Raw genomic sequence first — 72,089 nt, forward strand, 5'->3', positions numbered from 1 at the left:
TACAGAGGGCGGTAAAAACAACGCAAATGACACATTGCTGAGGGCTGGCATCTACAACCTGGGACCTTTGACTTCCCAGGCGGGCTCTCTAACCATTCAGCTTTGGCCGCCCGTATACCTTCAGATTCAAAGTATTCTGTTGAACTAATTGCTGCTATACCAGCTGTATTGTATGGGAGAATATACACATTGAACTATTACCTACTACAACTATGATTACAGCTGATTAGTCACTACTACTACAACCACAACTACTCACATTACTAGGCTTTTCCTACTGCTTCTGGGCAGCAGAATAATTTTAAACAAACCAAAAAAACAATGGTGTGATGAGATGGCAAGTGACAATTAATTCAAAGACATTACAATTTCAATATAATTTTTAGCGGTGCCAGCCGCTCTACGTTTGACCGTGTCTGGGTGTTATGTCCGAGCACGAGAAATGAGCGCGACCTCATGACTTCACAGCTGCACACACACACAAACACACACACTCTGCCTTTATGACCTCAGGAGACCACAGGCTGACCTCAAGTGAAGAACAATGCCCCACCAGCCCCCCCCCTTGCTTAAGTCAACAACCTCTCTCTCACACACACACACACACACACACACACACACACACACACACACACACACACACACACACACACACACACACACACACACACACACACACACTTAACATTGTTTCTCTAGTTCATATATAGCCCAATTAAATAAACTCCTCAAAGGCACCGCTTCCTTCACACAGGGTGTGATTTTTTTGTTAAAGATTGCCGATCGTAGTGAATGATGACGATGACGATGATGATGATGACGACGATGTCCGCATGTGACTCTTACTCATCTGAAGGAAATGGTGTCACTTAGCGCAATCAGGACACTTAGCCAGTTTGTCCAGATTCTCAGCTAATTTCAAGAAATGTGAGGAGGCGACAAAGCCAGGAAGCAGACATGCAAAGAATACGGGTGTGGCAGAGTTGTGTCTGACTCTGAGACCATCCAGTAAACAGAAACCTAGAGGCTTGATCCTATAGTGAGATAAACCTTGAGCAAACCACAACCCCTTGGAATCTTTTCAGTGATGTAAATTATATTGAAAGCTTACAGCATATAGGCTACAGTACAGTGGGGTACGGGATCCCCAGGGGTTCTTGAGTGGGTTCCAGGGGGCCCCCAGCAACATAAGGAACAGTTTAACCACTTTAACCTCATTTTATACTTTGGCTATTTGAGAATCTACACACTCACACCACATTGTGATTGCGCTGTGAGCTCTAAAGCCGCTATTGTCGAAACATTTAGAAATATCTTGTGGAAAAAACGGAGGAAAAACAATTGGAAATATTTAACAACACAAATGTTCTGTTTTGGGGGTCCCTGGCACAAAATGTTTTCAGATGGGGGTCCTTGACAAAATAACTAACCTATAATACATTTGCAATGGGAAAGCGCATAAGATTTCAAAATATACGCCGACTGGAATGTGCCACATTTAAGGTTTTATACAATGACTTACTGTAAGTCATAAGCGGCCAGCTATTCTTTCCAGGATATACCCCAGAGAAGCATTGTCAGCTTGTCATCTTGACAATGACTTATTAGTCTGGGTAATTCCCAACACAGTTCAAGGAGAGCTGAAGGCCACAGAGCTGATCAGTTCACATACCTCAAGATGTGGTAAGAGATGTTTACAACTCAGTCCAGTTGTCATGCGCACATACAGAAGAGGAGGTTGGGTCTGTGGATTTGAATGACCCTGTATGCTCTGTGACTGAAGATCACCTCATTCACCTGGCATGATTTGTCTATGTAAATAGACAAATTAAAATGTTTCTGAAAGAGAAAATGCATTGGTTTGGTCAAGGCACATAGGGGTATCCACAGAGCAGAGCCCCTTGAGGTGATGGGGACAAAGCATGGTGCACAATGATATTTAAACACAATTTTGGCCCCATAGCTCATAGACAGGGTTGTGCACAGACAACAGACGACGTGTGCGTGTGTGTGTGTGTGTGTGTGTGTGTGTGTGTGTGTGTGTGTGTGTGTGTGTGTGTGTGTGTGTGTGTGTGTGTGTGTGTGTGTGTGTGTGTGTGTGTGGGGCACTGGCTATATGCAAGGATTTCTGGAGGCTGTTTATACACGCTGTGTATTCCTTGAGGTGTAGTTTGTTTGCTTACAATTTTGAGGTATTTTTACTTTACTGCAGTATTTCCAATTTTCATTTCAAAACTTGTCAAAAGAGGCCTTCTGCATTATGAATACTTTTACTTTTAGTACTTTAAGTATATTTTGATGCCAATACTTTTGTACTTAATACTCAAGTAAATTTTGAAAGCCGGACTTGTACTTGTAACTGAATATTTCTACAACAGGGTATTGATACTTTTATTTAAGTAAACACCACTGTTTGAAGCATATTTAGACTTCCTATATATGAATAGAATGCAGGTGTAATCCTCTCTCCACTTGAAGCTGATCCTTAATTACTGTCGCAGTATAAACTAAAATCAGTCAACTATGTCAAAACCCTGTGGGCACTTAGATACTGAATGTTAATTTAACCCGTCCCACATACAATTAAAGGATTAAAGCACTAAAGAATTTTCTTTGCTGTATATGGACAGAAATATTTCTTACATAACCGAGACTTGAAAATAAAATGCCTTTCATTCAACAAGTCACACAATCTACTGTACGTAGTTCCTTTGTGGGTTTGACCCGATCATATTTCTGAATTGTTAACCTAATATGAGCCATAGTGCAGCCTTGGTTCCTCGGGCGCTTCTGGCAGTTCCAAAGACTAGAATTGAGATTAAAGCTGAGCCTGTCTTTTTGGGCCTTAAGGCTTTGATACAACCTACAGTACCTGATTAAGCTACAGTAACATCAGCCAGATCATTTTGTTCTTTTAAATCTCTTCATTAAACGCTCTTTCATAAACATGCTTTTTATTCATCTTGTTCTATTATTGTCTCTGCCAGGCCGTGGCCGGAGACTATATGTTTTCGCCCCTGTCTGTCCGTACGTCCGTGTGTGTTTTTGTGTGTGTGTGTCTGTCTGTGAGCAGCTAAACTCTGGCACTGTTGGCCGATCGGTGTGTAACGTTGCACACACACTCTGGCCAAATTTTTCACATCGGCCTGTTATAGCGCCACCAGGAGGCCGATGTTTTCAAAACACATTTTATGATATTAGTCCTACAGATTGTCCAAACATCACGCTAATTGGTACACATTATCTCTATAGTCACGTGATTAAGAAGTATCTGCAAAGTTTGCAGGAGTGGCTTGTTTTACATAAAATGCCACAAATCATGTACGCAGCTCCCGATTGCTGTGAAACTTGCATGCACACTCACATTGGCCTCATGGTGACGCTACAACAGCCCACATAACATTTTGGCCAATATCTCTTATAACAATAACATATTTGTATTCTCACTCTCCATAGGCCCCGACCACTTGTGCCAGATTACATTTCCCGCGATTTTGCGGGAAATGTAATCTGATATGTGTACACAAAATGGTACACCTCATATCTGGTCTCAGATCCTACCCTCTGTTTAACCACTTCAGTAGTATTCAGTTAAAAATAAAGGAAAACAGACAAACTGGTTCAGATGAGTAAACATCACATGTGGAGTAGGCGTGGTCCATAATACACCTTCACCAGGTTGGAAATACTATATACTGGAAATACTATATGTTGGAAATACGTGTGCTCCAGTCCATTGACTTATTATCTTGTGTCTATTCCACTTGCGCTGCAGTGTACACTCAGTTATGTAACCGACTGCCAAAATATATGATCATCTTTTATATTGGGTGTGTTGCATCATTTGTAAGGCAGCACCAGGTCCCAGGTATATTTTTCACATACCTGGATTGTATCCTCTGTATTTAAGCCAACTATTAGGAACAGTGGGCAGCTATGGAATAACAGTTAGGGGTGTTCAGTGTCTTGCTCAAGGACACTCTGTCACAATGCTGAAAAGGAACCGGGACCCCTTTGATTCCCAGGGCGGCTCTACCTGCTGCCCCTTTTAAAACCGCATGACAGCTTTGTTCCATGGAACTGTCACTTGGAACTGTCACAGACCACGCAAGATCCCCTTTGAAAATAACAATAGCAACAATGCAACAAGTAATTGATCTTCTTTCAATCCCTTTATTCGTATACACCTTTGTGAGACAAAGTACCCTTTCCGGTTTTTCATTGGAAAACACACACACACACACACACACACACACACTTGATAAGTCATTCTGATGCAATGAGCTTGTGACTTCTCTGCACCTCTTTCCTCATTCTGTATAACTAAAAGAAACAACAAGTGTATTGAAGAGAACAGGATCATCTGGAAACTTTTGGAATCATTCCAAAGCATTTCTTCCTCGTGTTGCTTTGTCCTGCTTCCTATAATCTGTGTTCTTATTAACTAACAAGACCAGTGCCAAACAAGTAGTTTGATTGACTGATTGAATACTTTATTAGCAGATTGCAAAAAAAAACACAGGAAAGTACAGTTCAATACAAGGTCCGCTATGAGGATTTTAAACCCCAAAAAGCCTATGGCTTGTTTCCATTGGGGTCCTTTGTACTCAATTCATCGAAACATTTAATTATACTTAAAGTACCAAAAGTGAAAGTAGACCTACTCGTTATGCAGAATGTCCCATGACCCAAGTTTTCAAATGTATATTTTCAAATATCTAAGTTAAATAGGGCTGAAGTGGTTCATCTATGATTTGAAACAATAATCCAAAACTACAAAGTAACTAAAATTGTCAAATAATTGTAATGGAGTAAAAGCACAATATTTGCCTCTGAGATGTAGTGGAGTAGAAGTGTTGAAAATTAGAAATATTCCAGTTAAGTAAAAAATACCTAAAAATCTTACTGAAGTACAGTACTTAAGTACATGCACTTAGTTACTTTCCACCACTGTGTAGATGTTGTAGAGAAAGTGGTTTAATGTGTCATGATGAATTAAGAAACACCCGATGACCCCAGGCTACAACAATGATGATACGTCCCAGTTGCATCCATGTGATGTTTTTCTTTGTTATTCTATTTATAGTGGCTCATAGGAATAGACTATGTGACAACCAGGAATGGTTTGGTGACCACAGGAGAGACTGTTGACAGCCGGAATGTAGACGGCTTCCGGGAGCAGGATGGGTTAGCGCCCCAGCCTGTGTCTTCCGTGAGAAAGAAGCCCAACAAATCCATGGTGAGGCCATTCAAGCAATCCCCAAGTGGAGCCTGCAGTACCACCACGGCCCAAGAAACCATCACGCCAGAAGGAAATGTTTAGATCGGGGTGGTACATCGGATCTGGTACAGCGCTCAGGTCCTGGACCTGGTGAGACAAAGGAGGAGCCCGGCCAGGAGGCCACCCACAGAGCCTAGTCCCTCCACGTGCCAGAGCCTCCCCGAGTCCTGGAAGAGTAGTTCCGGAGAAGCGGACGGTGGACTGAGTGGCCCTGTCTTTCTCTATAGGACTGACCGTGGGTAGCTACTGGGACGTAAGTCGGGACTTGATCAACCCTGGCTGGGTCACCTGGGCGAGGGTGTATGTTGTATGTTGCGAGACCTGAAACACCCGATGAGGCTACAACACTGATGATACGTCCCAGTTGCATCCATGTGATGTTTTTGGGGAGAGACGACCACGTTCTCAGCCGTTACCGAAAATAAGCAACTCCAACCTACCTACTTAATGAAAAGGTGGAATTCATTTGATTTCTAGGCATGACGTTCTTATAGTTCTTTGGGATCAACAAATGTATTGAATGGATATCATTGTGAAATATCATCTAGAGATATAGACTTTTTTTCAAAATACCAAACTTGCCACCTTGGGTGGTACCTAATTTGTGAAAATGCATTATCTGCTCAAGTGCTCCCTCTAGTGGTCATGGGCATTAGCTTCTTCAAATTCTCAGGGGGAGCAACCGTGAATGATTAGGGAGGGAGCAAGCAACCATCATTAAGAACAGACTTTTATTGTCAAGAATTTGCAACAAGATCTAATAAATAAAAGTAGTTAAAATTACAATAGAAACAGTCAGTTAAGTTGGTATTATTAGTAATATAAAATACATATTCAAAATATATTACTATACATTAAAACTACTTAAAATAGCCCTCATAATGAATAAAAAGGTACAGGTACTTGGATTTCGTTGCTAAAACTATTAACTTACATTTAAAGTTTTCACTTTACATTCTTAAATGACACAAACATGACCTCTGGCCATGGAAAAATATACCAGCAAAGTTATTTACGGCTAAAGCAGCTCCTTGAAACGGTTGTGGCATTTTCAACACCCATACGCACCTAGTTTCTGATGATACAATTTGTGTTATTTAAATGCAACACTCTATCATGTCATTAAAACAGTGCTAATGTGTCACTTGACTAAAGCTTAATTCATACCTGCGTGTCGCTTGCCAATTATTTTTCCGGTAAGTGAAGTGATACCGTCATACTATAGAGCAGTGGTGTCAAACTTGTGATACGATTGTGATAACCATTTGCGGCCCGTGGAGAGGTCCAATGCGGCCCGCGACATGATATATTAAAAAAAAAGGAAATCATACTGCCTCTAACAACGCTGTTGCTCACCCACCTCCTCCACCTGCCCAGTTGATGGCCCGGCTGCAGAGTCAGAGAGTGAGTGAGTGAGTGAGTGAGTGAGTGAGTGAGTGAGTGAGAGTGAGAGACCAGCATTACAATAATTGCTAAACAATATGATTTTGTGGGGTCCCCAGATGACAGTGAAGTGAGAATGTAAGGACTTTTAAGACCTAAGAAAAGTGTAAATTAAATTTAAAAAAATGACTGCATCAATAGTATTCAACAAACTATACTATAAAAACTGGTCAAACATACATTATTTGACATGCCAAATTGTCAAATAAGAAAGAGGAAAACATTTTGAAAATAGCCAATCTACAAACTCACAAGTAGATCGGCTATTTTCACAATATTTATCTGTGGAATCAGGATGGGGGGTCGCCAGTTCAAATATGATTATTTTGGGGGGTCGCGGCCTGAAAAGGTCGAGAACCACTGATTTAGATTACATTGCATGAACGCGCATGTGTGTCCACGTGCCCACATCAAGTCACTTTTTGACCAATGCGGCCCAGACCCCAAAATAAGTTCGACACCCCCTGCTATAGAGTATAAATTAAGATAGATTCTATGATTCAGCTCTCAGTAGTTTTGACATTTAAGATGCATCTGGTTTTATGTTGAACTGTTTAACGCCTGCCACACTTTGACTATTGCTACATTGTTTTAAAGTAATGTTACATAAAGTTATTAAATATACTATTTCCATAAAAATCTGCTGTTTTTCTTTCGGCAACAAAAGGAAATGGCCTACATTCATAAATAATGCATAAGCTTGTTTCTTCATTTTGCTCCAAATGTTCAACGGTAACGTTTGGCATTCTTTCCCCGGGTATCTTCCTTTACTCTTCAAGCTCGGCCAGTTTCTTCAGGTCAGATTTCAACATTTCTTCATCGTCCTCTTCTTCTACCTCTATCTCGATCCCGTCAATCGTTTTCTGAAGCTCCTCCTTGATGTTGTTCAGCTCTAGCAGTCCATCCTGCAGGTCCTTGACCACCTCCCGGATCTTGGCAGCGAAGTCCGTCTTGGCGCCCTTCCTCAGCTCCATCGAGTCCTTGGCCAAGAAGAAGACGTCCAGAGCCAGGAAGAGTCCTGACATCACCCCCGTGGTGACGCTCATCACCTGGGCGGCTTTGGCAGCCCCGCCGGCCACGCTGAGGACCTGGACGGTGCTGATCAGACTCTCCGCGTTGATCAGCAGGGCTTTGCCAGCCCGCCCGCCCTCCTTCATCACATGCTTGACGTTCTGGTTCAGGTGCTTCTTGGAGATGCTGTCTGCGTACGCCTCAAAGTCCCACTCTGCCAGTGCGTCCATGCCTGCCTGTTGGGTGGAGCGAGCAAAGGGGTGAAACATCCACTCCATCCTTTGGTCTTTTATCAGCAGATTGCAAATTGTTTGACTTTTCATGACCCCAATGGACCTTCACAGCAGCCAGACAGACTGGTAGAACACAGATGACGGTAAAAACATACATATTGAATGTGTTATTACATTCAAGTGTTAACTTCACGCTACACAAACACCTCAATGAAACAAAACCCTTCAGCTGCGTTTAGCTGTAAAAAGGCTTAACAAACTACACAGAAAAAACCTCAGTGTTAACTTGAACTTGCGGAGATTGCCCTCACTGGTCCATTTGTCCATTATTTTTTCCGTATATGCATCAGCATATTGTGGAGAAACACTGCGTTATTAGAGAGCACCAACACAGAAGGTTAACAAAAAAGGTTAACAAAAACAGATCCACCTCACCTGCAGAAACTCCAGGCACTCCTTGATGTCCTTGATCTCCGCCTGGTAGCCCTGGATCATCAGCTCCACCTTCTTGCGGTCCGTCTTGGAGTGGACCGTGTCGGTGATGTTGGCCGACGCCGAGGCAATCCCGCCGCCGGTCGCCACGGCGATTCCCACCGCCGTGACGATGAGCGACGTGCCCATGGTGAACGGTGCCAGGATGAGCCCCGTGATGGTGGTGACGGAGCCCGCCACGCTCGCCACGCCGCCCCCGACGCTCGCCGTCACCGTCTTCTTGTGGAACAAGTCGGCCGCGTCGGCCAGGGCGAGCAGCTCCAGGATGCGCTTCTGCAGGGAGGCGCCGCGCCGGTTGAAGAGGCGGACGAAGAGGCGCGCCGCCATGAAGACACGGTCTGCTGCATCCTCCACCACCCTGAGGAGAGAAGCCTTTTCTTTAGCTTTTCCCAAACTCATTATTGTTCTTCTTCCCGGTCTGCTTGTTCACCAACTTGACTGTGGGAAGAAGCTTTGCCGACGCGACATCCATCGTATACAGTATGTCCTGGATGGAGGGAAGCTCACATCCACCAATATTGTCCGAAATGTGCTGATAGGAACACTATTTCTGACAGAACATAATGCAGTAAGAGGTGCCATGGGTCATTTTGAAAATGTTTGTGTGATCCTATATTATAATTGGCTAATGAGAGGGGCCGGCCGGCGGGCGGGTGGACCTCTGACGTCACTCTGACTCAGCCATAACCATATAAGTTCCCAATGCAGCGGCACTCAAATATGGCGTGTGTTGTCTGTCATGGCATGAGCCGCAAATCAGCATCTCCATATATGGGCACAAAAGGGACATGGACCGACAGATACAGATATCTGGGCATAAAAAGGACACAGGTAAACAGACAGGTACATCGGGTACTCTGACAAAGCCCCCAACACCCGAACTCTAGATGTGAGGGCTTCGTAGCGACCTGAACCTCTAGTAATTATTACATTCCCAGTGAAATGTACTGTTTGACTGCACTTTTGCCATTTTGGAAAATGAAGTTTATTGAACCATAAAGTATCCTAATATCCTGCCTCCATTGCATATCTTTGTGACAATTTTTCAATTTGAAGGATCATTGCAAAACAACAGGCTCTATTATTGTATGAGTTGTTCAAATTAATGCTTTCCTTGTACACAGTAAAATCCTCAGTGCCAATTTAACCTGTGTTAATTTAACAATCAGGGATAAAATGAACTGTGAGGATGAGTCGGCTTAGCCAGTATGACTGGGACATTACCATTGTATATTACATCTCTGCTGGAATGGAATCATGGACCATATAGGACACGCTCCACTGGCTGGCTCACGCAAAAAGTAAAGACTGAACTGGGAAAAACAGCCTTTTGTTTTAGTGCCCCAACTTTGGAATGACCTACAGCTTATATTAGAGATATGTTCTCCCATAACACACGATCAATTTAAATCTTTGATTGCAGACCTACCCACAGTAACTGCAACTGTTTTTAACTTGTGCTATATCACATGATAGGGGGGAGTTTGTTTTGTTTTATCATTGATGTGAAAAAATTGTGACACTGCAAATGAGGGCAACCTCAATGTCTTTGAGAATACATTTGAATGAATGAACAAAGTTTGTAAACCTGTACTTACTCCTCTGCCTCGTCGTCCTTGATGGTGTCATTCCACTCGTCCCAGCCTGTAGGACAGTTAGGAGAGCAACTAATTCAGAGTCTTAACAAAGGATTTACAGGAACAAAAGAAAAGCACTACTGGTGATGATGGTAAAAAATTCATTCTACCGCTGGGCTTCAAAAGATGTATTAAAAAAATAAGTATTTGGATTCATTGCCTGCTGTGCTTTGAAAGTGCCTTTGAAATATGCTTCTGAAGTTCAGCTACACCCTTGTTTGACAAGTTCCACATGAATGTTTGTTCATGTACAGTACATACCCTCTACTGTTCCCCACCACGCCATCAGGCCATCTTCCTCCTGAAAATTAAACACAAGTAAAAGGCATAATTTATATTCATTAGAATACACACACACACACAGACACACAATTACATGAAAGGCATTGTCTGTAGTACAGTATGTTTTCCTGCACATGTTGACAACTACAGAGCTATGATTCATAATCAGTTTGTACGAATAGTAAATATATGGCAGACTAGTAAGCAACACCGCTACAGGCAATACAATTATTCATTGGCGTGTTCAGATTTATGTTGTGCCCAAAGCCAAATGTGTGCCAATGTGCAAGCATAGACAGTTGTCAACAATATTGTGAACCTTGCACATTGGCACTCCTAAATCTACTGTAAAACACTCATTCATTTTAATTAACACATACATATATTGTGTACTCAGTTTCAGAATTATAAATGTTTCTCAAAATGGATATACTGTAGCAGATTGGCCTTGAAACCTCTGCATTGTAAAATATATTAATTCCATAGTGCAGTGGTTCTCAACCTTCTCAGGCCATGACCCCCCAAAATAATCATATTTGAACTGGGGACCCCCACCCTGATAAGCACTTGTAATGTAGGAGTTGATATGAGGCATTACATTTTGTTTGACTTGGTTCCACAGATAAATATTGTGAAAATAGCCGATCTACAAGCTTGTAGATCGGCTATTTTCAACAACATTGACTCTTTCTTATATAATTTGACAATTTTTAAAGTATAGTTTGTTGATTACTTTTGACTCAATTAAAGTTAATTTCAGAGGCATTAAACAAGTTAAGATACCCTGTATACAGTTATACTGTATGTTGATTTGTTTACTGTTGAGTGAGAAAACAATGTTGCACTTTAAGCAAATCATCTGGGGACCCCCAAAAAATCAATTGGGGACCCCCCTGGGAGTCCTGACCCACACGTTGAGAACCACTGCTGTAGCAGATTGGCCTGAAACCGCTGCATTGTAAAATATATTGATCCCATAGTGGAAGCATACATCCAAAGGGTCAGCGATGGTTCCGTCACAGGGCACAGGTACTTCAGCCAAGTCAACTGGCTGAACCTCCACGATCTCCTCCTAGAAAAACACAATTTAATGCAAATTACTGGATTGGATGCAAAGTGAGGATTACAACAATATCATCATGACAATTACATCACATACTTTAGCTGAGGACCATTAAACTAACTCGATAAATATCAATTGGTTTTACTGATATGTGAGGTGAATATCCCTTATATTTCTAATATCCATTTGAATATCCATTATATATAATATAATATACATAATAATATATACAATTTATCTTTGTTTTAATATATATGTTTTAAAGGTTGAATGTTTACTCTCAATACAAAAGTTTCTCATCGGGGTGAAATACTCAAATTCTCATTAAGACTAAAAAAGTATTTTTCTAATTCTCTCTAGGCACCTACAAAAGAAATCATGAGCACAGACTGCCCTCTAGGGGTAGTTAGTAGGATAGCAGAGAATGGCATCTGCCTTTCTCATCAAGAGGAAGGTAGAGGACGCACACAGTAAACCACTGGCATTTACATATTAACTAAAACATACACAATGCTTACACAATAAATAATGCATACACAACTGCAATGCCAGCCAGTGCCCAACTAAGATGCAGAGGAAACCTCTCCATCCACTCAAGTCAATGGAAAACTAGATAGGTATGGTACAGTTTAGTTCATTCCAGTTCAGTGCAGTACAGTACCTGAGGTAAAAAAAAACACAAAAAAAACACCAGCACATACCTGAACGATGGGCTGAGTGTCTGATGATTCTGTGCCAGAGTTCTGTAAGGCACAAAGAAGAGCATCACAGGACATCAAATCCATGAAGCAGAGAGGATTTCTTTTTCACATTCAATTTGTTTATCCGTACCTTGTTTCCAGAGCCAAAGAAAGCACCTGGGAGAATCCGTCTTATCCTGAAGGTCTGACAGATAAGTGTGCAAAGAAGTCATAGTAATTATTACCATATCTAGTGTCCATCACTGTGGCATTCTAGACTACTCGACGGCCTTTGTAGCGTGTCATTCCCCATCTCTCTCACTTCACTTCACTATCAAAAAAGCCCCCCCCAAAACAAATCTAAACAAATGAATACTTTTATCACAATTCTACAAGTTCAGGAAGTACAAAAAATGTTACAATATACAGGTTTACTGTAACAATGTCGGGGAGAAGATGCAAATAAACTGATCAATATCATTAACTGCTCCGAAAAAGTATTAATTTAAACATTTGTAAAGATTGTTATTTATCAAATTAACAGATCTAATTTACTGTGCAGTAAATGACAGTTTTACTTGTTCTGTAAGTGATTTTAGACCAGTCTTAATTTATGTTTTTAACCATTATGTTTGTTTGTACCATTACATAATTAAAAAATAATAATAATAATCATCCTCCACATACCGGTGTCCTTTTCTTCTCTGCCAATTTTGGCTGGCTTTTCACCTCAGAGCTGGCCGCTGTATCAGTATACCAAACAGTCTGAGGAGGAAGTTACAGAGTTAATAGAGTAAAAACCATAATGCTACGTCAAGTTCCTCACCGTTTACATGTTTTATAAATCGTTAAGACAATACAATATTATACTATGACTCAGTTTTGGTTCTAAAATGACCACCATTTAAAAAGGTAACAACTCACCCCTAATATAGAATTGTGATCAAATTATGATTTTACAGACTATCTTTTAGTTAATTAGTTACAGTTCAAAAGCCTCTCTCTCAGGTTATTTTCCATTGTTGCATTTAGGACATTCACTACTCTCCAACATGACCGATGATGGTACTTCATGTCTTACATGTCTGTCGATGGTGCTTTCATCCAGACTTTCAGAACTCGTGGACTGGTCACTGTGAATCGACTGTGCTTCAGGCTGAAAATCAATACATCAACAACAATAAATCAATACACTACTGTATGAACATGGTGGTGAGAAATAAGTTAAGCTTATATAGAATCCTGGCGTGTCTATTCTGTGGCGAACATTCTGCAAAAATAGCAGGCCTACAAAATTCACAACACGTATTGTTATGCTGTGATCTTGTTGAACAGCTTTTTTCACCAAAGCGATCTGATGTAGAGGGGGAAAAAGGAGCAGACCTAGCACAGAGCCCCGAGAGACCCCTGTCTACCAAATACTGTTTATAGGGTTCAAGTGGTTAACACATCATAAAACCATGTTGTAGTATATTCAAGTCCAATAAAAGATTGATATATACCTGTGCAGTAGGCTTGAAGGGGTTAACTTTCTGTACAAATCCTTGGAACATCCCAGGGTTCTGTAAGACATTAAACCATGGCAGAGGAACTTTTAAAAACTGCCTTCAGGACAATGGAGAAAAACTGTGTTCATTTATCTTATTATACAACGCATGATACGTCAAAATCTGCTGTATGTTGACTACACCTGTCACAATTATATAATCGTCTTTAAAGCAATTATTTGAGATAGTCGCAATTATTTTGTCATAATCGTCATAATCATATCCATGTTGAAAAATGTTCATACCGTTAAAAAAAAAGCAGAAATAGCTGATCTACAAGCTTACAACTCGTCACTTTATGACACGTTGCAAGCTTGTAGATCGGCTATTTCCGCTATTTTGACCTTTGTTTGTATAAAATTAATAAAATGTCAGTAATTTCTTTTTATATTTCAGTTATTTGACATACTGTATCTTCCCCGTGCAATTTTTGATTTTGATTGATAGAAATTTTTATTAGGCAAAAGAATGTAAAACAACACAGTTAGATTTATAATACTTTTGTCTAAAAGGTCCGACCAAAAAAGTCCTTGCGGACTTGTTTCTGTTGGGGTCCTTGATTAAGAAGCCTTAACGGCAAAAATAAATGTATTTTTTATTCATGTTCTAATGTTCAATGCCAAAAACACAAATAAAAATAATATTAGTGGGACAATTAATCGTCAACTTAAATTTGTAATCATGACAGTCCTAATGGAGACACATGTTAGGCAGCGGCTCCAGTACCTGTTTGGTCACCTGGGGATCCACATTGTCTGTGCCGCCCTTTGTCACCTGTGGGTGACAAAGAAAAAGCCATGTTTAATTGCATGATTTTGTGAGTTTCTTTCGGATTGTGACATGTTCAGATGTGTACAGGTATAGTGACCTGCTTCTCTGTCAGGTTGTTATTGTCTACTAAGCTTCCTGCGCTGGATGACAGGTCGCTGTGAAGTGACTGAGTGTCCTGAAAAGACAAGAGGTTAACAACGTTCAACCTGGCGTCCAAGTCATTATAGGTGAATATCAAAAGATTTTCAAAAATTGCGGAAATACAAGATCTATAAAAAACATAATATAACTTAAAATAACTTGCATCATATCAAAATGTTGTCACATTTTTCCGTTGAAAAGGAATTATTCTCAGCTAGCAACATGGCCGGGAGTATAATTTTAAAATGCTATATATTCAAACATTACATGCAGTAAGTTGAGCTCTATACATGCAACGGTACCTGAAATGTATTAATATAACAACATATAACATTTAAGATAAGATTTTTATCCATGAGGTAATTGGATCATTACAACTATAGTTAAACTGAAATATTTACTTATGAATCCATTTCATTTTAAGAATTATTCTATCTTCAGTGTTATCATCATGCTGTTATTGTCATCATCATGACCGCTACCTGCTGCGTCTTTGCAGAGGATTTGAATGGGTTGACTTTCTGCATCATCCCCATGAACATGCCTGGATTCTGCATCAACAGAGACAAAATTATATACAATAGAGCCAGAGTGCGGTTTTGGAAACTTTTTCGTTATTTTGAATGGTCTTTCTTACAGAATACAGTTTAGGCATTTAGCAGACGCTCTTAATCCAGAGCGATTTACAGTAAGCAAGGACACAAGATAAAACATCAAATGCATAAAAATAGTAATCTAATAATAAAGTAATACATAAGTAAACCAATAATCTAATAATAACTAATACATACGTAAACCAAGAACATATCATCAGCCTACATTGAAACATTCAAAGCTTCTTTTACCTGCTTGCCCTCAAGCTGTTTTTCAGTTCCTAGGAGATCAGAAACATTGCTAGAATCCTCTGTTGGCACCTGCCAGAGTGAAAAGTCAACAAGACAGATGCATTATAGGTCATGCATTTGGCTTTGTGTAAAGAAGATATTCCACAACAACAACGTGCACTGTAGCTTTAACAAGCACCAGCTCATTTGTGCTTTAAACGTTTGGTCCGACAGACCTACCCAAGACACCCGTGCTCCATTCCAAGCTTCTTTCATCTCCCTTTCATTTGTCCAGGAATATTTAGGAATATTTGAGTCCACAGTACTTTACAATAATTGCATTTACAGTTGCACCATTCCTGACTACAGTGAAGTGCACATTACTAAGGTACTAATACAAATCTCCATAAGTGATATCTGTGATGGGATTGTGCACAGTGGAGGTAGTAATACTACAGTAGGTGAGGCGGGGATCAGCCACTGCTCCTATTTTGCCTTGTGTGGAAGGCTTATTTGAATGATTTCCTATTGTGAGGTACCAGTACTGCCCTTTATGCTTGGTTACTATACCTGTGCAGAGGATTTGAATGGTTTGACTCCCTTCAACCTACGGGGCTTCTAAAAACACACAGGTAGGCCTTATTGCATCTCATAATATAAATACACGCATGTACAAAAACTCTGAGTGGCGAAAAAATAAATACATAGAAAACATTGTAAGGGCGCGCTCCCACCAAAACACGGTTGGCTGCTGTTAAACGCAGGTTGTGCGCGGCCACAGTTTTTTGCAGCCAGCGGATTCTAAAAAAAACGCAGTGACGCACCGGTCACTCACCTTCAAGACCGTCCCCGTAGCCCGCACCGCCTTCTGCCTTGAGCACCATGTTGCTTCCTGAGTCTTGGGACAGTCGGCCTTCAACTCACCCGATTGGACAGAGGGGGAGAAGCAGCTCCTGCCTCCAGCAGTTATATGCTTCAAATGGACAAGTCGTGTAGAGCGGATAAACGCAAGGTCTGCGCGACAAGCGGAAAGATCCGCTCTTGCGTGAATCCACACATTTACATTGACAAGCATTGGCAGATTCCGCCCCAGAGGTAAAATAAAAGTGTGGTGGGAGCGCACCCTAACAGTTGTGTTCCCACAGTCAGGAAGCCAGCACTCCAAACAAAGCACAAAAAACTTTTGTGCTTTTATGCTAAAAAGCAGACAGACTTAGGATTTAAATTCCTTTGGGAGAGTTGCCAATCCACATGTTATTCAACAGCTTGTAGTTCTTTTGAGAGACACACCCGCAAAATTTTTGTCCACACTAGGTGGAACATTGTCTTCGGCTCACACGGCATGACAAGAAAAACCACAGCCATACACACGAAAAAGGGGAATTGCACTAATAAAGGACTTCCTAAAAACACTTTTGGTTGTCAGTGTCTCCCTATAGTGCCTCCTGTGAGGTGACAAATATTTTTCAAAGTCGGAAATGTATTCATACACCTTATTACTGTAGGTCAGTTGTTGCACCTTGCTCTTGTCTCATCATTACACAAAGTTGAATGTAAACAGAACACTGTTCAACCCATCTCCCCATCCACCAGCGTCACAGAGGAGAGGAACAATATTCTCAGTGGTACCATTTCATATGGTATAATATGGAAATAATAATATAATTTAAAAGTAAAAAATAAGGTACCGATAAGCACAAAGATCACCACTACCAATAATTGTGATTAATAATTCTGATTTCAGCCATTACTTCAACTAATCAAAGGGATTCCGTCTCAAAGGTGGTAATGCATCAACACCATCAACATCAGTGGTGGATAGTAACTAAGTACATTTAGTCAAGTATTGTACTCAAGTACAGTATTTCCAATGTTCAATCATTTTACTTCACTACAATCATTTGAAAACTTTAGTTACTAGTTACTTTGTAGATTTTGATTATTATTACAAAACATACATTAACCAATTCAGCCCTACATATACTTTGGCTATTTGAAAATAGCCGAAAGCGACGCGTTGTGAGTTTGTAGATCTGCTATTTTCAAAAGGATTTTAATACATTTTATGCATTTGAAAACATGTGAAATGGGACCTTCTGCATAATGATGAGCACTTTTACTTTGGGTACTTTTAAGTATATTTTAATGCCAATACTTTTGTACTTTTACTCAATTAAGAGTAACAAACTTGTACTTGTAACCGACTATTTTTACAATAGGGTATTGATACTTTTAGTTAAGTACACAATATGAGTACTTCTTCCATCACTGATGATCATCATCATCATCATCATCATCAGCTTACCTGTTTGGACTCTGGGGTGTTCCTCTGTTCTAGTGACTCTGATGAAGAAGCTGTGCTGACTGCAGAAGAGGCCTGACAACAACAGAGAAGCTCAATGGTAGTGCTGGGCAATATATAGATATTATATCAATATTGAGATATGAGAGTAATTATCGTCAGGGATTTTCCTAATATTGTGATATGGCATAAGAGTCGTCTTTCCCCGGTCTTAATTACTTCTTGAGCCCTATTTTATTCTTTCAAAAACTTCCCAATGTGTCGAGTTGGTCGTTACCTGTGATGTGGATTTGAATGGATTGACTTTCTGCATGACTCCTTTGAACATACCAGGGTTCTGTCATGAAACAAAATTAACCATCTCAATCCACCGCATACAGTCACAAAACACACAGAGAGTTACTGATTTCAAAAGACACATTCTAAATGATCCTCACAGCAGGATGATACTTTTAGGTACGGGGATATTCAGTCGTCGTACTATCTACGCATATCTACTATGATCTACGCCATTTGACATGGTTAGAGCTTACGCATCCTGACAACGTATCCTGTACTACTTGAAAGTAATACTGACCTTCACACACACAATTCACTTTACTATACAAATATATATTGCCCTCTAAAAGCTATTTTCTTAGTGCAATAATATATAAGCCAAGTAAACATTTGTTTTACTCTTAGCCTTAAATAGATACTTTGCACCTTCTGTATCCGTTTCGTACCTCTGTTTTTGCATATTAAGTATTATGCTCTGTTTTCCCTGTGTTTTTTTGTGGGGACTGCGGATGTAAATTAGCATCTTTGCTAAATCCGGTGTATTTGCATTACATTGATATATGTATTGTTCATTAATATACAGTGTGTTAACAAATAAGTAAAGTAAAGTCAATATTTCTTATTAATGGTTTTATTCAGTGTTATGCAACCGACCTCACAGAGACCGGTTCCTCATATCAGCACTCCACATTCCAGATGTTTGTTTTTGTTGTATTGTCAATAGTGAAAAGAGCAATTACCGGTATCAGAGTTGATAACTGGCCCAACAATTCATTGGTCAACACTTGTAATAACCCCTCAAGAGAATATGGTAACACATCTGCAAGACTGTAATGACATCTGCAAGACTCACCTGTGTGGATGGTGGACGACCTCCCTTTTCCAGGGACTCTGTTGAAGGAGCTTTACTGACTGTAGCAGAGACCTGGATGGAGAATACACTTTGACTCAATGACTGAAAGGGATCAATGGTAATGTAATGTGTAGAGTAATATAGTTTGTGATGGTAATTTAACCCATTAAAACTGGGAAGGCATCCGTGTCATTTTTTATTTTAGCTATCTATCTATCTATATATATAACATACGTTTTTCAGAAAACTTCTCTTCTGGGGGTCCCTCACACAAAACATTTTCAGATGGGGGGTCCGCGGCCAAATACATATCATTTTGGGGGTGCTTGGCACGAAAAGGTTTGAGAACTACTGATTTAGAAGGCATTTGTAGAATCGGCCTCAAGCTAAATGACACTTTGGTAGAGGTCTGGGTTGTGTACTGTAGTTACATTGCCATGACATAACTCTAAATATTGGTGAGATATCTCTAATAGTTGCTCCGTTTAAATATTAGAAATTGTTATTCCAAAATCATTGACATAATTATTATCATTTATGTGCACATACTGTACAGCCCATAAATGAATGAAAACAAAGTGGATTCTGCCAATCTGCGACATTACAAAATTAGACACATTTATTTTTCTGTTTTCATAAAAATGTCAACTTGACAATAAATTGGCAAAACCCGCTTTGCTTATGTATGTTTGTGTGCTAAAAGAGTTTTTTAGCACACAAAGAGCACACAAAGAGTTGTGTGCTAAAATACTTTGAGAGCTGTTTCTCTGTGCAATGTAAGTCAATGAGGAGACTATTTTGGAATATTAATTTCTAATCAACAGAGCAACCATTGACGATATCTCGCCAATATTTTGAGTTACATCATGGCAAATAACAACACAAACTTCTACCAAAGTGTCCCTTTGCTTTAAAGTGTCATTTTACAGAAGACCCCACAATTACAACAAATGTGTTTGTCGTTTGATGTACTGTAGTGTGTGTTTTTACCTGTGACGTTGTCTTGAATGGATTGACTTTCTGCATGACTCCTTTCAGCCTACCAGGGTTCTACACAATGTGAAAAAGAAACAATCAAATCAAGTCATGAGACAATGTATAGTATACTCTTCACATGAAAACCGACACCAAAGCTGAACTTTGATCATAAAAGTTACTTTTTTAGTCAAGGAAAACTCCTGGAATATAATGATTGAAATTTGTCATTATCTTTATCCATTCACCTGTGTGGAATCTGAAGCATTTCCCTTTTCCAGTGATTCTGACGAAGAAGCTTTACTGACCGTGGGAGAAACCTAAACCAACAAGAAGGTTCAATGGTGATGTTGGATTTTGTGATTTAAACCATAGCACAGATAAATAACAGAACACCTTGAGTAAATATACCATTGTGATCAGCCAAGACGTGTCATTCTCTATTCACATTATGTGAGGACTATAAGCAATCTGACGTGGTTATTTTTTCATAACTTACTGTACTTGCTTTGAATAATCTGACTAATAATCATATAGTGACATGATAGTTACCTGTGAGGAGGATTTGAATGGGTTGACCTTCTGCATGACCCCCATCACTCCTGTGCTCTAAATAAAATAAAAAAAACATGCATATTAGGGGTGTGCCGATACACTAATTTCATGAAACGATATGATACGATATTGGGCTCACAACATCGATAAGATATCGATACGATATATGGCACTTTTTTATTATGAAAATATATGGGGGGGGGGGGGTGAAGCAAATGCAAACAAATATTTCTGTTTTGCATTATTCAGACATGCAAACTTGTAGCTTTTCAGCTAAAATAGCCGTTTTGAATCCAAATAGGGCAATAGTGTGACACCTGACCCGAAAAAAAACAACATGTTGTCACCCTTTTCACCTCGGAACTGTTTGCATGCCTGATTATTATTATTGTAAAAAAACAAAAACGATTTTTTTTTTTTTCTTTCTTCAAAACGATACATATCGTCACGAAAACGTATCGCGATATAGCGCGGGACGATATATCAGCACACCCCTAATGCATATCAATCAATATAAAACAGACATGATGTATCATTGTTGAGAACAGGGTTTGTATGTAAATTAAAAAGACTGTACTTTTAAGATCAGTTAAAAGTATCTATGCAGAATGGTGAGGAATAAGATCAGTTAAAATGATCTCTGCAGAATGGTGAGGAATAATGGTAAGTCACAGAAGAGAAACCTTTATCACAAGATCCTAGATGAAGACTCTTAACTACAGTATAAAAGGTTTAGTGTAGTAAGTAAATAGGAAGCCTTGGGAATGAACGGTTCCCAAGCCATGTGGCCCATAGGGCAGGAGCCGATCTCTTGTTTCTGTAGCGTGAGGTGGCTTTATGTACAACTACTTCCCCCAGACATGATGTACAAGTACACCCCCTGGACATGACGCTAGTATGTAGGGGACTTACCGCCAATACAGCCCTTGATGCCGAGCAAGAAGGCATTGCGTCACATTCTTTTTAATAGACTTTGGTGTGACCCAGCCGGGGGATTTGAAACCCGACCTCCCAATCTCAGGGCGGACACTCTAACCACAAGGCCACTGAGCTGGTGGGTTTAGTATAAGTTTGATGTATTTGCACAAAAGATGAAAATAGGGGGGGGGGGGGGGGGGAGAAAGAATCTGCATGAATTATATGCTCTCACCTTGTTCTTTGGTACAGGCTCACTCTTTACATCACTGTTGTTCTCCTGCAAGAAACAATTAACATTAAAATCGGGAAAGCATCCGTGTCATTTTCAATTTTTGCATTGGCTACTCAAAAATAGCAGATATACAAGCTCACAGCGTGTAACTTCGTGCCGCGCTGCGAACTTGTACATTTGCTATTTTTGAAAAATCTTGAAAGGGAGAACTGTAGAATCGGCCTCAGGTCTTAATGGGTTAATGGTATAGTGGGTTAGTGTGAGTGAGTGAGTGAGTGAGTGAGTGAGTGTGTCTCAATCTCTACCTGCGAGACAGCGTTCATCTCTCCCTCATTCAGACTGTGCGCAACGGGGTTGTCCAGCTCCTGGTGACAAACATAACCATGACATCTCCCATAGGTTACAGCAAAAAAAAACACCACCACCACATCATTTGTTTAAAAATATGAACAACACTGGCCAAAGTGGGACACTTGAAGCCCACAGCGCACTCCCTTTGCTCATGCCTTGCCAATTTGAACAACCGCTGTTGCATTTTGTCCAGGAGCGTCCTGAATTTCACACTGCATGCCCCTTGGCATGCTGGCCGGTGTCATGGGAAAGAATATATATCTACGGATCACACGATAAAGCGTGTTGAGTTAAATGATGAAAGTAAGCTCTTGAGTTTCATCGTTTTATCCTACAAATAAAGTATGTATTATATACATATATGCATTTCATAAATATCAAATCAATGTCAATCAATCATCATAAAAACACTAGATTTTTTTTTTGTTAATACCCATTACATTCCACAGGGGAACTTCAGTTTTCAGCTTCACCCAGCTGAGTGCTGCCCACAAATGAGCGCGGAGGGGGGGAGCAGTTAGGGGTTACAGTAAGTGTCTTGCTTCGACACATTGCTGAGAGATGGAATCGTACCTCCGGAGTCCTTTCAGCCCGGCATTCAGCTATGGCCGCCCCATTCACAATAACCCACAATATCATGTGTTATATTGCTTTACGTTTTTATTTCATAATGGTGAATTAAAAACTGAGGTTTAATGAAGAGCTAATTCAGCTTCATGTGTTGAACTTGTTATGCAACTCCTAATCGGCTCTCTGCCGGTGCTGCTCGACCAGAACCAACATTTGTATGAAATAACACTTTGAAACTTGTGAAATTTGTCCCAAGACTTTCAACATCCCTCAAGGATCCCACTGTTTATGTTGTTTAATAAATATAGTGACACACAACATGTTGCCACAGGGCCCATAACAAGCAGCCCTCTCTTGCAATAAAGAACCTGTGTATGTACATGCACACACACATGTTGCCATAGGGCCCATAACAAGTAGCCCTCTTGCAATATAAAGCACCTGTATGTACAGTACGTGTACGCACACACAATACTGTACCTCGCTGCTGGGTCGAGGGGGGACAGATGGGGTAGTTGCTCCTGTTCTGCCTTTATCCCTTCGAAACATGTTCAGTTTACTACACACACTGGGGGGAGAGAGAGACAGACAGACAGACAGACAGAGAGACAGACAGAGAGAGACAGACAGAGAGACAGGCAGACTTTTACCTTTTACTCTAATATCCGGAAAACTTTTATTCTAGAATCCAGACTAATAATATTCAATATGCAGCAGCAGTCAGCAGTCAACACAATGCTTTCAATTGTTTTACACAATGCCTTGTGACCGGCTGGCTGCTCAGCGCTCACCACCAGCCCAGCTGGCTGCCAGTGCCTACTGTGCCCGAAAAATAGCCGAGCTACAAGCTCACACCGCGGGCGCGATGAGACGCTCCGTGAGCTTGTAGATCAGCTGTGGTTTGAGGCGCGACACCGTCGTACGATGAAGTGTAAACCATAAGCCATGCTGCTACGTGTTGCGGTCTTTTGTGACACGCGCACACAGGAAAGAATGCTTCACAAAGTTCACATACAAACGAGCCCCCACGCGAACACAAATTAGCTATGGTGGTCCATATCGCTTAGAAGGACTTCTCCTTAACGCTATGGTACTTTTGGAGCTGTTGCCCGCACACCTCCGGTAGCGCAGCCTCTCGTCTTTAGTAGAAAATAGAAAAGGCACTTTCGCTACTCACCAAAACAAAGACGGTTTTAAGATGTTTAAAGCCTACTTTCCTTAGTGGGAACACTCGGAGACCACCACCTCACGTCTAAAATAAACTTTTTGACCAGAAAAGAAAATATTCCACCGGGTGGGGAAAAGTGTTTAGTTACTCCACTGCGCCCCCTACAGATCTGGTTAATGGAATTTTTAACATAAAAACTACTACATACAATCGAACCCCACGCGAACACAATATTATGTATGACTCGTATGGGAAACCTACCTCGTGTAGAGTAAAACAGGCTAAAAAAACGAAACAAAAATAAACTTTCAATGAGAACACGGTCAAGGAGAACTTCGAGTCTCCGTCAGTCACTTCACTTGCAAGGAAAGTAGCGAGGAAAGTCAAACAGGTTTTACCAGAAGACAACAAACTGGGCCGTCGCGGTTCGGTTACTAGTTATATAGTTTGCTCTCTCTTCCTTATGTGCTCTGATTTCATGAACTGGTTTCTGTTGTTCGGCTAAATGCTACGACAATGACTCCAGGTTGACATTTGATGCGCCTGTCTTTCCTCTGCAGAAAAGTTTGTCTCTCCAGTGAGAGCGCCGCCCCGCCCCCAACATGTAGCTATACTTTCTGCCTGTTACACCTGTATCTGGGCGTGGTTAGGAGACCCTATGATGTAATGACCTTCACATACCATCTCACACACACACACACACACACACACACACACACACACACACACACACACACACACACACACACACACACACACACACACAGGCTTGTCAGAGTAAATGTTTTGATTTATCTTCACTCATAGTAGGCCTATTACTATTTGTGTTTTAGTTTTGGTCTTTTTTTAATCTCAGATAGGCTTGATGTTTTATGTTGCACTGCAAGTGGCTGAGGGGGAACGGAATTTCATATTATTTATGTATGTAAGTAGGCCTACATGGGGAAATTGACAAATAAAGTGATTCTTCTTCTTGATTCTTGTTTTGTGGGGTCTATCATACATACACTGGTGGAAAACCTGGTGACGCGAGGTTAATCATACACAAATTCAGCTCAAAGCTGAAAAGTCCCTCATGCATCTCTTTCTCTGCTATCTGTATAGGCTACTCCTTGTATACCGTCTTGACCCAAGGCTACGTATGTAGATAAAGCGTATCTGTTTATGTCCAGTCAGTTTCCTGCCCAGTGCCCACAGGCAGCAAAGCAGCAGGAAATTGTATTCGCTTGTTGTGTCTTGTCTGTGTGTTGAAACACTGTTTCAACATTACCCACACGTTCAAACCAGTCTCTCTCTTCTCTGGCTAACATACAGGTAGGCCATTTATGGTTGTGTTATTGTTTTGCGTTTGTGTCACTGTTGAAGTAACAAAAAAAATGGCTGGGTTTCCGAGGCTACTGTTGAAGTTGCTTGAGAATAAATAACTAAACAAACGCTCGCACACTGAGGGCTCCAATGCGACAGATGACAAAAAAAAAGCTGTGACGTTTCGAGCACAAAGCTCTTCCTCACTCTTTTTTCACCGTTGAAGTCGTTTCTCATTCATCACCTGTATTCACTTTCGCTAGTTTATGCAGATCAAACTTAATGCATACGTACAGTTTTGCTACGGATGAAGTAGTGATAAGTTACTGTATGTTGACTTGTTAAGTGACATGTCACGTTACAATGTATAAAAGATAAATAAATACCAGGGTCCATCATTCCCATCCAAACATGACCAGAATTCACCAAATGGATTCAGAATGATATGTATTTATTTATTATTTTTCAATGTTGACAAACAGAAACACATTCAGTACATCGAAAGTTACCAGAATGTTTGTAATTGACATGCAACAGAAAACAGTGAATTGTGCAAAAGGCTTAACATGTGCAATACGCGTTATATACAGCATACTCTGCATAGCATCAACATGTTTGTACAAAACAAATAATTCTTCTGGAAATAAAACGACCCTTTTCCTTACTTGAATCAAAGTTTACATGGCACTGTATGTGTCGAGTTGATTTACATAGTGTCATTTAAATTGTATAGCAATGGTATCAAGAAAAAAATAAAAAGCTTTCCCCCCAATAACAGCAACGTTTATGGTTTAAAAAAATAAATGCTTCCAAGCTGGAAGCTACATCTATTTTACAATTCTACTACCTCTTCCCTCAGTGCAATAAGGAATATATGACAAATGAGAAAGCACACCACAGTTGCTATATCCAAAGTCTCTTCAGCACACATGCACACACACAAAAATGTTACTGCGTCGAATTACATTAGTAAAAATTACATATCATGTTTTGGTCATGTCTATTGTTCACCCATATCAAAATGATGTAAGTGGTTTAAAAGCTGATCCCAATCAACAGTTCTAATAATAACTACCCTTTCAACAGCAAAACAAACACAAAAAGAACAGTTCCCGATTTAACCAGTAGAGGGGGACAGTGACCGACATTTAAAACTGTGGCCATGGTGAATGATGGGAGGACAGTTTGATATTTATCATCAACCTATAGTGTCCAGTAATATACAGAATACTCTGCATAGCATCAACATGTTTGTACAAAACAAATAATTGTTCTGGAAATAAAAACCCATTCCTTACTTGAATCAAAGTTTACATGACACTTTATGTGTCGAGTTGATTTACATAGTGTTTAAATTGCCTTGCAATGGTATCAAGAAAAATTTAAAGAAGAAACACCTTGGCCATGTTGAACGATGGGAGGACAGCATCTCAATAGTTGCCATTGGCATCCTGCAGTTCCTCCCGGATGGCGTTGAGCTCCACCAATCCATTGTTGAGTATGTTAGCAACATCTTTTATCTGACCCACCACCTCTTTCTTACAGCCTTTCTTTAGCTCACGCGAATCCTTGAGGAAGAACCGGTCCATGCCCTTGAAAAGTCCCATGACCGAGGCCAGGGCGTCGTCTGTGATCTCTGACGCCCGCCTCACAGGCCCGTCGACCAGGCTGGTCATCTGCACAGACCTGCGCACCTCCCAGTCCTCGGAGTAATGCTGATTGCCGGCCCTCAGGAAGGAGTGGCCCCGTAGCCGGTAGAGGCCCTCGTTGACAAAGTGCAGGATCTTCACAAGGTCCAGAAGGTGATTCTCATAGTCTTGCAGTACCGTCTCCACCTGTAGGAAGGGAAGGAAAGAAGCAGAGATACAGTAGAGCTATGTTTAAGAGCTGAAAAGTGCACGATGCGATGCCCCATCTCCTGAAAAGAGGATATCATAATCATATCATATCACATCTCATACCAATCAAGAGGATATCAATAAACTGGGAAAATGATCTAATGATTTTGCAGCTGTTAGGTGTTTTAATGATTAAAAAAAAATCCCCAAACTTGATTTAAATTCAAACCTTTTTGCGGTCGTGCATGTTGTTAACGTTGTCCGAGATGGTCGCAGAGGCCGAGGCGATACCGCCAGCCGTGGCCACGCCTACCCCGATGGCAGTCACAATGAGCGAGACGCCCATGGTGAGGGGAGCCAGAGCGAGGCCGGCGATGGCCGTGACGCCGCCCACGGCCGTGGTCGTGCCGCCGGTGATGCTGGCAACCTTGGCCCTTTTGTGGAAGGTGCTGATGTCGTCCGCGATGGCGTGGAGCGTGATGATGTAGTGCCACAGGACCTCGGCGTGCTCGGTGAACACCTTGTTGAAAACCTGCAGGCCACGGTGAACCTTCTCTGCCAGCTCTTGGAAAGACCTGAGAAGGATAATGGTTACTAATGCAGGTGGTCATTATTGGAAAATAAACCCCGACAGTAGGGGGCCTCACTGTACACGATCCTGCTTATTACACAGCTACTTCACAGCAACAGCTAAACCAGTAAAAGCTTAAAGGAGTAGTTCACCCCAAAAAATACTTATTTTCTATCAATTACACACCCCATGAAGCATTGAATTCATGGAGTTTTTTTGTTTTTGTCGCATTCCTAAGCCAATAATTTCATGACTAGTGGTCTCTCCGGTAGGAGACTCAAAGTCTCCTTTGAGTGACCTACCGGAAACATTAGCATCTTTCTGCCGGTAATCAAATTATTGGCTTAGGAATGCGACAGGAATGCGACAAAAACAAAAAAGAATCCATGAATTCAATGCTTCATGGGGTGTGTTTGACAGAAGTCATTTTTTGGGTGAACTACTCCTTTAACACAGCTACAGCAAAATCAAGAAATGTTGATTTATTTGCTTGCAGGCTTCCATTTCCAAAGCAACGTAAATGGAGGCAGAAATAACTAAACAAACACATATTGAGAAATAACAGGACTATGGACGATTGATAATAATGATGACAATGAAACGCAAACGGCTGAAACGTCGGTAGATAAACCATTTATCTGATTCTGATCATCTATTTCAGTACAGTATATCAGTGGTTCTCAGTGGTGTCTGGGATCACCCAGGGGTCCTTGAGGGGGTGCCAGGAGGTCCTCCAGCTAAATGATTGTTAACTCTGAGTGTGTACAAATGGAACGAAATGTACCCTTGTATATCCATTTTGGTTCGATTTGTACACTCTCAAGAGGTGGTTCTCAACAGAAGACAGTGAAGTGACAATTTAAGGACTTTTAATATATTTTAATACCTCAAAAGTTGCCAAAATTGTCAAATAATAATAATTAAGAAAGAGGCAAAAACTGAGAAAATAACTGATCTACAAGCTGCTCACATTTCACAATATTTATCTGTGGAACCGAGTCAAACAAAATGTAATGCCTCAACTCCTACAATTCCGAGTGCTTGTCAGGGTGGGGGGGGGGGGTCCCCAGTTCAAATAAGATCATTTTCGGGGGTCTGAAAAGGTTGAGAACCACTGGCCTAATGCATAGTAATCTTAGGGGTCCTTGAAATGAAAAAGTTTGAGAATCACTGCAGTGTAGTCAAGATAAAACTGGTAGTTGTATTCACAACAGCACACACACACATACTTGGACTCATCTTCCTCCATGATTTTGCAAGCGCAGTCATCGTCTGATGTCACTTCATCCCATTCTATTAAAAAAACAATTATTTTTTTTAAACTTATGTTTCAGCAAACAGTGTCTTCTTCAGGGTGCGTAGTGTGAATGCTGAGTGGAGTCTTCCAAACAAAAGGCGACAGGTGTGACGATTGATGGGTGTACACTTGGAAGGAGATTAGTCGACAGTCAAATCAAGACAGTATACACTATTTACACCTTCAGTTAAGTCAGCTGATTGCTCAGTTTGTCACGATAGCATGATGAGATCAATACATACATGTTCTAAAAATACACTATGCACCGTATAGAGTTTGTAGATGAATAAGTATGTATAGAGTTTGTAGATGAATAACTATGCATGTCATCATACAGGAAAATATTAAACATATATATATAAATTATTAATTATATAGCGTCTCAGTGAAAACCTCACCCATTCTGAAAGTAGTACAAAGTAACAAGATGGGTTAAAGGGATATTTCACTTTCAAACATGTTTGGGGTCATTTTTGCGTCTACTTGGGCTTTTGCACCCCAGACAGTTTGCTCACAAAAGCCTGTGTATACGTTAAAACTGTGAGCTTGTGGTAAAGCCTGATTTGTACTTGGTTGCAACCAAGTGTCATGCACAGAAAAGATCATAGTCGCATCCAGTTGTATTTAATTGACATTATTTTCATGTGGCCTCCATCAAAGGCGATACCAATTGCTACAATGTACAACATGAGATTTACAATAGAGACTTACGTTCCACTGTGTTCCACCATTCCATCAAGCTGTCGGTGTCCTGTAACACAAGCACACGCTGTAGGAACAGAATACCTGTAGCAAATTCATTTCTTTAACAAGACGGACAGCAGGCAACATTAACCACATGAAACCCAGAGCCTCGTGGGACGTGTATCCCATAGCCTGAAGGGACAATTGCGCTGTGATTAATTAATTCACAAAAATGACAGATTTGAAAAATATTCTGACAATGAGGTCTTTGGCTTGCTTGCAGCATGCACGACATAGTAGTTTGCAAGACTAGCTGCAGACAGACACAAACACATGTGATCACAATATCTCTGCGATGCCTTGTCAAAATAGTTCATGTGTGTCTGTTCCATCGTTTTATCAATTTTACCTACTTTTCATCTGTATACTTTCACTTAAAATTAAGCACATTGTATTGCTTTTTATTAACAAAACAATTGTTTGCTTGATTGATTGAAACTGACCCCCTCATCCTCGCCTTCTTCCACTCCCGTTGCCACATGCTCATCATCCTTCTGGGATGCCAACCACTCCGCCTGTGTGATAGAAGAAGAGATGAGCGGGGCATGCAAAAATAAGAGAGAGTGGGTGAGAACGAGAGAGAGAGAACAGAAATTCTCCTTTGCGTTGTGTGTAAAGGTATTTGGCATCAGCCATCAGCACATTGACACACAGTAATTTGAGCCACAGCTGTGTGCACTAAGTAAGGTATTTCCATGGCCTATCAGATTTCTAAACTGTTTACATCCCACTGATGCAGCTGAACCAGTTGTGTCACATGTCTATGGGATGTGGATGTGTGTGTGTGTGTGTGTGTGTGTGTGTGTGTGTGTGTGTGTGTGTGTGTGTGTGTGTGTGTGTGTGTGTGTGTGTGTGTGTGTGTGTGTGTGTGTGTGTGTGTGTGTGTGTTCAGAGCTCAGAGTCTGACAAATAAGATAAAAGGAGTCTGGCCCATAAACAACTTCATATTGACAAAAGAGCTGTTACAGAAAACATAAGCCATTATCTTATTCAGGGCCCAATATAAGCTAAGGAGACGGTTTGATTTATTCTCATTTAAATGTGTAAAATAACAAATATTTTATCAATTCAATCCAATGTTTGTGTATGACCACAGTGCTTCTACTGTCATTCTTAATCATAGTGATGCTCTGCAAACTGACAAAGATTCTTACGTTTTTATTAGCCAGATCAAAGTTTATTGGGTGTTCATCTGAGGCAGCAGTTCCAACTGCAAACCATTTTATACAGTATGATGGCCATGAAGCCAGGTCCTCTCAATTCACTTACATAATTGAAGCACAGACTAACTAGAATCCCTATTATGACTATTAGTATTGCTTTTGATATAGTTTTTTTCTATTATATATCCTACTATCCTACTATAATTCTAGTAACCTCTGTAGTGGTAGGTGAAGCTACCCGGTTCTCCTCAGTGGCTGGACCAATTGCTCTGATTTTGCACACAGCCATTGACCATTACCATCTGAACTTAACTGTGAAGCCCGTTTTTCAATTTCATCAAATCTCAGCTTCTTATTAGCGTTTATGTGTCAAACAATGTCGCCTCCCGGGTTGCCAGATCATGTGCGCATATCCCCCCACGGATGCGTCGACCGGGTATGGTCTAGTCCTACTATAATTCTAGTAACCTCTGTAGTGGTGTAGTGGTGTCACACATCCTCACTGGCTGGACCAATTGCTCTGATTTTGCACACAGCCATTTACCATTACCATCTGAACGCAACTGTGAAGCCCGTTTTTCAATTTCATCAAAACTCAGCTTCTTATTAGCGTTTATGTGTCAAACAATGTCGCCTCCCGGGTTGCCAGATCATGTGCGCATATCCCCCCACGGATGCGTCGACCGGGTATGGTCTAGTTTCTACTATTGCTGTAATTTATCGTTGAGGTTATTTGTATACCGTCTTATTTGGAGACTGTGGCAACGGCTCTTCGATTTGTTCTCGATGTCCTTCTAGTCTATTGAAAGGCGGAATAAATAAAGGTCTTATCTTATTTGTTTTTGTATTTAATCATGGTTGTTTGGAATTATTTCTGAGGTCCTTATATATTTTTCAGGAGTCTTAAAATTGCATGTGGACATACCCTAAGGAGGTGTCAATCACCCATTGTTAGACCTGAGTATGTGTGCAGGATCCACTTCCTAGGTCCCAATATAGTCAATAACACCATAATGTCCTTCAATTCTATATGTTTATCACCCTGTCAAAACATCTCATCTCATGACCTTGAAGTCCTCTCTAAAATACCTTGCATTCATCTTTGTCTTGCATGATTATTTGTCAACTAGCTGTGATGAACAGTGATAAGGGGCTAACTAAACCAAAACAAAACATTTTCCCCAAGCATCTTTGCAGTTTAAACCAATGCGTTCTTAAGAAGACAACTCTTGTGTATTAATTTCCTTCACCTGTGCTGCTTCCGAGTAGTAGAAGTCACTAGAGGTTGCTCCCGGTGGATCCTCAGGCTCCAGACCCATCGCCTTGCTCTGGGAACAGACAAACACCAGGTGGACATTAGAATGTCAAGTACTTTATTCTCCAAATGTACAGGCACTGGTGTCACAACATAGGTTATGGCTAAATTATACGCTGTCACATGCTGTCAAGAACTGATTTTCAAGGACACTGGTGCGATGAGTATAAATTCAGCTGTAGAGTTTCACAGTACATGCTGAGATTGGTGGCCATTGGAGGACAAGACAGTACAATATGGATATACCCTGTATTGTATAGACCAGCGGTTTACCCTGCCACGCATTGCTGCTGGCACGGTAGTTACATTAGCTTTAGTTTAGTTATAAACTAAGTTAGTTAGTTATAAAGGCATAAAAGCTATATGATAAAATGTAATTAAAAAGATTCTGACAAAAGCTTTAGGCTAAAATAATACTGCTGTGAACTTTAAATAAAACATGAAAGGCTATGTTTGCAAACTATATTTTCGAATCTGCACCCATTACACTACATATTGACTTTGTGTTTGAGCGCATCATTTCTTTTATGCAAAGTAGATACAAATTAAATAAACACCACAACAATAACAAAGGGAACATTTAAAAAATATAATGTATTCTAACTCTTGTTGTTGTGAATCCTGAACTGGAACACTTTCTATGAACTCTGAAACCAGGAGTTTGAGTCACACAACCTCATTGGCCAACAGCCCTCCCAGATCCGTAACCCCACCTTAACCACACAAAACATGAACTCATCTATTGTCTTAACTCAACCATTTTAGCATTGTCGATATACGAGATGCAAAATTAGAACGCAAATGAGTGCACACACACACACACACACACACCACCAACCTTGGATTTATGCTTTTTAAGGCCTTTGAGTTTCAATGGCTTCTTCTGCTGAAGAGAGAGTAGTGTGAGAATAATATATAAAACCTGGAGTTTTAATTTAAAAATGGACCCATACGATTTCATTTAACATTGAAATTATGTTTAATATTGTGTATACACACTTCTGTAATGAAATAGCTTAACGGTGAACCTACTGTAACAACAATACAACTTACTGGTTTGCAGTCTTCTTCTTCATCATTATCTTCATCCAGTTGTCCAATAGTATATAGCTCTCCTCCCTTCTGACGAGTATGATCTTCTAGAAACACCCCCTGGTGTAATAAAATAAACCACCAATTAAACAAATGCAAAATGGGATGCAATACAAACCCTGCCTGTACCAAGATGTCTTGCTATGTACTCTTGATTGATTGTCACCTTGACCATTAACCTTTTTGACCAAGCACAATTTCAACCTGGTGTCCCAATTTTATTCCTTATTTTGAGCAATCTATAAACTAATGTCTAAACACAACCATTATTACATTTTACCTAAACGTAATGCCTTACCAAGCCATGTGGCCGATTGGGCAGGAGCCTATCTCCCGTTTCTGTAGCGTGATGTACAAGTACACCCCCTGGACATGAGGCTAGTATGTCGCAGGGATTTTAATATTATACCTAGAGTTAACCATCTCTAACCTAATTTCAAAATATACAATACAATCTTTTTTCAGTCTGTTTGTGTGTGTCCCTCTTTTGGCCATATATGGAGATATCTATATCTGTCTGTCCTTGTCCCTTTTATGCACATAAATGGAAATCACTGATGTCATCGGTATATGCCCATATATGGGCACATCAGGGGGATTGGCGGTTCTGGAAAGCCCTTGTGAAGTGGTAAACGTCTGTGTAGAATGCGGGGAGAATGTCGGTGTGCAAACTGACTGTGGAAAGTAGACTAAGGATTTGCCAAATCAAGCTAGGCTGAGGTTGCCATGGCAATCAATTGGCTCATTTGTGCCACCCACGGCCAGAGCCTATCTGAACGACTCGACACTGCACTACCTCGGTTGGTCGAACGGTTCTCGAGATATGTGGATTACAGACGTACATACGTACAGAGATTCTGTGCATTTATTGTAAGATAGTTGAAGATACCGTCAGTTGTCCTTGTGCAGCTCTGGCTTTTCACACAATGCATCAGGGGTATGATAGTATATACACTAGTATTTGTGTTGTATAATAAGTTAATTAGTCAACAACAACAACAACAACAACAACACTTACTTCGGATGCCCAATGAGGAGATTCTTGGCTCAAACTAATATGGCAGCCGTCATGAAGGATGGTTTCCTGCGTTTTCTTGGTCTTACGATGAATAGCCCCTTTGTGTTTGAAGTGCTTCTTCTGATGAAGGAAGCCAAAATGTTAGCACTTTTATGCGTTAAAGCTGAGGAATACTTAACAGAACACCACCAGGTGATTCTGAATTATTTGTATCACTCTGCAATAAATGGTAAATAGTGCATTTATATAGCGCCTTTCACCCATTCACACACACATTCATACAACGATGGTGGAGGAAACCATGCAAGGCAAAAACCTGCTCTTCGGGAGCAATTAGGGGTTCAGCGTCTTGCTCAAGGACACTTTGACACCAACTCTGGGGGAGCCTGAGATCGAACTGGGAACGGCCGCTCTACCTCCTGAGCCACAGCCGCCCCAATAGGAGGTCAATGCCTTAAAAGACCATACCAGTGCCTCACAGTACACTTGACTATCCTGCTGACAATTTTCAAAAGCATACCTGTGTTTGTTGATTTTATTCAATTACTTATTTATTTCCAAATATTCGGGTGATAAATTCACCTTACAATTCTCTGCTGCTCCGCCTGATTTCTGTAGTCATTGAGAAGTCATAGATGCTTTATTTAATTCCTAAAACTACTGTATCTTTTTTCCTGGCATGTTGTTTGGCTAGACTTGTCAAACCAATCACATGCTTTCAAATGCATTAAAATTGATTGATTTACACACCATGAATTGAATGGAAACCAATGCCTTCCTAAAACTCTAACACGCCATGGTATGCTTTGGAAAATGTTCAGCAGCAATGTAGCAAGTGTAACATGAGTCATAGTCAATGGATTAAACATACTAGACCACAAATAGTCCTTTAAAGTAATCTTCTCACAGTATTGCTCAACTCACTCATCACGCAATTCACCATGCATTGATGCAAGAGTTATGAACAGTTCACCTGGTCATTTGTTATTCTCTAGTCATGAGACTTTGGTATGCATACCGTATCACTATTTATTCCTAATGTAGTCTGGACAACAATGAATGTTGTTGGTCCTCTGTGTTGTAGATTTTGAGCTGGTCTAAGAATTCATTTTTCATTTGTTCATAATCTGGTGCTTCAACTGCTCATAATGTATTCATAATTATTACCATTAAACTGCACAACTACTTCAATCACAACTACAGCATGTCGCCGACTCTGTTATCCAGAGCAACATACACATAAGTTAAAAGTACAAAGTCAAAGGACGTTCCATGAACATTTTGTCAAACCAGTGAAACCACATAAAGACAAGTGACCACGAGGATTAGAATGCTATGAGACCAAAGATATGACAGAAACTGAGCCCATGTAAACAAGACTCCTAGCATCTAAGCTACAGTAGTAGTCTGTGGCGGAAGTTGCAGAGTGGGTAAAGAGGCCATCTGATAATTAAATGTGTCAAAGTGTCCTCAGCAACATACTTAACCCATGCTTCCCGGGTGCTGTATTAATAGCGCCCTAAGCTCCTAATAGTTAGAATAGGAAATGCAGAGGAAAAATGTCACGTATGTGCATGAACAGTGACAAAAATACCCCAAACACAACTAAAGGGGACTATAATTGCTATTTTAGTAGCAAATGAAAAGCAGATGCAAAGACATGAAGTACTGTAAGTGGCATAACAGCATGGAGGATTATGAGAATGCATGGAGAAACAGTATACCGGTTTGCAATAGTCCATCCCATTCTGTTCTTCATCGTCCATCTCGCCCGTTGATACGCTGCATTTCCGAGGGCTTTTTTCATCAAACATGTCATCCTAAACAATACAAATGCATCACTTAATCTCTGTGAAACATTCATGTAAAGAAGGCAACCAGGCACTTTGCAGAACAATTACTGTACCTTAGATTTGCGTCGACCCAGAGACAACCGTTTCCCCTTTGTTGGTTTCTTCTGAGAACAATGCAATTTAAAAAAAAAGGGTTACAGACAGAAGATAGCAACCGAAAACATTTAGACATCACATCAGACAGTGCCCAGTATCTATCATTTATCCATTCATTACAAATTAATACTGGAAAAAATATGTTGAGTAGCACATGCAATAATTTTTGGAGGCCTCAAATAACTGAGCTCTCTTTACGTGTAGTGTTACGTAGTAAATGTCTGTAGTGTTTTATCGGAAAGGCCAAGTGCCACAGTATCCTTTATTTAAAAAAAAGAAAACTAATTACAGGTTTGCAGTCTTCCATTTCAGGGAGATAATCATCTCCCGTTACTCCATCTGAGGCTAGATCCCATCCCTTCTGTGAGCTCTCTTCATCCAGGATAGCAGCCTGAGAGACATATTGTGATATGGAAAGTCAAGGATGAGAGACGTGACAAGTTTTACTGCAGTCACAGAGGAGCAATGAGGAGATACAGTAAGGAGATTTCAAGTGCCTAATGAAGGCTCTATTCCTTTTAGTGTAGCACAGAGGTTCTCAAACTTTTTAATTTCAAGTACCCCCATAACTCTCAGAGCTACACACCCATAAGGGGCCATTTGAAAGCCCCTCAAGGAACCATAAGGGTCCGTGGACCCCAATTTGAGACCCACTGGTGTAGCAGAGTCTTTCCAGTGAGTCAACATGCACAATATCAGCACCCTGACTCTAGCCTCTTGATGTTACCAATGGCACTAATGAAGGCTCTGTTCCATTATGGTCAATTTCTTTCCAATATGGCGGCTGTGCATAGAGCCTATTACATAAGTTGAAGACGATAAAAGTCACTATGGTATGTCATTTCAGTTACTCACATACTTCAAGAGCTTTAAAGGACAACTGAGATCATATGCATTTCTTTAAACATAGAGTACTTCCCCCCAACACGGTTTACTTTAGAATGACATGATGGTGATGTTAATATTCATTACCTTGCTGGTTGACGGTGAAGTGAAGCCCATTGCTCCTTCAATATCATTAAAGCTTTCATCCTGAGGGTGAAACGAGAATAAATAAAGTATCTTATTATGACAGCTTAACATAGGACTCACATAAGGCCTGCAGTCCTTGTGTTCAAGAGTGGCTTCCAAGTAAATTAACGAAAATCTCACACACACACACACACACACACACTCCTATAAATAACTTATAGTGTGTTAGATCCAGTGTGTAAAAATGACAGTTTACATTTTGAGTTGAGCATTTTAAAAGTGAACTTTTGCATTCCCTTCAGTACACTACCTGTGACTCTTTGCGATGCGTCTGACCATGTGCACCATAAAGTTTATGATGAGGATTCTCCTGAGAGACAGAGAGAAAACACTGTAACTACTGCATTATGCATAGACAGTTTCTTAGACACTCAAATACTATAAACATGAAATACCTTATTGGAGTCTCTTCGCGGTGAATTCCCATGGTCCTCTTGGTTCTATCAAAGAGTACGTTTCATACAAAATTACAAATTAAAGACCACTGAAACCGTTCAAACACCAGGTCAATATACTTGGTCCGCTCCTTTTTTCTCTCTAAACACCAAATCTCTTTTGCCGAAAATACCCAATATATACTGTAAGCTCACATCGTGACGTGTTAAGCTTGTAGATCTGTTAGGGTTTATCTGATTAATATCATACAGTACAAATTATGATGTTGTTATTGCTACAATATACACTGCAAAGAGCACCATTATCTCCTGTACCTTATCTAGGCTGATGGCAAATCCTCTGTGGGGCACAGACTTGGTCCTCACGGTCCTTCTCCTCTTCTGGGGAGAGAAACGACTAGGTTAGATTAACTGAACAGCTGGGTCTGAATCAAAAGCAACTTGCAGAGGTGAGAGGAAAACAGGAATCTATTCAAATATCAAATTAAATTGTTGGAGGTTGGCATATATGTTCATTATAAAAGGCATACAAATCCATTGTTGCTGGCTGCTTCATTCCCATCTTCTTCATCATCTTCTTCACCTTCAGAACTTCGGTCCAACTTCATCTCCTGTAGCAAAATGTTAAGTCAAGCAAGAAAGTAAAGTTCAACAAGTTATTGTCTTTTTAACTCTCATCACTGTATTGAGATGTTACATCTGGTTCCGTTTCACTTACAGTACTCTTACTTTTGAGGATTTGAGTGTACAGTAATACACAAAACAGGCATGCTTGTGTATTGTTCCAAGTGTGTAATGTAAAATATCATGGCCACGGACAATACTCGAGTCTAATTGGCCGGACGGTGTGGATCATTATAAGATAACCGCACAGCCGTGTTCACTTAAACGTTCTAAGTGAAAACACATAATAAATATTGTATGCATGTCGACGAGGAGGACATGATTTGCAATTCCAAGATTATCGGTATGCAAATCGAATGGTGCCGAGTTGTCATTTAAAACGTAGAATGTTTTTACTAGTGCGTCAACCTATTACGAGTTGGGAGCGAGAATGAACGTCTGCATCCCATTGTCGGTCATGTGACGAGGGAACATTGAAAAATGCCACGACAGGGGAGCCTGTCACGTCAAACACTAGAGGTTGCCCATGAACTCGTCACCTTACGACCTGGGAGTGACAATGTGTAGTGTGTTCATGTCCCATCAGTACATGTTACTAACATTGTGTTACTAACATTGTATGCATTAATTTCCCATCAATGCATTTCACCAACTCAACTTTTGGGTACCTTTTCCCCAGAGTGCTTGTGCCTTCTAATTTTGCAGGCTTCCAAAAGTAAAAACGATAAACCAGCTGAACCCTAGCTTCCCTCTTCTGGGGGCAAACATTCAGCGAAAATAGACGATCTACAAGCTCACAAGGCAACAAGTGGGGGCCCATGTATATATGTAGACACAGTAGGAGGGAAGATAGCTAGGTGGGTAGATACATAGTGTAGATACAGTAAATAGGTAATTCACCTCTGACATTGACCATGGTCGTGCTGTGAGCCTGTCTGTCGTCTCCTCGTCCTATTGTGGCATAGGAAGCAAGATCAGTATCACTATAACAATGGCATGGATACAGTACACTTAGACCTACACAAGAACCTTTGTCAAGGTTGGGTTGAATTTGAAGTTATTTGTGTGAAGACAAAAAAAGTAATTGACATGATAAAAGTGGATTATGATACTATACTTCATAATCCATACACAAAAACATTGATAATGTACTTCTCCAGTATAATCTTATCATGAAGCTGATATTCAAAATAAATTCAGAAACAAGACAAAAGGCTCTTTCCCACGACCGTTCTGAGGTCAAATGAGTCTGTGTTAAACCACTCAGCACTCAGAACTACAACCTCTGACATTTGTGAGTCACTGTTGCCAGTTGTTGATAAAGTCTGTGTGTATTAGAGGCAATGTACATTACACAAAACATACATTTGAACGGAAATTGATTGAGCTCAATATAGCCGTTGCCAATAAAAATTGAAGTAGGTTTGTGCCGATCTGATTCATTAGTTTGAGATATCTTGTATGCAAGTGAAAATTCTGGCCTGTGGGTGGTGCTGCACAAAAAGCCATGGATTCACCAAGATACGTCATTATGGATTCCACCAACATTATAGGATAGACCCTGGATGTCTGATTGGCTCGGTTTTACTGAGGTTAAGGTTAGGCATAGTTATACTGAGGTTAGGATTAAGGTTAGGTTTAGACGTAGTTGCAAAAACGAGAACTGTCAATCACAGCGACTACTGGCCAATCGCAGCGCGTCTCCCTAGAAAATCGGTGGTATCCATAAGCACGGCACCAAGATGAGTAGAGTTCATCCTCCTGCTGAATGATGAATCTTGAATCATGAATCTTATGGCGGCGCTAAATGAATTGGGACATGGGGTCATCAAAATCAGTAAGGGCCATCGTCAGGGTTCATGAAAGAGCACACAAAATTCCATGGCAATCCAGCCAGTAGAGCCGTGCTGCTAGCGGAGCTACAAAAGTTGCACCAACAATCCAGAGAGAAGACTTGAGCAGCTACAGTCAAAAGCCAACCTAAGTCATGTACTGTTGGAGAGGATTCCACGCTACGAACGCTACAAGCCGACCTTGCGGAGAGCGAACAGGGCAGTGTCGAGTGTAACATCTCAATGCTTTATTTCATGTACTGATGCATGAATACGACATACTGTGGGCCTACCTTTGATTCTTTGGGTACATGCCCGTTCATATATTTTGTGTCATCTTCTTTTTTATCTTGTACAGGGGAAGCGGTGGAAGCTCTCCGAAGCAGCTGGTGTACTTTTTCCTTGAGTGGTTTCCTCTGGTAAACAGAAACAAACAAAACTATACATTTCCACGGTCTGTGCTTTTGGGTTTAAGAGCCAGAGAAATGATGGCATAAATATTATATATTTTGTAAATTAGTGTTAAACAATTATATTCTGAAAGCAATCATTACTATAGTGTTTGTTCAGTTATAGAGGTCTCCTGAGTCTAAAGCTCCTCAGTAAAGAGAAAATAAATGTTCAGGTCAGGATACCAATTTCATCCAATCAGGAGACAGAACTCATACAGGATACACAAGTAAGATTTGAAGTGACGAAACAAAAAGGTGAGCAAATAAATTTGGAAGTGGAACACTATAGAATTTAAGTTGAGCTCGAGCGATGGGTAGAATTCGGATAGAGCTTTAACTTTCATCACTAACACCAACTTTAATGAAGATTGACAGCATTATAGTTCATTTTACAATACAAAATGCAACTCAGGACCAAACAGTGAATATGGCTTGGTATGAAATGGGTTACATTACGACATAATCTTGTCAATGAGGGTGATCCCATTATTTTTAATAATGATCGTACCGGTTTGCAGTCAGCACCACTCTGCTCTTCATGTTCTCCAGCATTGAGTAGATGTGTCCCCGGGAGCCCTGCCTGAACCACATAACACAGAGATGTGTCAACATCAACAAACCTGCACTCACCCAGTGGTGGAAAAAGTACTCACATATTTTACTTAAGTAAAGAGATCAATACTGCAAAGTAGAAATACTCTGTTACAAGTAAAAGTCTAATCCAGTTCAAACTTATGCATTTCTTTTTGCTTTAACCCATTAAGACCGGGAACGCATCCGTGTCATCTTAGATTTCTTTGGCTATTAAAAAATAGCAGATATACAAGCTCATATCGCGGCACCGAGTGCCGCTCTATGAGCTTGTAGATGCAATTTTCTTTTAAATCTTTTTAAAACATTTTTGCAAATCTTTGAATATATATATTTTTAAAGCAAACATTTGTAACTCAAATCTTTGCTTCTGGGGGGTCCCTGGAACAAAATATGTTGAGATATTTCTATCGTATTAGATTTTTTTGAAAAATTATTTTTTTGAATCGGCCTCAGGTCTTAACTCATTGAGTGCCAGGATTGCCAGAATTATTTCAGAATTGATTCTGAAAAGTGCCAGAGTTTTTTTTCACAGAAAACAAAAAGTGCTTAGGAAGCGAGATACAGCCTTTTTCAGTTCTAAGTTAAACAAGGAGTGGATGGAGCTGCACATCTTCAGATGATGATATCTTGGGTTCTGAACATGTTTTTTTTTTTTTCTTTTTACTATTTTTTCAAAAACACATCAAACACGTTAATGGCACCCAGCGCCATAGCGGTAAAAACACGTGAAACACGTTAATGGCACTCAGTGAGTTAATGGGTTAAAGATTATTTATAGGCCAGTCATTATTTAGACAGCAATGAGTAGAGAGACAGGATGCATCTGTCCAGGCAGAATTTAACCAGGGACGTTGCATGGTCAACGAATGCATACAGTACAGTCCAGCGCTCGTATACCCATATGGGGTACCTCCTGAGCCACAGTGGCTCAGGAGCTAGAGCAGCTGCTTGGGAAATGGAACTGGAAGGTTTCCGGTTCGATCCCTGGCTGCCCCTGGGTTAGTGTCAGAGTGTCGTTGAGCAAGACACTGAACCCGTAACTGCTCGTGATGAGCAGGTTGGCCTCGCATGGTTTCCTCCACCGTCGGTGTGTGAATGTGTGTTTGTGAATGGATGAACGTAATGCACATTGTAAAGCATTTTGGATAAAGGGGCTAAATAAATGCACCATTTAACATTTTATTCGCATACAGTAAACACCTGGTCTTTACCTTCGACATTCTTGGTAGTGTCCCAGTGTTTCCATCACCGTCATCACTAAATTTTTCCTATGAACAGTGAGTCATCGTTAAGAAACACATCAACTTAACACACATTGACAATAACTGATAGGATGTCTTGTGTTGTCATGTCCGAGGACATTGTTATTACCTTGGACCCTCTTCTGGAAATTAGGGACAATCTTCTAAACTTCTTCATCTTATTCTGTAATAGAAGTGTACTTGTTAACATACTGTAAACGCATACAATGCAACCCAATGTATGCCAATATTTTTGATACATCCTACTATGAATCGTATTCTGTTATATATATATCAATACATTCATAAATAATTAAGTGGACATTCAAGGAACAAGGGAGTAAGGCAGCACATAATATATTATACTTTTGATTCATATTATTGATATTGATCATGTTTTTCATCACTTAAATCAATGATTTGCATTAGATTGAAACCTGCGGGTATGGGTATTATGATTAGTAATTGCTCATCTTTGACAGTACACCGTTAAATGTGCAATGTAGAACCTTGTTTTGTTTTCCGCTGCTGTCCTGGTCCTCTCCACTCCCTCCATCAGAATCCACTTTAATCTTTAGGGAAAAAGGGAAAATAGATTAAGGATATAAAATCAGATATAAAATAAAAATAAAAATCATCCACAACAACATATATCACTATATTAAACAAGCAATAGATTGATAAAAATTGAAGCTTGAACCTTCAAGGACTCCCGTCGTAGTCTCAGCCTACCAGACTGCAAAAGGGGGGGAGGGGGGGAAATGCATTAATCATTACATAATGAATAAAGCCAGAACATACTTTAGGAGGTACGCTGCTGAATTATGCAAGGACTGTATATATATATATATATATATATAAAAATAAAAATGAACACATGGAATGTCAACATGGTGATCACCTTTAAAGCAAAACAACACTTGGTTTTGGTTGTGTAGTGTAGTTGCCTTGCAATGATGCAACTCCAAATATTGGCAAGATATCTTCTATAGTTGCTCATTTGATGTTCCAAAACTATCTCCTCATTGACTTACATTGCACACTAAAACAGGTCTCAAAAGCACACTTTTAGGAGATAAACAAACATGAACAAAGCGGATTCTCCCAATATATAACGTTACATTATTTAGACTTACTTCCTATTGATTTTACTATTGTAATTAGGAAGAAGATTGTTATATTCAAATACCAGTAAAATCATCAGGAAGTTGGCTTTAAAATGTATATTTTTTATAGAATAAAAGAAAAGCTGTACCGGTTTTTGTAATGTTACTTATAATTTGCGTTGTTTGCGTTTGTTTATGTGCTATAAGAGTGACTTTGAGACTGTGCAATGTAAGCCAATGACTGAGGAGACTATTTTTTAATATAAATGTTTTATCAACGGAGCAACCATTGAAGATATCTCACCAATATCTGGAATTACATCATGGCAATGTAACTACACAACCCAAACCTCTACCAAAGTGTGATTACGACATAAACACATAAGGGATGGGACGTTTAAACCGTTAACCGTTTTTCAAGACAACTCTCCGTTTACTACTAATTAACAGAAAGATTAAGTGTAACTCATATAAGTATATCATTGATATAATTGTAATTCATATAATACTCTGCAATGTTTTACACTCGCTCCTGTTTTTCAAAGGGTTGGATTTAAACATTAATTAATGATACAAGCGTTTCATTCCAATGTGGGACGTACACTACTTTGATGTGCCGACATAATGTGCGCTGCTAGTAGTCACAGATAAATTGCCTAGTGCCTACAGAACCACCATGTTAATTTTCTGGATTAATCCAACGTATGTATCAAATATGCATTGTTGCTGCCCACCACGAAATCTATCATATTAAACGTCAAAACAAGCTAAGAAAAACATATGACTGCTTAACTGGATGCTGCTGTGTTCACCCTGTGGGCTCCGTTTGTAATGAGAAGTCTGGCTTTGCTGCGTTCAAGTAGTATGATACTGTTGCTGCTCTAGGGCTTGTCACATGCGCAGCAATATTCATTTGTATAAATGTGACGTCACGCTTCATTTAACAGCGCTTAAAAGTGCACATGTTTACAAAAAAATGCTCAAGAACTCATCCCTAAAAAACATGGCACTGGCCACAGGGAGCTAAAGAACCAAAGGATGCCTGATGACATGGAACTACATTAAAAGAAAAGGTGTAGATTCTAATTTAATTAAAAGACTGAAAAGGTTTCATACTGGTTTGAACTCGGGTTGGAGCTGAGGACTGTTCTCAGGCCAGTCCTCCACACACCTTTCCTGTTTGGGGAGAAAAGTGACATGAACACACATCATGAATAGACAGTTTTCCTTTAACACTGTATTTTTCATCTTTATGATCTCATTTCAGTACACACACACACACACACACACACACACACACACACACACACACACACACACACACACACACACGGTTACCACTTGGTTTGGCTCCATTTGTTTTAAAATAATATTACTATGACTAATATATTGTAATTCTCTTAAGCATGCTATTGATGTTATGAGAAAAAGGTGTGACAAATTAAATGTAAAATGTTTTCACTGCATCTTGTCATACCTCTCCAATGAGCAGAATGTCTTCAAAGACCACAAAGCTTTCAGGTTTGACTGGTTGACTTTCCTGTAAAATAAGAATCCAAATGTCATCAGTGGGATGACATTTTACCACTGGTATCTTTGTCCACTGATTCTCTTATCTTCACTGATCATGTATGAACATTCATAAAGTTCCTCAATGTTAACGACAGTGACCCTAGAGGCCCTTGTGTATTAGGTCCCTAGGCCTATACGTTTAGATACACAGGGAAAATAGCAGATCTACAAGCTCACAATGTGTTGCATTGCGTTGTACAACGGTGTCAGGCTTAGGAAAGTAAGAAAAGAAGCTCATCAGTTATAACATACCATATTAAAACCTGTCCGGTTGATTCAAATCGTGACTGTATTTCACTATGATATTGAACTACTATACTATTGGTCATGTTTAATCATCGGTAGGGCATTTACTTAAGAAAAAAGTTAAAAAGTTGTATACTCACCCGAAGTGATTGTGGCATTGTTGTGGCTTGAGGAACTGGCTTAGGGGGCAGTTTGGGGGGGATTCTGACAGCTGGTTTGGGGGGAGGGTTAGGAGGAGTTTTGGGAGATGGTACGGGAGATGTTAGGGGAGATGTTACTTCAGACTCACTTTGGGGGAAAAAAGAAAAAAAGATACAAGTTCACAGAAAATATTAGTCACAGTAGATATTAGTTGATAAGGCCTTATGCTATCTTCGTCTTAGAATTAAAAATACAGCCATATGTTGTGCTAGTCTTAATAAACTGTAGAGGCATTAGTCAATTAAAAAGAAGATATGTTGAGTCTTTGGCAGCATATCAAAAGCTAGTCTTTTAATGAAGAGTTCTAATTAGAATGAAATAAGACTTGTCACTGAGAAAGCTTAGCAAAACATTGTCAAGTGGGACAGGCTACGATATTGTATAAAGAGCCAGTGGAAAGGGAAGTTCCCTTTGTACTATTCACATGGTTGCAAACAGGTGATTGCAATCAAGATATAACCTCACCCCTCACCTAGATCCTTACATGACTCTTGATAAGGTTATTTTTTTAAACCTTTTCTTCATTGATGCCGAATAACAACATGGTGCGACTACAGCTTCATTTCATTAAACAAGCATTTCAATCTTACATTTATATAAATCAGCTTGCAGCCATTTCTTAACTGTTACAGTATATGTGCAGCGTGCATTATGGGAAAGCCTGCACCACCAAAACTACACCATATGAAACTACTCAAAAATAACCCCTATGAAGAACAGATTCTATGCACTCTAGGGTTTGGGGACATTTCTTAGAATGTCTGACATTCTAAAGAGAACACTCATTAGATATGAATACTAGCTTTTGGGATGCAGCTTTAGTATAATCATCAGCAGAAATCTTACAGGTTTCTTTGGTCTGGGTGGTCTGGTCCGAGGTAGTGGCTTCGGGGGGCGGCTGAAGGTCTTCACCTGTAAGGTTGGTTAGAGCAGTTATGATCTCAGTCACCCACCCGCTCAGTCAAATAGATCAGAACAAGCTTAATTATTTCCAGGTGTTATTTGACCAAGATCTGGTTCCACAAGACACTTACATGCGTCATTCCAGGGGTAATTTCGCTAGGTGACATCGGCAAATTCCTGGCTTGGCTGAAAGGCGTAGGCAGAAGAATACCGTGCTTGGTTCCATGCGGAGTGGTCAACACAACATCAAGATCACATGGTCTGTCAGAAGAGCTTGGGTGAACGTCGAGATGGGAACTTGAAGGTGTTTGTGGTGTTGGTGTATCAGCCAAACTGGGTGTGAAAACATTGCTGGTTTCTGATGTGTTGGGAAGTGGCATTGGGGAGAATGTGAACTTAGAGGCTTCAGGTTTTTTCGGTCTAAAAACGTCTCGGCTGTTGGTTGTGAGCAAGGGCTGAGAACTGCCAGGGGTCTGGGGCTGGAAGATGTCTGGAGTAGTCCCATTCGAAAGATCTGGTAAAGAGTTGTGTGATTGAGATGGAGTAGATGGAAAGGGGTCTGATGTATTGGGACTAAGCTGGAATGGATTCTTTGGTTTGGGACTTGGGAATGGGTCTTCTGCGAACGTCAATGAAAATATATCCTCCAAGGCCTTAGAATTGGTAAGGCCGAGGTCAAACGAGGACTTTCCCTCAGTGAGTGGAGGTGCTTGGAACAATTCCAATTCTTTAGAAGGCGTAGGTTGACATACATCCTCACCCTTGTTTGAAGGGGGCTGGAAGGGGTCCAGAAAATTATCCAGGTAGGTATTGAAAACTCCGGGCTCCTTGGCGGTCATGGCTTGGAATAAATCCTCCTTCTGGCCACCCTGAACAAGGTCATCTCTTTCAGTGGCTCTTAAATGACAAGCCCCATTTGAACACGGGGTTTGGGAGACATCCTGTTTTTGCAGGGGAGTTGACCCAAGAATATCCAGCGACGTCAGGGGGGATTCGTGAAAACCCTTCCCATTACCAGGTGTTTTCTCGGGCAAGGCTGAGGTTCGGAGGAGGTCTGGAGTATGGCTTTGGAACAGGTCTGTTAGGGGATCTGGTGACTTGGTCTGAATGCCAGAACTCTGAAACTCAGGTGGAGGAGCAAAGATGGTAGCGAGGCTTGCATCTTCTGGTGCATCTCCCTTTATGTTCACCGTGTTGATAGTTTTACTGCTGGACTCCTAAGGCCAAAGTACAAAGTTGTTAAGAAGACACCAGATTTTACAATACAAATGAAGAATTCATTTCCAAGTAATCTATATCCTTTCAAGACAAACCATCAACCATCATCATTCAATATTTCAAAAATATAAAGGAATCGTTGAGGTTCATTCCCCATCATTACATGAACTACTGGTGCAGAGTGCAGACACACTGGATCTGTTGAACGGCCCAATTAATTTTCTATGCAGAGCAGGAGATCTAGGCAGGCTGTGCGTGATGGATACCAGTGTGATATAACTATGAGAGTGACGACACTAGCGTTGACTCCCATTGTAAGAATGGAAAGAGGAAGTTCCAATGTTTGGAACTACAGGAGGCAGCATCCCGCTTTGCAGCGAGATCAAAGCGTGACGCAACTCTGTCTTCTACACTCTGATGGATACAATACAGCAAGTCGATGGATGGACCAACTAGCATTATCTGAACTTTTATAATCATGACTCTACCTCAACTTTATGACTTTTCAAAACACAGCCAGCAAGCGAAACCCAGATCAAACTATCAAACTTTGTGGGGAGAGAAAAATGGGGAGTGACACGCAGCAAAGGTCATCGGGAACAGGATTCTAACCCGCAACACGCTGACGGTGCCCGTACCACTACGCCAGCCGCCCGGGCCTGAATCAAGATTCTGTTACTGCATTGCCTTTTTTTTTACAAATCAAATGTTTTCAGAAACATACTTTAGTGTAGCGTTTAGCTGTAAAATGAGATTGTGATGTGGCCGTCATGTTGAAAACAGAGCAAAAGCCAATCACCAACCGCAGACAGCAGCCCCCACTGGCCAGAACGTTTAGTGGACCGGTGTGTCAAAATGCGTCATGAATGGATCCAATTTGTCTGCACCATAAGAATGTAAGTTACCTCAAGTAATTTTTTTTCATTAATTTCACTTCATTTTCCAATATATAATCTGATGAAACACAAGGGAAAACAAACAAAAGAAAAAGAAAAATACATACAATATAATGTTGATAGAATGGATTGACTCTGGACAAATCTGCACCGACTCCATTCTAATAAACAGAAAAGGGAGGGGGGCAGAAGTCAGACATAAGGAAGAAGTGTAATATTTCACTTGGTCTGTTGCCAAATTACTTCACTCTTCTAGGAAGACACCTGAAAACATACCTGAGGGCTGCTGTGGAACGGATTCCATGCTCCACGATCTGACACTCCATTCTGAAAGAATGACAGCATTACAGAGAGAGGAGTTTTTCCGTTGTCGACAGATTTGTGAAGAGTGACAATGACAATGCATTGTGTACAAAGTGCACCCAATGAAAATAAACACCTCCGCACAGAGCAGGAAAAGGTTGAATTGGTTCAGTGGTGGCCTTGGCAAATCTTCCATCTCAAAGCATGTGTGTGCACGTGCATACAGTCATGCACATACCGACCTACTGCGACATGGTCATGGACTATGACTTAACACTGCAACCCAACCTTTTTCCTACATTTCCGTAAACAGACAGATTTAAAGGCAAGGCCAAACAAAAGATTGCATTGTACGCTTATGCATTCCTTGAACAGGATCAAACAAATAGTTTTCTTTGGCTATTCAAAAATAGCAGATATACATGCTCATTGCCGTGTGTGTGTGTGTGTGTGTGTGTGTGTGTGTGTGTGTGTGTGTGTGTGTGTGTGTGTGTGTGTGTGTGTGTGTGTGTGTATGTATATATATATATATATATATATATATATATATATATATATATATACACACACACACACACACACTCACTCAACGATTCGCATACATTTTCACAATTAAAAAAACAATTGCAGATCTACAAGTTCGTAGATCTTGTATATCTGCTATTTTTGAATAGCCCCTATTTTTTGAATGGGTTAAACAGCACCACAACAATGGCTGGAAACTGTACCTGTGCACCAGCAGGGAGGGCCGGGCCGTCTTCAGTTTTGACTCCACCCTGAACAAAGAAAATGTAAATAAAACAATCAATCAAGTGGAAAGATGAGTGACTGGTATTCTAAACATAGTAGAGCAGCCAATCCAGATTTTGGTACCATCCAAGGAGGTGATCAAACAATTTGGGTTATTTTCGTCTTCCTACATGCCTCTACTTCCTACATGCCTCTAGCCTATATTTAGTATGATTACTAAACACTCAATTCTATATTATGTTTGGGAACCAATTGTCGCTGCCAAATTTTTCTCAATTGATCCTATGGTAATTTCCTCCCTAGAATCCATTAATTGTGTATTATTAATGAATATATTTGAATTCACTGCCACTGTTTTGTATTTGTTGATGACATGTATTATTGCGTTATTTTTATACTATGTTGATGAATTGAATACATAGGACCACAATTTTGTGTTATCCTTTTAGTCTGACGGTACCACGTGCCGTTTACATTTTTGACTAAAAGTATTCAATCACCTCCATGCCACGCCCCATTGATGAAGTAATTTGTTCAAAAGTAGCCCACACCAAGTATTGAGTGCATAAATAAACACGCTTTTCAGATGGTCGACATTTCTGTATTGTGAATGAATCCATTCTTTGAGTGGGATTATGTAATATTCTAATATTTTGAGATTTTTCAGGGATTTTTCTTTTTTTTCATGAGCTGTATGCCATAATCATCAAGATTAATATTTCACTTTATGAGCAATGAATCTAGAATTTCCCTTTTTGCATTATATTACAGAAGAAAATATCGCTTTTCCACGATATTCTACGTTTTTGAGAAGGATCTGTATACATAGATTATCCCACACCAGGGGAGAATGGCTGGCTACAGCAATGTATTCCCTACATAGACAGGTTTAACATAGTAGTAACACAAAAGTATTTGTTTGTTCTGGTGTCTATTTTGATAATTGTTAGTTTTATTAGTTTTTAGTACAAGATTATGTTCTGTCCCTCTTCCTTGCCAAGCATGTTTATATTGTATTATGTTTATGTCCATATAAGCATATTACATGGACAAATAACACTTGTATGCATGCATTAACAATAAACTTAATTTACATAACTTGCACAATTTATCTTTCTTTCTTTCTTTAACCTTCTTTAATCTGCAAATATCTAATCTTAAAAAACAAAGTTTTGAGGTTTTCATAATACAAAGCATTTTTTTGTCTTCAGTATAAGGAAGAGCAATTACCTGAGTGGTAATGTAACTCTGGCCATGTACAAATGGATCCAGTCAGGTAATAAGAAGAATATTAAATAACACTTTCTGCTCACCCATCTTTGGCGTGGTTGGCGGTCATCTGCCACATCTGGTCCGGAGGCAGAGAGGTCACCATCCTTGTCCTTTAGATAGAACAATAGGTATAAGAAAAAGAAGAAAAGAAGAAAAAACACAAAGACAACCATTAAGGATATTAAGTAAAGGTCATCATGACTGCGTTCAGACTTGCGGCGACAAAAGCTACAAAATGACCACGCTACACTGCTGCTGCCTATTCGCTGTTGAAGTGTTGCTCAAGAGGACACACTAAATGTAAAAAAATAGGTTTAAACAGCACAGGGAACCGGTTAACGGCAGGAATACGTTTTTTCTCCAATTCAAGGAATGGAGCACAGGAATTGTGTGTTAAGAGAAGGTGACTGGAAAGGGTGAAACAAAAAAAGGATTGATTGACACTTCACTGCGTCATTGGAGCGCTTGTTGCTTCCGTGTCATTAGTGTGAACGCAGCATATGAGCTCAGTTTAGAGACCAATGTCAGAACCATACCTTCATTTGATTCAGGCACTTTGTTGATCATATTTCACATGCCAAATGTACAAAAACGGCTCATGGACACAGTGTAGACAACAATTTGAAACATTCCTCACTGCTGGGACATTATCAACATGCTATTAAAAACTCAGTCACCGCAACTTCATAAAAAGAACTGCTGATTCATTCTGAGTCATTCTTCAAGGTGATAACAACAACAACCCCTCCTCTAGAAATCGGTCCCTGGTTGCAACAAACCAGCAAATCAAGAAAGGCTAACGAAAGCACAGCATAAGCGAGGGACAGGACAACTGCAATAGGAGGTTTAACCACATTAACCCTGCATGGCGTCCCTATTTTGGGCAAATAAAAAAACTGCATATTAAAGAATATACTAAGTATATAGGGCTTAAAGGGATATTTCACTTTAATAAAAATGTGGGTCATTTTATCGTCTACTCAGGCTTTTGGGAACCCAATTGTTTTTTTAAAGTGAAATATCCCTTTAAGTTGTTAAACCATGAGTCATCTGGGGGGAGGACAAGTGTTAACAGCGTCAGCATCACTGGGCACAAAATAATATTTTATAGAGTTGTCGATAAGCTGCCGATACTGCCTAAAATGCTGATATCGGTATCGACGAGTATGTCAGTTAATGCCATTCCGATACCATGTAATTTATCACATGATGTCATTTACAGTCATCAATTATTTTGTATTTTGAATGCTTTAGTTGATATTGCAGTACTGTTTTGTACTCCAACTGTACTATTTACATTATTATTTTACTAAATTGTAGCTGCACTACATTTGTATTTATTCCTAGATCAGTGGTTCTCAAACTTTTAAATTTCAAGGACCCCCATAACTCTCAGAGTTACAGATCTGTAAGGGTCCATTTGGAACCCCCTCAAGGAACCCAGAGAGTCCCTGGACCCCACTTTGTGAGCCAGTTGTCCTAGATTATTTTTAAATTACACACTGGTATCGGATCGGTAGGCTACTCGGTATCGATTGATACGCAAGTTATGGGGATGCGGAATGGAAAAAAATTGTATCGGTACATCTCTAATATTTTACCAGTTGGTGTTAGCTTACCACCATGCAAGTCTGTGTGTCTGTGTGTGTCATGTTTTAATATATTACATACGTTGTGGTCCTTAAGGTGTTTTTTATAAAGATATTTTTAGATTTACAATTATATTACAATTTATGAATTATGCATTGAGGGCTTGCATATACTGCAGTTTTAAGGTAAGGGATACACATTTTTAGAAGGTTAAATACACATTTTATTTTGAATGAAATTAGTGATGTCCCCACAAAGTTAGTAAGACAAAGGCATAGTGATCGGTTGGCACAGTGGTAAAGTAGCTGCCCACCACCACGGAGTCTGTCTATATGAACACAATTGTCTATATGAACACAATTGTCCCATGTGCGGGGGAGGGAAGCCGGGCGGGGAGGGTGACAATTGTTACTGCATGTAATGGTACGGGTGGGGCGGAACCTGTCAGCAGGGAGTGTTGGGCGGGAGGAGTAGGACAGAGGCTCTACGTCCTCTCGTTGGGGGCTACTCACTGGCAGGTGAGTCAGTAGGATTAACTCTTCAATGCAATTAGGCCTACTACAGGGCTTGTTCTGTATTTACTGTAGACCTATGATCAATTCAACTTTATTTCTGTGTCTATGTCTGTCTGGCAATAAAGTGCTGCAATAAACAGCAGTGTCAACACACAGAAATGTGTGTGGGGAGGAATTCATTGGCATAACAACTAAATTGGGGAGAAAAAAGTGGAATAAATATATATTAGGGAACATGTCCCTCTGGAATAATTGCAGTGGGCGTAGCTCTGACACGTGTGTGTGTGTGTGTGTGTGTGTGTGTGTGTGTGTGTGTGTGTGTGTGTGTGTGTGTGTGTGTGTGTGTGTGTGTGTGTGTGTGTGTGTGTGTGTGTGTGTGTGTTGTGTGTGTTCACCTTGAATGGACTTTGAGGGACTCTCTTTAGCATCCCTTGTAGTTTCATCATACTCTGTGAAGTTATTAAAACATTGTCACGGTATGTCAAACAGTAAGTAGTTGACACTACAAACAAGCTTTAATGAAAATGGTTGGGCAGGTAATTGCACTGAAATAAACTTAGTGGGTTAGGGTTAAAAGAAAATACTAAATGAATATATTTACAGAATTGTGTATATATCTCAAGGCAAAGAGATTAACTCTGCAACTCAAATCAACAAGGACACTTGAATTCCTATTAGCCTAAACCTATTAACATCAAATATTTGACTACTATTATTCTTCATGTAGGTGAGTGAGTCATAGAAATTATGTCAGCACTTAAAGCAGAATTTACTAGACATCACACAGTGTTTATTGTTCGAAACAGAGCAGTGAACACACTGTAGAAGTAGGCCTGTCAAAATTATTACATAATCGTCGAATTGTTAAAAGCCTTACAACACGCCGTAAGCTTGTAGATCAGCTATTTAATTATTTATAAAAAGTATAAAATTATTAAATATGTCAGGAATTTCTTTGTATATTTAAGTTATTTGTCATATCTACCCTGTGCAAAAAAAAATTACGAAGCCTAAATGGCAAACAGAAATTACATTTTGATTCATATGTTCCAATGTCCAATGCCAAGAACACAATTAAATTGTTAATCACAATTATGTGTATGACAATTAATCGTCAACTTAAATGTCATCTTAAATCGTAAGTGACAGGTAGAAGGGGATCACAAAATGTCTAATGTCTATGGGATACTATGGCGTTGTTGTCACCATAACTGTTACACAGTTGGAGAAGAAGATGTCATCATGTCATACAGTAGTGTGACATCAGCAGGAGGTCTTCTGGACCCTATGGTCACCTGACAAAGACCTCATTTTGGTCAAAATGTTGTGAGTTAGTTATTGTCTGTCTCTAATAAAGGTTTGGGAGCTTATCAAGATGGTGTGTGGTCAGTGTGGATAGTTGTGGCTCTGTGAGCCTTATGGATGGAGAGATATATGGGTTGTTCTGAATCCTGTTTAAAAGGTTAGGAGAGCAGTGAATGGTGCAAGGGCAAGAGATAGATAAATAGCCTATATTAGCCTACATTTGTTTTTAATGTAGCCTAGGTAGGCTGGCTATGTTTTTATAACAAAAAAAACACCATTTATACATAATTATATATGTATATAAAATGGTGGTGTTTTCTTTCTTGTCCTCCTGATGATGAGCTGAAGCTACATTCAATTAATTTTACATTCACATCCAACGACTTTTAGTCCTAGGGATGACCTTTTATCGTTTGCTCACCACAACAATATAAATATGAAAGATGACATGGACATGGATATTTTTTTTCTAACCACAGCCAAACAAACTGATTTGATTAATCTACTCACCGGACGCCTTTCTCTGAAGAAGGAATGAGGTCCAGTCTCCACCTCTCCTCCATTCTCCTGACATTCACACATCATCAACATACATCCAGCTTTAGTTTCAATCAAACTTCTCTCAAGTTGTCCACAAAATCTCATCCACACTTTTACGCACACGTGTGACCACCACTCAAATTATTTACCAAACGTCAACTTACCATCACAGCTGCAGATCCGTTCATGACCACAGCAAAGGGAAAACAAGCGTGTTTTTGGTGATTATTCAGTTACACAGGGCATTTACATCACACATCAATACAGTTTATGTAAGTTAATGAGCGTGTTTGTCACTTGTTGTCCTGCGTGGGCGGGGCGCGTCAACATACTCCAGTGATTGAGTGACAGGACTAATGTGATTGGCGGTGACGTCAGATCCCTCCAGTGACGCCCCGTGTATACTTCGTCGTACGACCGTGTCTCGAAAAAAGCAAGACCTAAAAGCTCACAAAGCGTCGCGGATGCGACGCCTTGTGAGCTTGTAGGTTTGCTATTTTCCAGGGCCCGACACCAAATGAGGCTTTTAACCTCAACCAACCGGTTGTGCAGATGACATTCTGCAGGGCAGAGGGCACGGTCCTGCTGAACCGGCTCGGGCGGTGCGGTGCGGTGCACTCAGTCTTCAGGTGTGCTGGCCTGGTTGCACTCACTGTGTGATGTGATGGTATCGAGGACAACAACACATATTCACACACGAGCGTCATCATCACTGATGTTCATTCAGAATGAATCAGCGTGATCCGGTCTAGACCCCGCCTTCCGTAGCCTGTGCCGTTTCCGTATCCGCTCTAGACCTCCTAGACCATGGTTTCCCAAACAGTGGGTCGGGACCCGTGATTTGGTTCGCGGACCATTTTCCAAGAAATTCCATAAATTCGAAAACAAATGTTTAAGAAGTACTGAAAATAGCCGATCTACAAGCTCACAGTGCGGCACGAAGCGATGCGTTGTGAGCTTGTAGATCAGCTATTTTCACTAGTTTGGGTCCAGGGCAAATGTCTGATTGATTGATTGATGTACTTCATTTGAAGACATGAGAAACAGTACATGAAAGTACAATTCACAATACAAGGTCTACTAAACTGGATAACTCGTAAAGCACTAAGCTTGTTTGCAGGTCTTGACTTAGCTAAAAAGTTTGGGAACCACTGTCCTCCCAGAGACCTATAGACTGAATCAGCATCAGCAACCTTCAAATCGAATTGATCTCCAAAGCATATTTCATTTGATGGTGATGGATTAACTCTTCAATGCAATTAGGCCTACTACAGGGCTTGTTCTGTATTTACTGTAGACCTATGATCAATTCAACTTTATTTCTGTGTCTATGTCTGTCTGGCAATAAAGTGCTGCAGTGTAAGCAGAAAAGGAAATGGCATGGAACCATATTGCATTGGAACAAGTCCTGCTTATTATATAAAAATGTACCAGAATAAACACAATACACCCTAGATTTTAGCAACTTCAGCGTTGCTTCACAGTTGTTTTTGTACACACCTAAGTATGGATGCATCCATACTTTAAAGGGAAATGGTGTGTTGTGGATTTGTTATGTATTTATGTATTTGTTTGATTGTTTGTTTGTTTATTTATTTTTATTTAATTGTTATCTTCTAGGTACTGTACCACTAGCCTGGCATTGCCAGGCTGATTACATGAATTAACTCACAAGTTCCTCCACGCTCCACCTGTTAGTTTGAAACGTCCGTTGCTCTGTCCGTGAAGAGGTAAATAAAACTGTGAAAAGGACCTTTATTGTGTGCTGGCTGTTTTCTCAGTTTTATGACGTTGAGGCTGCACCTTGAGACGTTTGTTTAATCTGGAGTGTTGCGGGCATTCTGCTTTGCAGTTCTTTCTCTTAGACAATATAGAAACCAGAGACAGATTACACTCACACATGCATACAGCATGCATACTTAACCCTCGTTAGTACTAAAGCACATTTTGAGGCCTTGTGGTTAGAGTATGTCCGCCCTGAGATTAGGAGGTCAGGGTTCAATTCCCAGACGGGTCATACCAAAGGCTATAAAATGGGAGCCAAAGCCTCCTGCTTGGCATTCAGGATCAAGGGTTGTGACATACAGTACTGTACTAGCATCATGTCCAGGGGGTGTTCTTGTACATCATGGCTGGGTGATGTGTAGGCTACTTGTACATCAAGCCGCCGGACGCTACAGAAACAGGAGATAGGCTCCTGCCCTATGGGCCACATACTATTGAGAAACTACAGTATGCCAGAGACACGGGTGGGCATGTAAAGGTTGATGGGCATTTAGTGTTCTGTTTTTCTCCACTTAGATGTTTAACTGGTTTGGTATCAATGTGCCACCAGCATTTTCCAGCATCACCTAATTTGCTCAAAGGAGGTTGCAACTCATGAATGACCCCTCCATTGACATTCTAGGTGAAATCAACCACCCCACCCAGTCTCAAATCCCTGGGACTGAACTGTGTCTTCAGCTTAGAGAGCGTTCTCCATACGTTTACGCTTTAAAAATAATTTATTCAACACACTGTGGCTTTAATTTGTCAATTATCACTAGTATGTGACCATATGTTCAGCTACAGTAGCCTTAACTAAACAAGTAGCATCATCAGTCAGTAGTATGAAAAGTTTCAGTACATGTGGTCCAAACCCTTTATTGACCAATGTGGACATTTTGTTTTCACCATGAAAACATAAAACACTTACCGGTACATTTTGTACCCATTTGTTCTTGACACATTTTTCTTTTAAATGAGGGGTTCACCTATAGATTTGTATTTAGATTTCTGCTCATGCTGTGTCATTGAAGTATTTATTTTTGTTGCATGGCAGAATGGCAGAATATATCAAAGGTTTCTAAGAAAAACAAGTCTGTAAAATTGAAGAATGTTTTAAATTAGATCCTTTGTTTTTAGTATTGTTTACCACCATAATGAAAGGATTGATTCTATATTGATCTTTCTCCATATATTGATTAAAATGATTGATTATAATGAGAGAATTGTGGATTATATTCTTTCCAAAAGAAAGGGTTAGCAAGGGTTTAATAAAATAATAGAGACAATAGACATCGTCCTTTTTACAAAAAAGTTAACACATCACATCATCAATTTTATCATCACATGAGAACCACTATTGTAATGTTTTAGATGTATCTAAAATGTGGGTCAAAATATTGTCTTTTCACTTCTGCCACTGTGTGGCATTATATGGTATTACAGTTAATCTAAAATAAAATGAAAAATCGGAGTCAGAGAATCATTGAAATTTCTCTTAAGCTTTTATTAATAGTTAATTTCGTTTTGTCTTTTTAATGATGTTCATTGCATTACACAGAGAAATTAGCCACACAAGTACATTTGATTGTATTCTCTTTATCCTTAACTCTTTTTTTTTTGTTTGTTAATATTATTATTATTCTCCCTTTTCAGAGCTAAAGCTAAAAAATGTACACAAAAACTATTACACAGTTGACTAACTTGTGAGCACACCGGGACGGTAAACTAACACTTCACAGAGATAAAAAATAAATGTTTTACAAAAAAGAAAACAAAACAGAGGAAATTAAGTATCATTGAATTTTTTAAAAAAAAAGAAAAGCAAATTGGACAAGCATTTACATTCACACAGCCCTGGCCCACTCTCAGGAAAAGAAAGAAAAAAGAAAAAGAAACAAATAATGATCCATTTCCTTTATTTGGCAAATTTTCTAGGCCCCACCCATATTTGGTAGATCTTCCCATCACATAAACATTCTGCTCACCACCGGATTCTCTTCTTGACATCAATGAACCAGGTGCATGAGAAACCACAAATATCATGAGCTGCCCTCGTCATTTGAAGAGACAGCTATGGCTCAAACACTAGCATGATGGGAAAGGCCCAGGGGCTTGCAATTAACATCCATCCTGGGTGGCTGGTGGCTGCAGTGTGGTACAGAGTGGTCAGCCACCATCTACGTGCACCTGATCCATCCATTTGTAACACATCTTAAATAGTGAACATGGTTTATATTCATCCAAGTGCCAGTCTATTCGGAGCCAACATCCAAGGCTCTTGCAGCTTATACCGTACTTCCCCACATTGCCATCAACAACATTGCAGCATCACGCACTAGTACAAGGAAGGGGTTAGGGAAAGGAGCACTAGAGAGGACGGGAAAGAAATGTGCAACCTCAGAATGACTAAAAGGAAATGACAAAATAAAGCTAAGAGAAAAAGAGAGAAGAAATTAATGACTAGATGTATTGGGTGCACCAAAACAAGAGACTGTGTGCAGACAGGTGAAACACGCATGAAGGTAGATTGGGCCCTTTCACATGTATGGTCAGTCCGCTGGTTACATATTACACGGCAGTGTTAAGCTTTGCTATTGCAATTTTAGTCACAACAATGATTTCTGCAGGACGCTTCATTGAAAGACTGATATGGTTATAAGTTTGGAAATTTAGTAGATAGCGCTTGGACCGTCATATCTTAAAAATAACACCCCTTTTAGGAAAAAAGCTTTTTGGCAGTAAAAATGCTTATTGTGCCTGTAGTTCCAGATTTGGAAATTCAAGATATAGACCTTGGTTGTTCCCTATTCACTCTCAGAAATAAAATGGTGCAGTGGTTTACCTCTAGTAAACAACACTGCACTTACACAACAACTGGTAATACTGCGCTCAGAAAAGTCCATGGGCTATTGGATGTGACGGCAAAACCACATGGAGAATTTAACACAACTTTCCCTGTATTAGACACAGTACCCTCGAGGGTCCAGCTAAAAAATAAACAGGGCCGTGATTACCATAATGCTAAGCCTCTTTTTACGAGAGTGATGGCAGTGAAGGGGCTGGTTCATTGTCAGGTCATATCAAGGCCAAGGGGTCAAGTGATTTTGACAAAATCATTACTACATGTTCTCATCACTGTGATGGAGCCCTAAATGTACCCTCTGTTTCTCTGTCTCTCTCATGGGTTATTTGTGCTTACAGGGCAAAAAAGCTTCCAAATTATCAAACCACACCCAAACACACACGCAAACCAACATGCAGCACTTGCACGCAACACAATTCTCTTGATCCAGTTCACTTGAATATCACTTGTTGGAGCGGAGTGGAGCATGTGTGCTCAAGTATAGTATGCTCGCTGAGATTGTTAGGCGGTGATCATGCAAGTGCAAGGCTTGTAGATTTACAAGATAAACATCTGTCTGAGCCTGGAGCTAGCGCTCCAATATCCATACTAGCATTCTGCTTAGTACAATGGTAAGGATTGGCAAACGCACACTACGCATGGAAGCACTAATGGCTGTTTAACAAATGTTACATTTAGGGTGCTAGTTTGCAAAGATGCACTTTGCGACCAGTCTTAAACATCCTAAGTCTCATCAACGCTTGTTGCCCATGAACCTTCAGATTTACAAAGCATGCTCAACGAGCGTACACACACATACCACCCCACACACACACACACCCACGCCAAACACACACATGCACAACTCCTCGGTAGAATATAAAAGAAAAATGTCCTAGTCGATATTTCACATGGGCTGATACCAGGCGTGCAGTCTTTCCACACACTCAAAATTAACATAATACCCCCCACTTAGACAGGGCCAATGGAAGACATGAACAATGAACAGCAACAGCAAGGTGGAAGTAGTCAGCACCATATGGCTGTCATTTCACCAGCTTCGGTCCCTTGCTGAGGCAGGTTACAATTATGAAAACAAAATTCAAATCCAAAAGAAATACAAATAATAAAAAAAGAACACAAGAAGTAGATTGAAAGTAGTTTGACAAACACACATTGTTATAAGTACCTCTGCTATAGTATTTTTTTTTAATCTACTGTATGTCAAACTCACTCATTTCATGAAGCGAAGATTGTTATGTACTTTTTTCCTACTGTATAACATTATCGTCATTATCATTAGCTTCAATGTCGTCATCATCATCATCATCATCGTTGACATTGTTATCGGAATTATTACTATTGGTTAACACAAGGGGCGTGGTCTATACAGGCCCTGCCACTTCTCTAGATTAAAGGGCTCTATTGGCTGACAGTACACTCCAGTAGAAGGGGGGAGGGGGAGAGAGGACTGGTCACCACCCTTTTCCTCATCCCCCTACTCTTTTTTACCTGGATTCACTCTCTTTTTGTTTTACTCTAAAGAATTTCATCTCTTTCATTCAGTGTAGCACATCTCTGTCTATTCACTCTTCCTTTGTTAAGGAGATGAATAGGACGGACGTGTTTAGTGTGAAGTGTGTAAAGATATTGGAGTTAATCTCTCAGATCTACTGGTCTCACATCCTCTACATATCTTCACCCCATTACTCTCTCTGTCTCCCTCACCACGACCATCTCGCTCACTCTCTCTTTGTCTCGGTCTCCAGTCTATTCTGCTCTTTTGAAGGGAATGACGGTTTAATGACGTTGAGCGACTAGCGAGTAATCCCCTCCGTCTCGTTTTCTGGCATTACTGTCGTCCTCCATCTTTCCCTTTACTTTATTCTCTCTTCTCGCCTCCCTCTCTCTCCCTCCCTCTCTCCCTCTCTCTGTGCAGGTGTCTCTTCAGCAGGACACCTCCATGGTTTGGGAGGGGCTGGGCGGCATCTGTCCGCCCTGCGAGCCCTGGGACAGCGTGCGGGAGCGAGAGCGGGACCCGTCCATGGATACCGAGGAGGACAGGGAGGTGGTGCGTGAACGCGACAACCGGGTCATGCAGGACGAAGCCACTGTGAATGAGAGACAAAGACAAACCTGTTGTCATTCTTTGCAAACACAAAAAAACAAGTGTCAGGAATGTTTGCACTTCACGTCATGTTAAATTATGCCTTGGTTGGCTACATGCATGCCATTGCATGCTTGCTTAAATTATGTTAAAAGCGCGCCCGTTTTGCCTCCAGTCCCTCTGATTGGGTCATACTGAATGTATATAAATAGGTGTTTTCATTGTGAGTTTTGTTTCCAGAGCGACTATGTCATTAGCACTTGAAAAAAGAAGAAGTTAAAAATGTAAACTTAACTTTTCTCAAGTGTTACACTCAGCCAAAAATGTTCTGTGGGTTTTACTGAAGCTTCCCATTTAGTTTAAACTTGGGGAAAAAACCTATACGTTATGAAAAGTAATCTTAAAAAATCTTTAGCAGATTTACTCTTTTCTTTAACACACATACACACACACTTTTTTTTATAGACTCCAGAGCTGCATTCTCTTAAAGATAATTATGATTAGCGTTACTATTAAATGGTCACGAGGGAAAAGATTAAAGTCGTCATGTTTCTGCTGAAAACGATGTGTAATTTGCGGTGAAGTTCATGTTTTATAATACATTTCAATATTTTGAAGATACTGTACTACTATACGATACCTCATTACTCAGATCATTACAATCTAATTTCCCATGTGTGCTCATTAGTGCAAAGGAAGACGTTAACGGAGGGAACATCATTTATGTTGCCATTACAGCAAACAGCGCACCAAATTGCTAACTGAATAATGGTGAGATTTACGGTTCTGACAAGCATCTTCTGCCTCTCTCCTCTGCCTCCATTAAGAGTTTCCGTCATGCGTGTATCCTGTTTTGTCCAGCATGTGATCAATCTGCATCAATCTGAGGTGAACTTACTGTATCCCATGCCCTGGATGAAATACTTGAAAGCCTCGGTCAGTTTAGCAGGCTGCAGACAGAGAAATGAGAGGACATTAATGATATTGTGCTGTAGTGTTAACAGTGTTATGAGGCTTAAAGGAGTAGTTCACCCAAAGAATGACGTATTTTCTATCAATTACACTACACAAGATTTCTTTGTCGCATTCATGAGCCAATAATTTGATGACCGGGTCATCGGTTAGTAGGAGACTCAGTAGGACCCTACCTAGGAAATGAGTGGCTTAGGAATGCGACAAAAACACTGAGATGCATCCGCTACAGCCACAGCCGCTTCAAAAACGCCTTGACAAAACAGCGCACCGGGTAAAACAACACAGAGTGCCTGTAGCGGAGTGTGCCTGCATGCATAACCGTGTTGTGTGATCAATTAATAAATCATGGCTAATTGAATGATTAAAGTCTTGGGTGTAGTATCTAACTTTCGTCTGCAATTGCCATTGTCCCACAAACCCCGCATATCTACTGGCATCAAAACAGGAAGGAGAGGTGTGACTCCGTGCCTTGCGCTGAAAAGTTGAGAAGTTTTTAAAACTTTTATCCGTCTCTAAAAAACGCATTAAAAAAATGCAATGTGCTGTACAAGAGAGGAGCGCATGCCAGGTGTACCATAGGGAAACAATGGTTCGTGATCTGGTAACAAGTTTCTAGCGACACGTTCCAGTGTGATCGCCCCCTTATGTAAGCTAGGCTTTGTGATCTATTCAATGTCATTACCTGGGACAGCTGAGGAAGGCCACCAGCGTCTGCCATCTGTGGAGGGGGAAGAGAAGAGGTGGTTGAAAAAAAATCACAAAACTAACTGTGTGGGTCCATTAATGTTGGGGCGGTGGCAGACAGCTATGTCGGTTGGCAGACAGAGAGAGAAAAAGAGACAGGCAGACAGACAGACAGACAGACAGACAGACAGACAGACAGACAGACAGACCTATGGGCGGGTAGGTAGGTAGGTAGGTAGGTGACCATGTAGGTCAGAACATGTGGACTGACTGTCAGTCCACACTGTGATCAGATCGGATTTGTGTATGATACATCACATTGCTGACCTATCTGCATTGGTTGCTGTGGTATAGGTGTGAGTAATGCTTAAACTTATACTCTGTCTACAAAGTATAAATCAGGCTTCAGTGCCCAGACTGAGACAGATCGTTTGAAATCATATTTGAATAGCATTTTAAACCACACAGGAATGTAATTCAAATCTGATTTGCAAAAAAAATGCTTCAATGTGTTTTTGGGCCGTTCAGACTTGAAAAAAAAAGATCTAATCTAATCTTGATAAAGATATGCCCAAAATCTGATTTGGGCTGCCAGCCTGACATGGAAAATAAATTAGATTATATTAGATTAGATTTCCTTTATTATCCACTAGGGGAAATCGTTTTGCTCGGGTCAATACATACATTGAAGACAAGACATTAGCACACCAATTCCATTTCATCCAGACTTACTTTCAGGAAGGAGGTTGTCGTTGGGTCTAGTTTGCTGTTGCATTCCACCTGGTGGACACATAAGGAAAGACAGCCATCACATATTGTATCAAAACTTAACACAGCAACCCTTCTGTTTCTCATAGACCTCTTTGTATTAACTCCGCACCTGCTTGGAGGCCCAGTTTGGGTGGGGGATGCTTTGACTGCCAAATACACGAGGAACCGAGAAGTAGGCAGCGTGTCACATTAAACTAAACCTTTCACCGGGTGCAGCATCTGCTCCAAATGAAAAAGCAGCACCCTCAGAGGCTGCAGCACCAGGGCATCATCACAGTCAATCATCTACACCAGTGGGTTTCAAATGTTTTGTGCTTAAGCCACACCAAAGACAATAGCCGATCTACAAGCTCACACCACATTGGGAGCTTCTAGATCAGCTACTGTCGCTATTTTAGAAAAATCGTGAAAATAAAATGAAGCTATTCAAATTAAAGATTTTGTTTATAGTGACATGCTCAAAATCGTGATGCCTGGTTAAAAGTGCTTATATATATTCTTTTAGGGTTCTCTGTATAAAAGGGACACAGGCAGACAGGTACAACGGGTACCCTCTGACAACAAGGTACAAGGGGAAATGCATAACTGGGTGGGTGGCATGCATTCCCAATTTGCATCGTTCCAGATTTGCATCGTTCCCGAGTAGATCGGTACCAAACGGGCACCGGTATATAGGTGCAACAATATGCGCTTGTCACAAAATCTCAAAGCACACCTGGACTTCTGTCATGGCACACCCGTGTGCCTCAGCACACTGTCTGACAACCTCTGGTCTTCTCACACAGTGCTTCTATGCATCCCTGAAACACGTAATATGCTCAGACAACTACCAGGAGTCATACACATTGGCTACGTTTACATGGACAGGTTTATTCCACTTCAATTCGGAATGAATGCTCATTCAGAATAGAAATGCTCATGTAAACGCATCGGTATGGCCATACCGGTCTGATCCGAATGAAATTTCATTCGGGTTTGAAGGGCTGGTATATACCGATAGAATCGGGCTACATTGCCCATGTAAACGCACTGGTATCAGACTGGTATACATTTGTTCTTTTGCGCATGTATCATTGGCTAGCGCGGTGCCCCCCAACCTGGCCCGAAGCACTCTGCGCATGACCAGAGTTCTATTCCGAATGAATGCTTTGCTCATGTAAACGATTGAGGAACAGGAATACTTTTATTCAGGTGCCATGTAAACAGTTGGGTATACATTTCTATTCGGAATGAGTTCATTCTGAATGAATAAATATTTTGCATGTAAACGCACCCAGTGTGTTGCTGTAACCGTCTTATGATATGGATTTTATGATTTTATTTTATTGATGCTGTACAGTACTACTATTAACTGTTAACGCATGATAACTGCAAACTTATGATTTTTATGTTTTAAACTATTGTAGTGATGTAGTGTGATGTGGGAAACATACAGCAGCTTCTTCATATGGTGCTTGATCGCCGACCACCAACATTACTGGACACCTGAGGAGGACAATCAGTGAGAGAGAGGGATTGTAAGAAGGATTGCAAAAGGAGAGAGAGAGTGATAGGGTGAGAGAGATGGAGCGACAGAAAGACAGACAGACAGACAGACAGACAGACAGACAGACAGACAGACAGACAGACAGACAGACAGACAGACAGACAGACATGGTGAGAGGGGAAGTCATTAGAACATAAAACAATTCAGACTGCATGAAAATCAATATTTGATTATGAAATTCTATTATGGGCACTTACTTGAAGGAATTGCGGTCAAAGGTCAAGTCTCTGCGACTGGAGAAAGAGAAACAATGTGTCTGTGAGTAATTAGTATCGATAATTGATACTGTAGCGTAGATGATAGGAGAGAGTGTGTGTGTGTGTCTGTTGAGACATGTGAGTGAGAGACTATGGAAAATCATTATGAGTCATGGGTTTTGTGTGTGTGTGTGTGTGTGTGTGTGTGTGTGTGTGTGTGTGTGTGTGTGTGTGTGTGTGTGTGTGTGTGTGTGTGTGTGTGTGTGTGTGTGTGTACCTGTTGTAACTCTTCCATAAGAGGTCTATGTTAGACAGGTTGGGGGATTTGTTTATCCGCTCTCTGTGAGACTGCAGTAGCTCTGTATTTGCAGACAGCTCCTCCTACGAGAGAGAAACACAAGGTCAAATATACATATTATTATTATTATTATTATATACAGTATGTATTATTTGTTTAGGCTAGCTTAGATACAATTTATCTCTGTATGTAGGCATGTGTGTGTGCGTGCGTGCGTGCGTGCGTAAAATTAATACAATCTTAGATACTTTGGAACATATCAGCACACTCGTTGATTTACATTTTGAATAAGTTTCCAACTTCGGATTTTAGCGCACGCTACATCATATACAGTAAACCATATAGAACGCCCATGTCACACTGGTTGCTTTCCATAGTGATGTACTGAAAATGGTTGATGTCATACCTGGCTGAAAAGATGGCTCAGGAGCTGTTCTGTCAGGCCGGACGTCACCGAGCTAAGCTGAGGAGAGGGAGAGAGAGAGGGGCAGGTAGAGAGTAAAAAAGCAAAAGGGAGCAAGTAAAGAGAGAGACAGAGAGAGAGGAGAGACAATGAATGTAAATTAAATAAGTCAAGTAATCACATACAGTAATCAATATTCTGCAAGACTGACCGCCAACATGATTCCACAATTGAATATCCACTTTTAAACTACAACTGATGGAGTGCTCTCATTAGGACTAACGAAATACACATTTCTGGGTAGGCTAATTGCTAATGTACTATCAACTGCTGTGAGGTTTGTTGATAGACGTACAGTATGGCATCAAAGACAAAGACAGAGAGAATGAGAGACGTAGCGTAAAGTGAAAGAGAGAGTGAAGAGTGAAGAAAGAAGAGAAAGTAAAGAAAAAACAAACAGTATGGGGAGAAAGAAAGTATAGGAAGAAAAAAAAGGAAAGTATATTAAGATTGAAAGTAAATAAACTATAATTCCACTTCCTCCTTGTCACATGCTGGTGTGGCCATACAATGACTCAACAAGGACTGACTGTAACAAGACTGATATACACAAGAGGGGTGATTACAATCAGATACAGCTGGGGCAAACAGAAACAGAACCAATAATACTAGACCAGGGAACAAAATGCATAGAAATACAAAACCAAGAAACTACAATCAATGACAGTACCCGCCGACCCTGCTGTGGCAGGAAACAGAGCAGTGTTGCCAAGTCTGTGACTTTGGGCTTGTTTTTCTGTAAAGCCGCTTGTAAATATTGGTAAGTTTAAAAAATGTAGTTGGTTATTTGAGCATGCTTTCTAATGTTGTTTAACCCAGTGGTTCTCAAATATTATCATATCAAGAACTTTATTTTTTTTGTAAGGACCTCCATACAAGATTTGTGTTGGTATTCTCAAATAGCCAGTGTCATTTATTTAGGTTTGAAGTGTTTAAGAAAGAGAGAGACAAAATAAACCTTCTGAGCAGCCCAGTCCATCCATCCCCGGGCGTTGTTGTCAATGTTGACCAGAACCAGACCCTCCACTGAGTCTTGATTAGCCAACTGAGGGAGGGAGGGAGGGGGGGGAGAGAGAGAGAGAGAGAGAGAGAGAGAGAGAGAGAGAGAGAGAGAGAGAGAGAGAGAGAGAGAGAAAGAAAATTTGATGTGTTTAGTGGACTAGCCATTTGTATTTTCAGATGGAATCTTCATATGGCAATGGCAATATAATGGTAAAATAAGTAATATTGCTATTTTATAGTAATACTGGATGGTATGAATATTAGAGGGGGAAAAAGACAAATATAACACTCAAATAATTAATAATGTGAGTTTTATACAGAATTAATAATTCCAAAAATGCTCTCACATTAGTTCAAATGATGTTGAAAATGAACATCATATTGTCACCCTCGACAGCTAAGATTGAATTACATTTTTCTTATTAAAGTGCTAGGCCTAACACTGAAACAGCAAAACAGAGACCTTGGAGCATTTCATAAATAATAGCGGCTTGTATTTTTGGTCCAGAAATTAAAAGCGTGGCACTCACTGTGAACCTGGATAGGATGTACGCCCCAGCACCAACGCCCACTCCAATTACTGTACGGAAACTGACAAGAGGTGGACACTAAATTAGTAACACCACACACATACACACACACGTTTGTAGTACTATACTTGTGAGGACATCAACGCTTTGTCCTCAGCCATTTTATGAATGTCATTTAAAAAATATATATATTTTGCCATTTTTAACCGTAAGTCTAAAGCCGAAAAACAGCAGATCCCTGCGACGCGTTGTGAGCTTATAGATCGGCTGTTTTTCGGTGCATGACACTGGCGCGCAACTAAGTATAAATCATGTTTAATTCTAATTCTAATCCCTAAACCTAACCTCTAAGACACCTAAATGTCTAATCCTGACCTGAATGTTTTTCTAATAGTAAACGTATCTCTAAAAAAAAATGTTTAACTATAAAACAACCATTTGTCTTGTGAGGACCAAAAAACGGTCCTCACAATGTATATTTCTTCAAATTCTACTATACTTGGTTCTCACAAGTATAGCAATACACACACACACACACACACACACACACACACACACACACACACACACACACACACACACACACACACACACACACACACACACACACACACACACACACACACACACACACACACACACACACACACACACACACACACACACACACAGTCAAAAGCTACTACTTTCCATTGGTAAAATATTTATTTTTACCAAAGTTTATTTTAAAAAAAAACACCAAAAGACGTAACCACTTTCAACCTGCCGTCTCTATTAATGGGCATGTCGTTATAGTTGATACTTTTCAACCATTTAAAAAAAAATCAAAAGCAGGGAAAATAGCTGATCTACCAGCTCACAACTTGCCGCACCGCAATGCGTTGTGAGCTTGTAGATCGCCAAATTTGCCTTCCTTTTGCATAACACTGTCATACCACAAACTATTAAATAGGGCATTTATGGAAAAAGAATATGGAGATTGGATATGGAGGTTTCTGCTCGACAGTAACTATATATTACTTCAAAATATGGACATGCCCAACTCCAGCCCAAACCACCCGCGTTAGGCAACAGCTGACATCAGCACAAATCACTGTTGTATACTGTAGGCAACACATATCGTTGCTGTCGGGCAGAAACCTCTTATCTCCATATTCTAACTTTGTGTTTTTTCGTAAATTACAGCATCACACAAGTATCAAAAGTAGCAGATCCACAAGCTCGAAACGCGGAGCGAAGCGACACGCTTTGAGCTTGTAGATCTGCTACTTTTGAATTTGAATTCTGAAAAGTAACAGTTTTGGACATATGAGGTTTCCACCCGACAGAGACGATATACTGTATATATGTGTGCGTGTGTCAAAATAAATGCAGTTGACTCACTTGAAAAACTGCAGGACAGCAGGGATCATTTCTGCGATGGTTTCCATAGAGGGATACAGGTAGCTGGAACAGGAATTTTAACACATTGACTGCCAGTCGCGTAGACCTACGCGAACCTATTTAAAGCCGCCACGTGTCAGTCGCGCAGACCTACGCGAAGTGGTGTTTTTTTCTTTTTTTCGAAAAAAAGTTCACATTGCACTTTTTTCAATTTTCGATACGGCACATTTCATTGTAGCACCACCGGAAACGGAATTATCCGGAATCCGGTTTTGCCGATCCCGTCGGCCTCCGTTCTAATGACGAAACTGAAACGCCATTTTCTCTTTGTAGTTTTTCTCCTCGCTGATCACTGTTTAACATAAACCGTTCTAACTACAACATGGCGATTCCGTTTGACACGTGGTTTTCACTGGTCGAAGCAGTCACATCTCCGCGATGTTTACTAACAGTTTAGAGCTCAATCTTAAGGATTTTAACGAGGTCTATGGCGACATGAAAAAAACAAAAAAACAACAATAAAACGCTGGCACTGGTAAGTACATTATGAGATTAACCTCTGGCATGGAATGTGTTAATATACATAGATGAACTTTTTTATATTTCTTTAATTTAAAAAAAATGATATACCGTATATACAAATAAATACATTCATACATACAAACAGTGTACATATTGTAATGTACATTTTGTAATTTATCTATTTACATTCTGTGATGACATCCAATATATCCTCATCTAGAAAATGTCACACACACACACGCACGCACGCACACACACAGCCTCACAGCGCATACCCTGCAGGATAAGCAGCAGCCCCATCCTCCTGTCCAGGAGCATCAATGTGAACCAGAGTGAAGTTTTTCACTATCTCCTGCATCTCTTCAAACTTAAACAGAGGAGAGAAGCAGCTCTTACCTGACAGAAGAGAGAGAGGGAAAGGAGGGGGCGGGGTGGGAGAGAGAGAGAGGCGCAATTATAGCAGATGCTCTTATCCAGAGAGTGATGGAGCGGGGGTGGGGAGGAGAGAGATACACAGTAAGACAGTGTCAAACATAGAGAGAGACAATTAAGATACATAATTTAGATTAGACTGAGAAACAAACAGAGAGCAATACACACACAGTAATAGTTAGTATCAAACAGGGAGAGTGAGAGAGAGAGAAAGAGAAAGAGAGAGGGAGAGAGAGAGGGAGAAAGAGAGAGAAAAAGAGAGAGGGGGAGAGACAAAGAGAAACATACAGAGAGAGGTGACAAATGGAAGGATTCAGAAAAAACATCATAAAAGTGTTGACACCACGAGCCGCCAGAACAGCTGGCTAGAACAGCCCCCGTGCACACTCTGTAAACGTTAAGCGATTTGGTCAGTTATGCACATGTATATTTAAATGGAAGTGTCTATTTAATGTTTCATGATTACTGACTGTTCAGGCCCACATCGTGGCAAGTTAGGATGGCAGGTCTGCGAGTGTTGGCTGTGCCGTGGAGCGTCACATGAAGCACACCGTGGGGAGTCTCAATATCATGCTCCTGAAAGGCACCAAACATAGAGATCAGTATGTGATCGCGCGCGCACGCACGCACGCACGCACGCACGCACGCACGCACGCACACACACACACACACACACACACACACACACACACACACACACACACACACACACACACACACACACACACACACACACACACACACACACACACACACACACACACACACACACACACACACACACACACACACACACACACACACACACACACACACACACACACACACACACACACACACACACACACACACCACTCAGCACACATTTGAACATCTGTCTTACCTGCCCTTGGTCCAGAAGTATTCTGGCTACCAGTTCTGCCTCCTGCACAGAGAGGGAGAGAAAAAACTAATTTAGCAAGCAGCAGGTGTTCTGACCTCGTTATCTATCAAGCACTGCGAAAGGAAAGGATGTATCAAAAACACTATTTTTAAGGTGACACTGAGTTAGTTAATGTGGGTCATGACGCTGATTTGTCACCCGTACCTTTGTGGTGGGCGTACTGCAATCATGTGAGAAAGAAAACCCTAAGCCCACACGTCTTAATTCACCGTTGAAAAGCAGGGGTATGACTCATGTCTTTGTCGCACTCATTAACACCCACAGGGTAGGACAGGCTGCACTTCAGAGCTTTATAGCCCGTCTCTTTGGAACAAATTACCGTATGACCTGAGGAACTGTGTCCTCTTTTGAAATCATCTTTCTGGTGGTGATAATCACCAAACCCAGTACTGTTTTTATTTTTTATAAAAATGTTAACTTCCTGTTGATTTTGCTATTTTTATTAAGAAGAAAACCTGGACTGGATTCGCGGATCCGGATCCGGATCTTCAAATAGTAAAATAAGTAGGAAGTTAACATTTTTATAAAAAAAAAAACAGTACTGGGTTCGGTGATGCTCTATATTGTCTGAATCAGCTTTGTTCGTGTTCGTTTACGTGCTAAAAGAGTGAGTTTAAGAGCTGTTTTACCGTACAATGTAAGTCAATGAGGAGCAAATTTTGAATTATCAATTTCTAATCAATGGAGCAATTATTTTTGATTTCTTGTCCACCTTTGGAGTTACATCATGGCAAGGTAATTACACAACCCAAACCTCTACCAAAGTGGTCTTACCCTTTAAAAGATTTTGTCCAATCTGTACGGTAGAGTATGTTAATACAATATAACTTATACAATTGGGGTGGTTGTATTTAGTCTCCCTGCTCTTATATTGAGACATTAAGATCAACGGTCATGTCTCACCTAGACATAGGATCTGACACAAATTTTGACCTGATGGTCAAACTCAAGATTCTATTTACCCCCCGAGCAAGCAGGCCAGCTCTATTAGCTCAATGGTAAAAAATTCAGCACTTGCGCAGAAAACTGGGTTCAAATCCGGTGTATCTGATTGATCTGCCTCACTCACTCTCATCCATCCCTGGCTGTGTCCTTGTTGCATCTTATTGAATGTTGACAACATCATTATATTGATATGTT

At 40.3% G+C, this 72,089-nt stretch overlaps 2 protein-coding genes across 2 annotated transcripts in view; both read right to left on the reverse strand.

Moving 5' to 3' along the window:
• Positions 1-5,995: 5,995 nt before the first annotated feature.
• On the reverse strand, positions 5,996-54,773 carry LOC311034440 (uncharacterized protein). The gene is made up of 61 exons (XM_084042320.1): positions 54,652-54,773; positions 54,458-54,514; positions 53,038-53,091; positions 50,579-50,647; positions 49,244-49,291; positions 48,489-48,539; positions 48,320-48,373; positions 46,230-47,315; positions 46,042-46,107; positions 45,135-45,284; positions 44,654-44,716; positions 44,293-44,352; positions 42,771-42,806; positions 42,580-42,642; positions 42,201-42,254; positions 42,041-42,097; positions 40,744-40,815; positions 40,077-40,199; positions 38,852-38,902; positions 37,858-37,938; positions 37,643-37,708; positions 37,328-37,372; positions 37,183-37,242; positions 36,873-36,932; positions 36,190-36,291; positions 35,858-35,908; positions 35,676-35,771; positions 33,952-34,071; positions 32,895-32,993; positions 32,680-32,727; positions 31,777-31,854; positions 29,807-29,878; positions 29,331-29,370; positions 28,552-28,615; positions 26,981-27,326; positions 26,349-26,748; positions 23,866-23,941; positions 22,921-23,008; positions 21,825-21,884; positions 21,520-21,564; positions 20,367-20,423; positions 20,063-20,134; positions 19,830-19,889; positions 18,840-18,911; positions 17,985-18,044; positions 17,711-17,782; positions 15,976-16,023; positions 15,427-15,495; positions 15,064-15,132; positions 14,538-14,615; positions 14,396-14,443; positions 13,625-13,684; positions 13,204-13,278; positions 12,810-12,887; positions 12,274-12,327; positions 12,144-12,185; positions 11,371-11,451; positions 10,359-10,398; positions 10,059-10,104; positions 8,404-8,818; positions 5,996-7,971 (listed from the first exon to the last, which is right to left on the reverse strand). Exons 1-61 carry the CDS (start codon positions 54,673-54,675, stop codon positions 7,492-7,494), a joined length of 6,411 nt encoding a protein of 2,136 aa, XP_083898446.1. The 5' UTR covers positions 54,676-54,773; the 3' UTR covers positions 5,996-7,491.
• A 2,960-nt stretch (positions 54,774-57,733) lies between these two features.
• The window catches only part of ndrg2 (NDRG family member 2), a 43,634-nt gene continuing 29,278 nt past the window's right edge, over positions 57,734-72,089 (reverse strand). The window contains exons 3-16 of the mRNA XM_084042691.1: positions 70,890-70,931; positions 70,477-70,582; positions 69,850-69,970; positions 69,053-69,115; positions 67,670-67,730; positions 67,096-67,182; positions 66,081-66,137; positions 65,654-65,757; positions 65,377-65,412; positions 65,067-65,118; positions 63,595-63,642; positions 62,861-62,896; positions 62,102-62,153; positions 57,734-61,207 (exon numbers count right to left, since the gene is read on the reverse strand). Of these exons, the coding sequence (XP_083898817.1) occupies positions 61,044-61,207; positions 62,102-62,153; positions 62,861-62,896; positions 63,595-63,642; positions 65,067-65,118; positions 65,377-65,412; positions 65,654-65,757; positions 66,081-66,137; positions 67,096-67,182; positions 67,670-67,730; positions 69,053-69,115; positions 69,850-69,970; positions 70,477-70,582; positions 70,890-70,931 (1,029 nt within the window). The 3' untranslated portion in view covers positions 57,734-61,043. The remainder of the gene's footprint in view (positions 61,208-62,101; positions 62,154-62,860; positions 62,897-63,594; positions 63,643-65,066; positions 65,119-65,376; positions 65,413-65,653; positions 65,758-66,080; positions 66,138-67,095; positions 67,183-67,669; positions 67,731-69,052; positions 69,116-69,849; positions 69,971-70,476; positions 70,583-70,889; positions 70,932-72,089) is intronic.

Source organism: Gymnoscopelus microlampas (assembly GCF_963454915.1).
Source record: "Gymnoscopelus microlampas genome assembly, chromosome: 19".
Lineage (NCBI taxonomy): Eukaryota > Metazoa > Chordata > Actinopteri > Myctophiformes > Myctophidae > Gymnoscopelus > Gymnoscopelus microlampas.

Excerpts from the sequence above, each read along its gene's own strand:
- LOC311034440 (XM_084042320.1), bottom strand. The coding sequence starts at position 54,675 with ATGAACGGATCTGCAGCTGTGATG. Across the intron at positions 37,709-37,857 it reads CAGCCAGCAACAATGGATTT|AAGAGGAGAAGGACCGTGAG; the intron begins GTATGCCTTTTA and ends TTCTCTCCCCAG. Across the intron at positions 12,888-13,203 it reads AAAGCACCATCGACAGACAT|ACTGTTTGGTATACTGATAC; the intron begins GTAAGACATGAA and ends CTTCCTCCTCAG.